This window comes from Pinus tabuliformis, chromosome X, assembly GCF_031772625.1.
Source record: "Pinus tabuliformis cultivar Carrire ecotype Pingquan chromosome X, CPIR1, whole genome shotgun sequence".
In the NCBI taxonomy this organism is placed as follows: domain Eukaryota; kingdom Viridiplantae; phylum Streptophyta; class Pinopsida; order Pinales; family Pinaceae; genus Pinus; species Pinus tabuliformis.
This window is the reverse complement of record NC_142308.1, coordinates 1,143,220,174-1,143,292,262: the sequence shown is the minus strand read 5'-3', so window position 1 is coordinate 1,143,292,262 and position 72,089 is coordinate 1,143,220,174. Positions and strand designations below refer to the sequence as shown.

The window sequence follows — 72,089 nt, the reverse complement described above, 5'->3', positions numbered from 1 at the left end:
CCTCAGCCCCTAGTGAGGGCTGTGCGAAGGCGGTTATAAGAGATCACAAAGGTATCGCAGGTCAGGATAGTGTGCAAAGTGACCTACACAAAGGTATTCATAGTTGGACTAAATCGACCGCTCAGACGTCTCTAGGGTGCGAAAACTTGGTTCTAGCATCCCCCCATACTGCTTTGGGTGAGACCTCAGTCTGCACACTGCAGGATATTGTTGAAAGGGCCAGTAGTGTAGGGATTTGTTTGGCTAATTAACTCCAAACCTGGGTCAGGCCCCCCTCAAGCCAACAAATGGTTTCGTTCCTGGGACCGAAATCTGCATAGAGATGTCCGATGTCATATCATTGGAATCCAACTAAGAAGGAAATCGAAGGTTGATTGGACAGGAGGATTCACGAGTTCGCGGCGCAAGAGAACAAGAATCCACGACTGACAAAAAAAGAGTGGTTAGACTGCTACTTGTGCACAGAAATCCACGAGATCTTTTTCACATCTTTCCCTACTGAGCTGTACGAGTGGATCGCAAAGCTAGCAGATAGCTAAGGAAGGTGGAAGCTCGACGGTCCTATTGTGTGGAACCAAGAGTTGGTGCACAGATTGGAAGCATCGGAGGATTAGATCTCGCGTGCTATTGATCACTAGCTCGATCAGATTATAGGAGGATTCATTACTAAGTTCATGATAGACACTTTAGTTAGCTACAATGAGGCAGATTGACACTTTCTCAAAGGATCGCAAGGTAAGTATGTAAAGTCTCTGAATACTTGGATTAAAATGCTATTATGTGAAAAGAGGGTTATGCAATTACCTTGATGTTCGAAGCTACGTGAAGCGAAAAACCTACAGAAACGAAGGAAGTAAGAGACCAAAGAATAGCCCTTTGATTTCACCTCTGCGAGGGGACGAGGAAGAGCTCACAAAGGTCTCACCTCGAAGTGTGATCCATTTGATAAGACAGAGGATTCCACGCATACCACCCCCATCCACACCACCACTAGCTTCACCACCATCACCTCCATCTTCACGCATACCACCTCCACCACCACCGCGAGTCAATATGGCAAGCACAATAAAGTTTCTTGTGTTCAAGGGATTGGGAAATGAGGATCCAGACCAATTTTGGTTCATGGTAAGAGCCGTATGGGAAGCGCAGGGAGTTACAGATGACAATATAAAGAAAGAGACACTAGTTAGCACCCTGCAGGACCGCACGCTGACCTGGTATATTAAGCACTCCAATGATAATCCAAATGCAGGAATCACAGATATCCAAGCAGCGCTAAATAGAGAATTTAGTAGGCTGAAGTTTGAAGCACAATTGATCATTGGGTTCAATGAAATCATGATGCTACCAGGTGAAACTCCTTGGAAGTTGGATCAGAGGTTGAAGTGTACGATTTGCGAAGCTAATATGAATTTGATGGATGGACAACATCGCTAATGGTTTGTAGCGTCACTAACACCACATTTAAGGAGTGCGTTATCATAGCAGAAGTTAACGACTTAGGAAGAGGCCTTAGAGATCGCGATGAGGCTGCATGAGACCCCGATGCAGGATCCTAACTTGGGAGTTTAGTAGATCCACACACAGTTGAAAAACTTATGCCTTGAGATGCAGAGTCTAAAACAGGACAAGACAGCTTGCTCAGAAGTGTGCGAAGAGGTGTGGTGCATAAAATGCAAGGGTCAGGGTCATGATAAGGACCACTGCCCGGTGTTCACAAATTACCTCACGGGAGGAGGACCGATGCTGTTAAGACCGAAAGCACAAGCAGGACCTAGCGCGATGCCTGCTTTGTGGTGCACGATTTGTCAAATAGGAGGGAAACACACTACGGACAACTTCCATTTGTTACAGAAGTATACAAAAAATTCACAACAATTGTTCTGTAACTTTTGTAGATCAGTGGGACACGATGAGTGCACTTGTAGAAGCTATGAGTTAATTATGGATAGAACTCCCACCTACAGAGTTCAGGCCAAAACACAACCCCTACACTAGAACACAGGAGTGGCGCGAATAAGATTTCAGGGACGTGGACAAGGCTAAGGTGGAGGAGGACCTGAAAGAGGTCATGGACCACTGATATGCTACAATTGCAGAGGGCCAAGACATTATGCCCACGATTGTACGAACCCAACACATTCATTGTGTCTATACTGTACCTTGTTTGGTCATGAGATGGAATATTATTCTACGCTGATAGCTAGGATACACGACAAAGGACCGCTGCTGCCTCCCCTGACTCAGAACTTGTAGATGATGAGGTCTGAGCTGTGCGTGGAATATCCAAATGTGAACAAGATAGTACTTGGGTTCGCAAAGCTCTAGTGAAAGAAGAAGAGTTTGATTTGGAGCACGCTAAGGAAACCTTCATGGAAGCTAAGAAGAGCTTCGCTGATGCCTCCACTTGAGGAAGCAAAGCTAGACTGGAGCCAGAAATGGACCCATCTATGCTTACAACGTTATTGAAAACATGCATGAAGTTACTGCGCAATAGTAAGCTGTAAAGGGATTACAGGAACTCATTAACATATGCACTAGGACCGCGCCAGGAGAACTGTGCGTAGTTCGGAAGATTGGAAAGCATAAGACAAAGACGGGAAGAGAGATGAGGTTAACTGTGCAAATCGGATAATATGAGATGGACCAAGTAATTCTGGATTTAGGATCAGACGCGAATGTTCTGCCGAAGCAGACATGGGAGCAAATGGGAAAACCTACGCTACAATGGTCTCCTATTCAGCTGCAAATGGAGAACCAACAGAAGATAGTACCCATGAGGCGATTGCAGGAAATCACTATGGATATTGAGGGATCGAGTGCACTAGCAGAGTTTGAAATGATAGAGATTGTTGATGACAACAATCCCTACCCTGCACTCTTAGGAAATGATTGGGCCACTGACATGAACAGGGTGATTAATCTGAAGAAGCACAAGATGATTTTTGAAAAGAAGTCACTACACGTAGTTATACCTCTGGATCCTGTTGAAGGATCGCGCTATATAGAGCCGGTGCATGAATATGAAAGTGATGATGATTTGGACTGCATTTATAAGATAACAGCATGACACCAGGACTGGGTGAATCCCACTGCGACTGCACAGAAGATTCTCTGCGCAGGGTTGTGGTGGCCGACCCTTCACTAGGACTCAAAAGCACATTACAAGGCCTTTGATGTGTGTCAAAGAATAAGTAAACCATCGCGGAGGGACGAGATGCCTTTGAATCCGCAAATGACGCTACAGCCCTTTGAAAAGTGGGTGTTCGCTTCGTAGGACCTATCAAACCTCAAGGAAAAACGAGCGCGAGATATATTATCACTGTGACAGAGTACCTGAATCGTTGGGAAAAAGTGCAGCCGGTAAAAGATTGCATGGTTGCGATGGCCGCAAAGTTTCTGTTTGAACACGTATTGACATGATTTGGATGTCCGAAGATCTTGATGAGTGACCGCGGTACACATTTCTTGAACGAGATGATCAACATGCTAACAAAAGAGTTTCAAGTGTATCATCAGAAAAGCACACCGTATCACCCACAAGCTAACGAGACAATAGAAGCGTTTAACAAAGTACTGGATACTACGCTGACCAAGGTATGCAATGCGCAGCAAACTGATCGGGACCTGCGTGTACTTGCAATATTATGGGCTTATAGGACGACATGCAAGAAACTGACGGGACAGACACCTTTTCGGCTGGTCTGTTGAGTGGAAGCTGTAATTTTGATGGAATACATCATGCCTAGTCTATGCATAACAACGCTTACAGGTATGATGGACCGTGGAGCCCTGGAGGAGAGGCTCGCATAGTTGGAGGAACTCGAGGAGGAACGATTTTTGGCTGGCTTTCACCAACAGGTGCAAAAGAAGTGTGAAAAGGCTTGGGACGATCGACATATTAAGTTGTGCACCTTCAAGGTGAAAGATTTGGTGTTACTGTAAGATAGTAAGTTTGATAAATTCCCGGGAAAATTCAGAATGCATTGGGTGGGACTGTATGTTATTAAGGAGGTCACAGACGGAGGCGTGGTGTAGTTGGTAAAGTTAAATGGAGAACCTTTTGTAGGAAAAGTGAATGGCAGTCGATTGAAGCCATACACAGTTGGCCCAACCATCTGACTAGCCAACAAAAGAACAGTCTTAGCGCTCCAAGCAGCTGAAAGGAGGTGCGGGACTATAAACAGGCGCAGGGAAATAGTTCAGCTAGAGCAGTCTCTGAACAACACGTCCAAGAGGTATAGAAGGCAACTGCTCAATGTGTTGCCGATCTTGCAACAGTCTAGGCAAAGTTGGGTGGCCTCCACGCGAAGATCTCTGCATCAACAGAGTGACTCGAGGGCAAGTCACGATGTTTGTGTTGGGGGCCTGTTGGGCACGGGATCCCCTAAGGGAGTTTTGGGGCTAAAAGCCTAGATTTTGGTCAAAAGATGTAAATCTGATGTAAAGACTCTGCATTTTGTGGGCACGGAGCGCAAATTTTGTACATGAGTCATAGGGTTGTACGCCCTTTCTTTTGTAATGTAATGTTCGCTTTAGAGATCTACCCATGCTCCGCGGACCATGGGATTGTATAAATAGAGCAAGGCTCTAAGTTGTAATTAAGTAAGTAATAGAAGAAGAATGAATGATGGAATAGAAGGATAGCGGAAGATCTAAGTGTAGAGTTGATTCTTTGGGTCATAGAGTAGGAGAAGGCTCTGCAACTGAGTGTGTAAAGGCCTAGTAGTCCGTATATGAGTGTGCAGACCCCTGCAGCTAAGTGTGGAGGGTGAATCAAGTCTGTAACCATTGAAGCATTAATAAAGAGAATTTTTGCATCAATTCTGTGTATCTATTTCCTACTTTTATGCTTTGAGTATATTGGGTATAAATTTCATTTTCACTGTTTATATGGTGCACGAACTTATATGATTGTGTGGATTAAGTAAATGTGAGACGAAGTATCTGTTTATGTGAAGTTAACTAACATTTGTAAGAGGATAAGTAAGATACGTTGTGTAACTTGGGGAAATATCTTAGATTTCTATCATAATTAGTGCGAAGCACCTCAGCCCCTAGTGAGGGCTATGTGAAGGCAGTTACAACAGATCGCAAAGGTATCGCAAGTCAGGATAGTGCGCGAAGTGACATGCACAAAGGTATTCACAGTTGGACTAGATCGACCCCTCAAACATCTCCAGGGTGCGGAAACTTGGTTCCAGCATCCCCCCATACTACTTCACGTGAGACCTCAGTCTGCGAACCATAGGCTGTTGCCGAAAGGGCCAGTAGTGTAGGGATTTGTTTGGCTAATTAACTTCGAACCTGGGTCAGGTCCCCTCAACCCAACAATTTGCATACAAATCAGGCTTGTGTGCATGCAACAACGTCCTATCCTATGAGTTTGCATCCACTCCACTTTGTAAACAACCCAACCAATCAAATCAAATGTCAAACATTTCAAATCTCAATATGAAATGACAAACTTCATGTCTATAATCTCAGTCAATACTTCGATCACAAACAACTTAGAAGATATTTGAAAACTTAAAAATATTTCTATCACAGAGAAAATTTCATAGAAATATTATTTATGGTTTAATACACATAATGAGAGATCATCAAGCACTTGATATGAAACATGCCTTAATTAAGGTTGCAACAATCTCAACAAATCCTAGACAACATGCATGAACCAATGCATGCACAAAGGCTCCTGGCCTGATCATTTCAGAGTTGATTAGTAACTCGACAACTTTAGTCCAACCATAGAGGCATGCTTCCAACAGAGCATCCTCACAAGCCAGCTGAGATGCCCTGACCTTCAGAATAATACCTAATACTTCATGATGACCTTCTTGAGTGGTTGTTGTAGTTGCATAACCTCTAAATAGCTTCTGGTTGACATCCGCACCAGCTGACTGAAAAATAAAAGGACAAAATATCAGTTATTTTTCACTGTCATATTTTACAAGGATATGCTCGCTTTCTATAGAATAATGGTACATGAATAGCTCCTCGGATACCCCAGGTGTCTGGTACATCTGTAATATACCATCTTTCACAATGTTAATTCTTTCAAATAGAGTTGAGTTACAATAACAATACTTGTGGGTGGCCTCATGTGAAATTAGATGCAAACTTACATTCGGTCCAACCTAGCTGATTTGATAAACGAGCATTGCCAATGTAAACTTTGTGGTTGTCCACCACTCCGCAGATGCCTTCTCCTTCTAGCATGTCAAAATCCTTCACCTTCGTTGATGGCTCTAGGCCTTTCTATTGACATTACACTACAATTTCAACAGACATGGGATGACTTGATCTACTTTTAAGGTTTGCTATCCTGCAACATTCATTCAATACTTTAAAGCTGATTAAGGTTTCTAGTGGAAAAATTTATTACAAAAACAATTGCAGAGAAAGAATATTCCATGGTTAGTTTTCTTAATCAGATTCCCCTGAAATAATGACTTACTAAGATATCCATTTATTCTCATCAATGGTTTCAGACTCAACAAAATTTACATCTACCACCTTCAATATTCCTTCTGTGAGTGTTCCAATTTTATCAAACGCCGTCACCTTAAGCTTCTCCAATGCTTCCAGATACCTCCGAGCTTTGATGAGGAGGCCTGTTTAGGTAGCATGGACTAATCCATAAGTTGTGGCTACTGGAGTTGAGATAACCAGTGCACATGGGCAAGAAGTCCCCAGAACAACTAAGGCTTTGTAAACCCATTTGAAAAATCCAAATGAGTGGTCAATGTCATCGCTATAACTTCCACATGATATAAAATGGAATCAAATGTTTTCTAACTCCATGTAGATTGATGAAAGGAATTTCAAAAACGTTACTGCATACAAACCTGGAGTGTAAAGTTTTGCAATTTTTGAAAGAAATCTTCGATGGAGGAGCGTTGACCCTATGCTTCCTCCACAAGCTTTGCCATCATTGCCATTGTATATTCTTCATCTAGAGCCATAGTCTTGATGCTTAAATAACCTACAATTTTCAACCTTTCTGAAGGTGCACCAAGTGAACTATAGTTTGAGGGATTAGAAATCAAATTGATACCACTAAAATTGCCTCTTCCATGACCAATGCTAAACCCTGGGTTCACCCCATCACCTCGCCCCTTACCCAGGCTAAATCTTGGAGCCGGTGGGATCTATGGACAAACAACATCCACATACGAGGATTGGTTTAATGCCAATGATGTAGATAGAGGACAATTGGGATCAATCCATTTGTCACCGACTAGATGACTGATTGATCGACCCTCCAGATTTGAAAGGGAGAATAGGCTTAGAAAGAAAATTAATCGAAGAGATCCCTTTTCAACTACAACAGGGTGGAATTGAGATAGATACAAGCAAGAAGGTCATCTTGCGTCGGGATATGGATCCATATGGACCAGGGAAAGTGAAACCCCCTAAAAGGGATAATCCCCCATAAGCCCTCCTTCCTCTAAAATAGACGTTTTAACTGCTTCTTCATATGTAAAACAAGAGGTAGGAAAATTATTGTTACCTAGGACCAGAGGTCGAGACCATTGAACATAATACTTACTTTTGGCCTGTATTTTAAGAGCGCCTACATAGTTGCCTTGATCAGCGTCTCCATGGATGGAAACCTAACCTATTGCATGTTCCCCATGCATTTGACTGTACATGCATTCTAATACAGCGAAGCTCCATTCCCTGCTTCTAGTAAGGCGCCAAAAAATGAAATGGCTAGAGTCGTAGAAACTAGATGCAGTAAGAAAGTTATGGGTTCCTAACATAAAATGAAAGTAGGTGGTGTTTCTCAGGAAAGGTGGTGTTGTTGGAGCTATAACAGAAGTGCATAAGTGCATCTTGTTTGGAAATCAATGGAATGGAGCTCTGGACACAATCAACTAGTGAGCATGGAAGCTTTTGCGCATATCTGTGGAAAAACAAGAAAATTGTTAGGGTTTAATCTTTCCTGCCAACGAACTTTGTCTTGATGATAGAACAATTGGACTTCCTCCAATCATCTAACATATGATCCAATGATCCAGAGTAATTACAAGTGGGTGGGAGGGAAGTTCTTCCCAAAGGGAAACACCTTACGGTGTAAAAATATTAAAAATCAACATTAAATCTTTTTTATTTAAATTTACTTTCCTTAAAAACAAAGTTCACACAACTATTGATTTATAAATAGAAAAGGAAGATATATATATATATATATATATATATATATATATATATATATACATATATATATATATATATATATACATATATATATATATATATATATACATATATATATATATATATATATATATACATATATATATATATATATATATATATATACATATATATATATATATATATATATATATATATATATATATATATATTTGAAATTATGAAATGAAATGTGATAATCAAATTTACTTTGATGGAAAAATATTGCATTAAAATATAATATAAAGTTAACAATAACAATGAATATAACTCACTAATAAAAATGATTAAAAATATAAACAAATACAATATAAACAAATACTTCTTGACACTAATATTTAGAGATAAAAAGAAAGAATATTATATATTTAAAGGTTTATATAATTCATTAAAACATAATGTAAAATTATTAAGATATAGGGAAATCCTTTTAATATTTAGATTTATCTAAACAAATATTATAAATTTTACTTATAAAACTTTATATCCATAAGTACACATCAATCACTAACATATATATTAATGATTAACCACATACCAATATACAACAATGATTCAACGCATATAGTGGTGTTATCTAATGAAAGATGGAAATCCCATGTGATTTCCAATGTAGGGAATCGATACAATCCATAAAAGGGTTTTGGTTTACTTGCAGCCACCACGTAATTCTGTCCTGTAAGACGAACAAACTGGAAACCAAATCAAATGTATATTAATTGATCTCTAACAATGTTGTACATATTAATACATACAAGAAACAATTGAATTAGTTTATGGGTGTTCTTGGACTCCAATAACTACCCAAACTGACCTAAGCTTTATCTCGAGGATTAGCTGTCTAACATTCCCCCCTTAATCCGAATGGATGTACTAAATTCCAAGAATGAGAGCTCAAAATGTGATTTTTTTTTTTTTTCAATTCTTCAAGCTAGAGTCCCAGTTTCAGTGAGATGAACTACATGAATGAAAAAAGAAGAATTCTGAATCTGTTCTTGTTAAGAACAACAGTTTGTTTGAGCTTGATCATCAGCAGAGAATGATCAGAGAAATAAAGTGATTTCAGGAGAAAATTTGAATGTGGTTAGAAGTTCTAATGTGGAACCTGTTATAAGACCATGGGAAGTGATTACACACAATAAACATAGAACTGGTTTAGGTTACAACAAGGATATTCTGGATGTATCTTTTCACATTCCATATTTTTCTAAAACTATACAATTATGAAGTGTTAGATTTATGGATGGTGTTGTTCGAGAACAAGTTGATAGGTGCCAGCAGTGTAACATATTTGGACATGTGAAATATTAGTGTTTCAATCTTCACTCGTGTGAACATTGTGGAAAATGAAATCACCATACAAATAGATGTTCCAAAAATAAGACTAATGCAAGAGAGCAGCTAAATTTCGAATGAATTGCTTATTGGGATTGGATAAAAACAACCAAGAATATTTATAGGTCATATCGAAGAATATGTTCGAGAGTGATGACCAGCCTTGCAGTGATGAAGAATACTTGTCACCTTATATCAGAGCCTCGATTAAGTTGTTTATGAACTCCATGCTTACTGAGTTTGTTTTTAAGGAGGCGTTGATTTGAAGTTTGTGGAGAGAAGATTGTAATGCATTTTGAGGAGAGAATTGCTTGCAAATACATGAGATAAAGATTGTTGGAGTGCTAGAAACCAAGTTAAAAGCAATGAAGGTAAAAGTTATTACCCAACAAAAACTCTTATTGTTGGCACAATCGACAGTGAATAAATAACATTGAATATTAGGGATGTTTTGAAGCATTTTGTTTGGAAGTGAATTATTATTTATTTTTAGTAGAATATTTTTTTTCCATATTTGGGGTTGTAATTTAATCCACATATTACTAGAAAGTAGGGAATGCTTCAAGGTTCACGAAAGTAAAAGTAAAAAATTATATACAGAATTTTTTGATAAGGATTTGTTAAAAAAAAATGAATATGGAGAAATTTTCTGAACTATGAGACGACAAATAAGGTGAACACATTTTCTATATATTTTATATTACTTCTAGAAACAACATTTTTGTGTGGAAGTAGGCAGAGCCAGAAAGGTGAAAGTGAGCAAAGAAAAAGGCAGAACCAAAAAGGTGAAATTGAACATAGAAAGAGGCAAAGCCAGAAAGGTGAAAGTGAGCAGAAAAAGAAGCAGAGCCATAGGGGTGAAAGTGAACAAAGAAAGAATTAGAGAAACATGAAAGCTAATAGGGGAAAAAGTTGGTGAGTATCAAGTGAATGGAAACTATATCAAATTGTGATTAAAGAAAATATTTTTCATTTCTTTTATCAATTATATTTAAGAGAAAGAAAAGGGTTAAAGAAAGGTGAAATGAGAACGTAAAAGTAAAAGCGACTAATTCTAAAATTAACTTGGAGTTAAAAGTGGTGAAAAAGAAAAAGGGAAATAGTGAGATTTGAACTTAGTTCTCTACTGAAATATTTTTGGAGCCCACCATCAAATCACTAAGCCAATTTTTATTTAAAACAAAAGGAGAAAGGGATTTATATTTTATGTTAGACAGCTAATCCTCGGGATTAAGCTTGGGCTAGTTTGGGTAGTTATTAGAGTCAAAGAAGACCCATGAACTAATTCAATTGTTTCCTGTATGTATTAATATGTACACATTGTACATCATTGATTGAGATCGATTAATATACATTTGATTTGGTTTCTAGTTTGTGTGTTTTATAGTGGTATCAGAGCGGGTTGTTCGCCCGCTTGTTGATTGAATTGAGGCACTAGTTCCATGGCCTCCTTCTGAGCTCCTCTTTGTCATATTTTTTGTCTTGAAATCTTGACCTGTTGAAGGAAGAATTTAAGCATTTGGCATGTCATTGAAACTGAACTAGAAGGTTGAATTGTGATAAGTTGCAGTAGGCTCGTCATGTTACATATTTTGAAAGCATTGTGATAAACGAGGAGATTTTTGATGCCACAAGAATTCTGAACACCAGTTCTGAATTGCCAATATTCTTCTACGCGATTGCCTGCACTAAATCCTTGAAGATGGTGAGTGAACTAAGGACTGTATTGACCATGTTAGTGCGATTTGGAGATTAATTATACAAGTGAATTTGCAGCTTGGCATATTAAACAAAGGTATGGGGGCATGACTGTTTTATTTTTATTTAATCATGTAGACTATGTTATGTTTGATATTGATCTAGTGGACATAAATCCCAAAGATCCGAATAGTAGAACTTTGGGCCTTGACCAAGTACCGTAGGTTGCTTATTTTTTGGGCATTTCTTTCACCCTCGGGGCATTTGTTGACCTGGATTATGCACTGTTAAGAGTAGTTTATGTGGATGATTGGATACTGCATATAATGTTTGTTAATAAAACATTGAAGTGCTATTTCCTGATTTATGGTCTTGATCCCTGCTTATCTGAGCATGGAAACAAATATTAAGAAGCCGAGACTAGAGTCACAAGTTTAGTTAGTCTCATTCTCAATGATTTTTCTGTAAATCGCCAATGTTGCTTAGATTGTTTCATTGAAACCCGAAACCAAAGGATCTCAATTATGCCGCAAACTGTGTTGGTGGCTTTAAAGTTATCATACTTTGAGATCAACACATTGTTGTTTGTATCCTTGAATACACCTCCGATAATTTTAGCCACCACCGTATTTTGACCTTTGACGCAATCATCATCCCAAAAATTTCTTGGTTGAGCAAACCATCACTCAAGGATTGTGCACAAACTACTCCATAAATTCCATAAATTCCATAAAATTGATTTTTTCTTTTAGTGTTTGAAACTGTGTTATGTTCTTTGTGGCAAGGCATAATGGAAATGGGCATCAAATCTTGTAATGTGAGTCCCATTTAGAATAACGATGGTGGCAGAAAGGTATTTTTTGACAAGGTAAGTAAATTATTGAGACTTGCAGATGTGGAGGCACTTACCTTGTACATTTTCTGAAGACAAAGAAGTTTGTTATTCAGTGAAGTTCAACAACCACTATTTGGAGCAGTGCACATTTCGGTAGATCGAGCTCATGATTGTTTTTGCTGCCTGTCTAAAATAAATCGAAGTGTCGTAATTGGTCGAAATATTTTTTAAGATTTGTATCCCTTACATACAACTATTCTGGATGCTGAGTTTTTAGCAACTTTTTAGTTGTGTTTTTCAGAGCTGTTGGAAGAAAATAATCCATAGTATTGTAGGGCCTCGACATATGGAGATGGTGCAAAGTTTATGCCACCGTGCAATGAGTATTAGTCCAATTCATTGTTGACCGGGGAGAGGTATTGTTTAAGGAAAAAATAAGTCTTATTTCTAGTGATCGATGTGTTGTCTATCGTAAAAAGAGATTGATTAATTCTTATTTTCATTAAATGAAGTAATTTTGATTCCTGGCAAGTAAAAAAAGGAGCTTCTTCTATTTTTCTTGTGCTACAGAGCAAGTTAACATCACATTTTTATTTTTGTTGAACATTGATTTTAATTGGGTTAAATTGAATAAAATATGAGTGTAAAATCAAGAAAGGTAAGGGGCATAGCTCATTAAAGATTATTAGGTCACAAGTTCAAATATGTGTGCTTGATAATCTTTATAAAACAAAAAAGGGAAGTTAATTTTGGAGGTTGTGATACTCACTACAGTGGTTGGGAAGCAAGAAGACGACATTTTGTTTACAACAATTTGATAATTTTTTTGTTGAAATTATGTTGTAAATGGGTGCATTTTGGTTGAACCCGACACCCGGTTAATTCATCATACATTTATTTGTATTGGGTGCATTTTTGGTGGTAGCTGACACCCAATTTTTTCAAAGTTGATTGCTAGAGAAAATGACGAGAGTTAGTGAATTGTTAGAGTTGTTAAACACTCTAATGTTGTATACTGTCCATAACAATGTCCAAATCAGTAACGACATGCTCTTTGACATCCAATCATGTTTGCAAAATGCGAAAAACAAAATTGAATTCTTGGAGCTAGAGTCCCAGTTTTAGTGAGATGAACTACATGAATTACAAAAGAAGAATTTTGAACCTGTTCTTGTTCAGAACAACAATTTTTTTGAGCTTGATCATTAGTCAGAAAATGATCAAATAAATGAAGTGATTTGAGGAGAAAATTCGGATATGGTTAGAAGTTCTGATGTGAAACGTATTATAAGATCATGGGAAGATATTATACACAATAAACACAGAATTGGTTTGGGCTACAACAACGATATTCTCAATGTATCTTTTGACATTCAAGGTTTTGCTAAACCTATACAATTCCAAAGTGCTAGATTTCTAGATGGTGTTGTTCCAAAACAAGTCGATAGATGCCAAGAGTGTAAGAAAGTTGGACATGTGAAATATTAGAGTTTCAATCTTCACCCATGTGAGCATTGTGAAAAACGAAATCACCATACAAATAGATGTTCCAGAAAGAATACTATTGCAAGAGATTAACTAAATTTCGGATTGCTCGAAACCAAGTTAAAACCAATGAAGGTAAAAATGATTACCCACAAGTAACTCTTATTGTTGGCACAATCGATAGAGAATAAATAACATTGAATATTAGGGAAGATTTGAAGCATTTTTTTTGGAAGTGAATTATTAATTTTTTTTAGTGGAATAAAATTTTTCCATATTTGGGGTTTGAATTTAATCCACATATTACTGGAAAGTAGAGAATGCTTCAAGGTTCATGAAAGTGAAAGTAAAAAAATATTTACAAATGTTTTTGACAAGGATTTGTTAAGAAAATAAATGAATATGGAGACATTTTAGAAACTATGAGACGACAAATAAGGTGAATACATTTTCTATATATTTTATATTACTTCCAGAAACAACATTTTTGTGTGGAAGTAGGCAGAGCCAGAAAGGTCAAAGTGAACAGAGAAAGAGGTAGAGCCAGAAAGGTGAAAGTGAATAGAGAAAGAGGCAAAGCTAAAAAGGTGAAAGTGAGTAGAGAAAGAAGTAGATCCAGATAGGTGAAAGTGAATAGAGAAAGAATCAGAGAAACGTGAAAGCTAATAGGAGAAAAAGTTGGTGAGTATCAAGTGAATGGAAACTATATAAAATTTTGATTAAAGAAAATATTTTTCATTTCTTTTATCAATTATATTTAAGAGAAATAAAATGGTTAAAGAAAGGTGAAATGAGAAAGTAAAAGTAAAAGTGGTTAATTTTGAAATTAACTTGGAGTTAAAAGTGGTGAAAAAGAAAAAGGGAAATAGTGAGATTTGAACTTAGTTCTCTGTTGAAATATTTTTTGAGGCCACCATCAAATCACTAAGCCAATTTTTACTTAAAACAAAAGGTGAAAGGGATTTATATTTTATGTTTGACAACTAATCGTCAGGATTAAGCTTGGGTTAGTTTCGGTAGTTATTGGATTCCAAGAAGACCCGAGAACTAATTCCATTGTTTCCTGTATGTATTAATATGTACACATTGTACATGATTGGTTGAGATCGATTAATATACATTTGGTTTGGTTTCCAGTTTGTGTGTTTTACAGTGGTATCAAAGTGGGTTGTTCATCTACTCTGTTGATTGAATTGAGGCACTAGTTATGTGGCCTCCTTCTGAGCTCTTCTTTGTCAGATTTTTGGTCTTGAAATCTTGACCTGTTGAAGTAATAAATTTAAGCATTAGACATGTTATTGGAAATCTAACCAGAAGGTCGAATTGTGATAAGTTGCAATAGACTTGTCGTGTTAAATTTTTTGAAAGCATCATGATAAATGAAGAGATTGTCGATGTTACAAGAATTATGAGCACCAGTTCTGAATGGCCAATATTCTTCTACGTGATTTCCTGAACCAAATCCTTGAAGATGGTGAGTGAACTAAGGACTATATTGATCGTGGTAATGTGTTTTGGAGATTAATTGTACAAGTGAATTTGCAACATGGCATATGAAACAAAGGTATGGGGGTGGGACTATTTTGTTTTTATTTAATTATGTAGACTGTGTTATGTTTGATATTGATCTAGTGGTTGCAAATCCCAAATATACAAATAGTAAAACTTTGGGCCTTGACCAACTGGCACAGGTTGTGTATTTTTTGGGCATTTCTTTCACTGTAAGGGCATTTGTTGAACCGGATTATGCACTGTTAAGAGTAGTTTGTGTGGGTGATTGGATACTACGTATAATGTTTGGTGATAAAAAATAGAAGTGTTATTTTCCAATTTATGGTCTTAATCCCTGCTTATCTGAGCATGGAATTATCTGAGCATGAAAGCAAATATTAAGAATCTGAGACTAGAGTCACGGTTTTAGTTAGTCTCATTCTCAGTGATTTTTTCTATAAACTACCAATGTTGCTTCCATCATTTCATTGAAACCCGAAATCAGAGGATCTCAATTATGCCACTGACTTTCTTGGTGGCTTTAAAGTTCTCATACTTTGAGATCAATGCATTGTTGTTTGTATCCTTGAATACACCTCCAATAATTTTAGTCATTGTCGTCTTTTGACCTTTGACGTAATCATCATCCCAGGAATTTCTTGGTTGAGAAAACCATCACTCAAGGTTCTGTATGAACTAATCCATGAAGGCCATTAAATTGATTTTTTTTTTAGTGTTTGATAATGTATTATGTTCTTAGTGGCAAGGAATAATGGAAATGGGCATCAAATCTGTAATGTGAGTCCCATTTAGAATAACGATAGTGACAGAAAGGTAGTTGTTGACAAGGCAAGTAAATTATTGAGACTTGTAGATGTGGAGGCACTTAGCTTTTACATTTTTTGAAGATAGAGAAGTTTTCTATTCAGTGAAGTTCAACAACCACTATTTGGAGCATTTCACATTTCGGCAAATCAAGCTCATCACTGTTTTTGCGGCCTGTCTAAACTAAATTGAAGCATTCCAATCGGTTGAAATATTTTTTAAGATGTGTATCCCTTACGTACAACTATTTTGGATCCTAATTTTTTAACAACTCTGAGTTGTGTTTCAGAGCTCCTAGAAGAAAATAATCCATAGTATTGCAGAGCCTTAAAAAATGGTGATGGTGCAAAGTTTATGTAGAAAATCTGATGTAGGTTAACCCGATAATGCAATATAAATCAAAGTAGAATACTATAACATACTTCTACTATCAATTTGCGGAAGCTTAAAGATAGATCTGAACAATATAACCAGAAGAAGAAGAATCAATGGCACAATACACATGAAAATACTTTGGTGAAAGCCTCAGCTAAAAACCCCACTATCTGTATTATCATACTAGGTGGAAATACATAGGAATTATACAAAGCCTTAGATCTCAAAACTAGCCAGCTCTCAGTACAATCCTCACAGATGCTCATAGGCAATCTTGGCTTCTCTCCAGCCTTCCTATCTGCTCTCCAAGCTCCTATTTCCTTGCTCTGTTCCTCTGGGATGATTCTCTTGTTACCAAGTGTAACACTCTCTCACACACTGTTAGAACTACACAATCCTCAAGGAATGATTCCTTGACTGCATGCATGAGTTTTCTTTATAAGAAAAAACATGCAACTGATAGTACACTATCCTTGACTTTAATCTCAACTAGGTCTTTCTCAGAATAGACATGCATGAGTTTCTGATGAGGGAATCTTCAGTTAACTGGAGTAGCACTAGTTGAGTGCATGCATGCATCAACTAACTGTTAACTCTCTATTAGTTCCTCAAACAATTTGGAACTAATTTAACTAGACTTAACTCAGTAAACTGAGTTAACTAATTACAACTCAAATATAACTCAATCTTATCTCCTTAATTTAAGGGATAACTATTGCATGACTTTAGAAAGACTTCTAACTTGAATTTCTCCAACTAATTAATTCAAAATGAATTAATTAATTATTTCCAAGTAGCTGCTAAGACTAAATTCGATTTTAATTCACAATTTAATTCAAGGACAAATTAAATTGGAATATTCTTGTTGCCATATTTCAACACTCCCTCTCAACAAGAAAGGGATTATCTGCCACCCAGATCTTGTCTCTATGGAACTCAAATTTACACTTTAACAATGCCTTTTTCAAAATGTCAGCATCTTGCTCCTCTGTCGAAATATATTGCAACAACATGATCCTCTCGACCTGTGAAAATCCATGGGAAGCAAATATTGCCTTATGTTTCTCCACACTACCATCAACATCTTGCTTTACCTTGTAAATCCAATGGGAACTCACAACTGACTTGTTCTCCAGTCTCGAAACCAAGTCGCAAACACTGTTACGAACTATCGAGTCATACTCCTCCACCATAGCATCAACCCAAATCGACTGCTGCACTACTTCCTTAAAGGAAGATGGCTCAGTCTCAACACATTCCCCAGCAAGGGCCATGTATCCAGTGTACCTCTCAGGTGACCTCCTTAGTCTACGCTAAGAAGATGGTGCTCCCACATTCTCTCTCGCATCCTCCAACAATGTGTCAGCTTCTCTTGTGCGCTTCCTTCCATCTCTGGAAGACTCTTCTTGATTGAATGTCTCCACTCCTAGAACCTCTGCATGCGGCTGCTCCCCATCAGTCTGAGGCTCCTCCTCCTTAGGACCCAACGATTCCTCCGCAACCTGTAGTTGGAGCTCCCTCTCAAGGGAAACTTGCATGGCCTTATACTCATAAAACTTGAGATCTCTGCAAACCACTTTCCTCCGACTAGTAGGCAAGTACACCCCATAGTTGTGAGGTGTATCAGTGTACCCCACAAATATCCCCAACTCTCTTGTCAGCTCAAGCTTCTTTTGTGCATCCTTTGTCACATGGAAATATACCGATGAGCCAAATATCCTGAAGTGACCCACATCTGGACTCTTACCAGAGAAAGCTTCCTCTGGTGTCTTCATCTCAAGTATGCGATGCGAGCTTCTATTATGCAAATAGACTATTGTGTTGCATGCCTCAGCCCACAAGTGAAGTGGTAGGCCTTGTTCATGCAACATTGCTCGTGCTGCCCCTACAATAGTTATGTTCTTCCTCTTGGCCACCCCATTCTATTGTGGGTTATGAGGTGTCGTCAACTCTCGTTTAATTCCTTCCACTACATAGAAGTCCTTAAAATCTTGAGAAACATATTCTCCACCATTTTCGCTTCTCAAGGCCTTGATCTTCTTCCCTGACTCTTTCTCGACCAAAGTTTTGAACTCTCAAAACTTTGTGAAGGTTTGGTCCTCCTTCTGCATGAAATAAATCCCAAATTTACGAGAATAGTCATCAATGAAAATCACATAATACCTTTGCTTCGCTATGGATGTCGTCGTCACCCATCTCTATGCTCATCTTGAGGTCTTTCTCCTCCAAGGCACTAAATAAATTTTTATCACTGGCCATGTGGAATGAGGCTCCACTATCAAGATACCAGACACAACCCATCATCGATGACACCATGCATGCGATGAGGGTAAAGTCCATTTCGAATTGATAGGCTAATGCCTCACCTTCCGATCCTTCCGAGGATACCTTCTTGGACTTCTTCGATGGGCATTTAGTTGCATAATGTCCCATATCGTGACAATTAAAGCATCTTACTTTAGACATGTCACCCTTCTTCCCTCCATGAGAAGAATTCGATTTGGAATGGGAAGCCTTCCCCTTCCCTTTCCTTGCCTTACTTGCTAAGGCCAGATTTTCTTCATCATCATCCTTGGATGAAGAACCATCTCATGTGCTCGTCCTGCATAAGATCCAACCACAGTCATTCCCAATTTGACAGTTTCTCCCTTCCATTCACAGAGTCCTCGTAGTTATTCCAACTCTTTGGAAGGCCAAGGAGAGCGAGGCTCACCATATCATCATCGGCAGTAGTTATTCCCACACTTCCAAGCTCATCTCTGCAGGTGGTGAGCTTGTTCAGATATATGGAAATAGTATCGCCCTTCTCCATCTTGATTCTTTGAAGCTTATCCTTAAGCACCAATTTCCTCTTGTCGCTACTATTTTGGTAGAGGTCCTTCAATGTATTCCACACTGAAAATGGAGTATCCTTCCCATGGAGACTCGAGACAATATGGTCTCTAACTCCCTCAAGGATGATTCGTCTCACCTTCGCCACACACTTCTTCCACTTAGCCAACTCTTGTGTATTAGTTGAAGTTGGCTTTGGGATTTCTTGATCAATGAATTCCTTCAAGCCATTGTCTTCTAATACAGCCTCCATTCTATCTTTCCATGCTATGTAATTCAAGCTACCTTCCAAGGCATACTCGAGTCTCAAGCCATAGAACACCATTGGCCAACCTTGAAGTATGATATGAATTTGATTTGCACCTACAACCTTGAAATTCAAACTTCAAATTCTCTTCTTAGTATATTGTTCACAGCTCCGATACCATGTAGAAAAATTCTACAATTCCAGCTCTAATACCATGTAGAAAATTTCTACAAATCCAGATTTGATACCATGTAGAAAATTTCTACAAATCCAACTCTGATACCATGTAGAAAATCTGATGTAGGTTAACCCAATAATGCAATATAAATCAAAGAAGAATACTATAACCTACTTCTACTATCAATTTGCAGAAGCTTAAAGATCGAGCTGAACAATATAACCAGAAGAAGAAGAATCAATGGAACAATACACATGAAAATACTTTGGGGAAAGCCTCAGCTAAAAACCCCACTATCTATATTATCATACAAGGTGGAAATACATAGGAATTATACAAAACCTTAGCTCTCACAACTAGCCAACTCTCAGTACAATCCTCATAGATGCTCACAAGAAATCTTGGCTTCTCTCCAGCCTTCCTCTATGCCCTCCAAGCTCCTATTTCCTTGCGCTATTCCTCTGGGATGATTCTCTTGTTACCAAGTGTAACACTCTCTCACACACTGTCAGAACTGTGCAATCCTCAAGGAATGATTCCTTGACTGCATGCATGAGTTTTCTTTATAAGAAAACACATGCAACTGATAGTACAATATCCTTGACTTTAATCTCAATTGGGTCTTTCTCAAAATAGACATGCATGATTTTATGATGAGGGAATCTTCAGTTAATTGGAGTAGCATTAGTTGAGTGCATGCATGCATCAACTGACTGTTAACTCTCTACTAGTTCCTCAAACAATTTGGAACTAATTTAACTGGACTTAACTCAAACTGAGTTAACTAATTACAACTCAAATATAACTCAATCTTATCTCCTTAATTTAAGGGATAACTCTTGCATGACTTCAGAAAGACTTCTAACTTGAATTTCTCCAACTAATTAATTCAAAATGAATTAATTAATTATTTCCAAGTAGCTATTAAGACTAAATTCTATTTTAATTCACAAATTAATTCAAGGACAAATTAAATTGGAATATTCTTGTTGCCATATTTCAACAGTTTATGCCACAATGCAATGTGTATTAGTCCAATTCATTGTTTACCAAGGAGAGGTACTGTTTAAGGAAAAAAAAAAGTCTGATTTGCAGCGATCGATGTGTTGACGATGTGTTGTCTACCATAAAAAGAGTTTGATTGATTCTTAACTTAATTAAATGAAGTAATTTCGATTCATGACAAGTAAGAAAAAAGAGCTTCTGTTGTTTTGTTTGCGCTGCACAACAAGTAAACATCGCATTTTGATTTTTGTTGAACATTGATTTTGATTGGGTTAAATTGAATAAAATATGAGTGTAAAATCAATAAAGATAAGGGGAAGAACTCATTTAAGATTATGAGGTCACAAGTGTGAATCTTTGTGCTTGATAATTTTTATAAACCAAAAAAGGGAAGTTAATTTTGGAGGTTGTGATACTCACTACAATGGTTGGTCAGCAAGAAGATGACATTTTGTTTGCAGCAATTTGATAAAAAAAAATTGAAATTATGTTATAAACAAGTGCATTTTCAGTTGAACCCGACACCTGGTTAAGTCATATAAATTTTTTGTATTGGTTTCATTTTTGATGGTAGTCGACACCCATTTTTTTTCAAAGTTGATTTTTGGATAAAGCGACAAGAGCCAGTGAATTGTTAGAGTCGTTAAACACTCTAATGATGTCTACTATCCATAAAAATGCACAAATTAGTAATGACATGCTCTTTGACATCTAGTCATGTTTGCAAAATGCGAAAAACAGAATTGAATTATTAGAGCTAAAGTCCCAGTTTCAACAAGATGAACTACATGAATTACAAAAAAAGAATTATGAACCTATTCTTGTTTAGAACAACAGTTTGTTTGAGCCTGCTCATCAGTTAGATAACGATGAGTGAAATGAAGTGATTTTAGGAGAAAATTTGGATGTGTTTAGAAGTTCTGATGTGAAACCTATTATAAGGCCATGAGAAGATGTTACACACAATAAACATAGAACTAGTTTGGGTTACAACAAGGAAATTCTGGATGTATCTTTTCACATTCCAGATTTTGCTACATCTATACAATTCCAAACTGCTAGATTTCTAAATGGTGTTGTTCGAGAACAAATTGATAGATGCCAACAGTGTAACATAGTTGGACATGTGAAAGATTAGTGTTTCTATCTTCACCCGTGTGAGCATTGTGGAAAACACAATCACCATACAAATAGATGATGCAAAAAGAAGATTATTGCAAGAGAGCAACTAAATTTCAGATGGATTGCTTCTTGGGATTGGACGAAAACAACCAAGAAGATTTACAGGTCATACCGAAGAATATGTTCGAGAGTGATGACCAACCTTGCAGTGATGAAGAATACTTCTCACCCTGTATCTGACAAGGGGGGAATTATTGATGGTTTGCTACAGGTTTGAGTTCGAGATGTCAAGCAAGCCTAAGTCAGAGTTGAGTTGATTGAGTTGATTGAGCACTTCCATATTTGGAATTGTTCAAGGAACTGTTGTGATAGTTCCAAAGTTTGTGGTCACCTTAAAACCACATTTTTTGTTGTTCTAAGAATTGCTATGAAGGTTCCAGAGTTGGTGTTGGTTGAGACCTTGAGTTCTCCCATATTGGTTTATGGTCATCCTTAAAAACCATTTCTTGAGAGACATTCAACTCTTGGTTGAGATGTATTTTTTCATTTTGAGCTCTCATTCTTGGACTTTGGTACATCCCTTCGGATTAAGGGGGGAATGTTAAACAATTAATCCTTGGGATTAAGCTTGGGTTAGTTTGGGTAGTTATTGGAGTCCAAGAAGACCTGGGAACTAATTCAACTACTTCCTGTAAGTATTCATATGTACACATTGTACAATATACATTTGATTTGGTTTCCAGTTTGTGTGTCTTACACATCCTCTCTTACAAGTTATTAAAACAATAACCATTCCCCTAATTCCAATTACCACTGCTATCCTCAATGCTAACATAGACATATTTTCTTCCACAATATGTAACCATCCAACTTTAACATTGCTTTTTGCACCAACACTTCCCATTGATCTTGGTTTAAGAATTTTGCGTGTTGTTAAAGGATACCCACACAAGCACTTATTCCTTTGAAATGAAGCTGTACAAAAAGTAGAGAATTGGGTTCCTCTTGGGATTAAAACACATAGCTTATTAGATGGAAGATGGAAAATTCACAACCCCTAACATTGATAATTTGGAGAGCTCTTGAGGAATCCCTCCAATTAAATTATTGTTGGCCAAGTTTGATTGCTCCAAATTAGATATATTTCCAAGAGAAGCAGGAATTTTCCCTTGCAATTGGTTCGAAGATAAATTCAACAATCTCAAGGCACTCAAACTGAATTATTAGAATGGCCAGAGAAATATAACAATGAAACTGAAAGCCCCATGTCCAGATCTTCGTTAAACATGTTGTTCGACACATCAAGTTCAGCTAATGAACCACAGTCATGTAAGGTTGGCAATGTTTCATGCTGAAACCACCAAATGTAAACATGTAAGACTATTAAAGATACGATGGATTTTTCTTGACAATTGATTATCATCCAAATATAGAACCTCTAGCTTAGTGCAATTGCCTAAAGTTAGAGGAATCTGACCACTTAGTGAGTTTTGTGCCAAATGTAGGTATTCCAACTCTATTAGATGACCAAACTCTATTGGTATGGTACCTGTGAAGCTGTTACAATCAAGGGAGATGGTCCTTAGCTTAGTACAATTGCCTAGAGTTGGAGGGATCTGACCACTTAATGCGCTGCCACTGAAGTCGATATATGAGCTTCCACTGAGGTCCAGATGTTCCAGCTCAGCTAGATGGCCAAACTCTGTGGGCGTGCTCCCCGTGAAGTTGTTAGAACCGAGTGAGAGATATGATAGCGTAGTACAATTGCTGAGAGATAAAGTGTATCGAGGATGAGTATGGGAATCAGAATAAGTGAGAAAACAAAGAAGCATGATGATCAGAAGATCGACCTTGTGACTAATGAAACTTTTTCCATAACTTTTCCCAAGATGTCTTTGTCATTTTAATGTGAAAGGAGAAAATGAGTGAAAATAAAAATTGAAAGTACAGAGATAATTTTGTGATATCGATTAAAATGAGGAAATTTTTAATTTGTTGACTTCAAATCAATTTACACGTGCCAGCTAGTTAAACAATATTATATGTGAATTAGAAATAGTTAAAAAATACAAAATATTATTTATATAAACTATAAAACAAAAACAAAATGTCGGCATGTAATTTTATAGGAAGTTGTCTTTAGTGCGAGTTTTTGGAAGCTTTTCCGGTGGATTTTTCTAGCCTAATTTCTCTAAAATCCTGTGGGACTTCATTGAAATCACAAGCTTGGTGGGTAACCCTGTACAATAGAAGTGCCCTAGGAGTTTTTCAGGGTGCTGAATCCATATATAAAGTCAAAAAACTAGTTTAAATAGCAAAATTCAAGATTTCACCTCAAATTTTTCCACTAGATTTTGGCACCGGAAACTTCAAAAAATCGCACAAAAAAAAACTCCATTTTATAAAACATTTTATTGTTAAAATTATAGAATACTATATATTATCATATTTAGAGATCTTGAATATTTTAATTTTATAAATTAAAAATTAAAAATATATAAAATTATAGATTAAATAATTAATTAATATATATTTAAGAATGATAAAAAAATAGTTTAGTGAATTGTGATAGTTATGTTATTTAAAGAATTAATTAAGGTATAGTTTTTGAAAACTAGTGAAGAGTTCGAAAAAAATGAGTGCAATACGTTGTGTGTTCTTTATTTATTTATATATTGAGAATAATTACTTATCTAGTAAACTCTCAGTAAAGAATTTGGAGAAGGAGTTTTTTTTTTTTAAAAGTAACATAATAGTATAGTTTTTATTAAATTATAATTAAAAAAATTAAAATATTTATAGCTTTGAGTATCGTTCAAATGGTGATAAAAGTAATGTGAAATATGTGAAACTTAGAAATCCTAAGACACACGTTGTAGATCCTCAAAAGTTTACTAGTAGTTACTACTCGTTCATCCAGAATGACAAAAAAAAATATTAAAATATTTATAAAAACAATAAAAAAATAATATTTATAAAAACATAATATTTAATTTTACCATTACTGATTTATATATATATATATATATATATATATATATATATATATATATATATATATATATATATATATATATCACTTATTTAAATAATTTAAATAAAATTATTTAAATTATGAAGTAAAATATATTAATTGTTAATGGTTGAACTTTCTAGTAAAATGAGCCTCTTTTTTAAGAGCTTACACAACAATTTTATACTATAAATGAATATACATATAGTGTGTATCTACATAATGTAATTTTCAATCATTTCACAACGAATAGAACTACCAAATTTTATTCCTTTCAAAAAAATTAATAACCAAATTTACTTTGATTAATATAAAATTAATATAAATGCAAAAGGAATTTTCTAAACATATTACATTTGGAGTTTTTGGAAAAATTCAAGTTTTTTTGTTTTTTGTTTTGTTTTGTTTTTTTGTTTTGTTTTGTTTTTTTGTTTTTTGTTTTGTTTTGTTTTTTTGTTTTGTTTTGTGTTTTTTTTTTTTGTTTTTGTTTTTTTGTTTTTGTTTTTGTTTTTTTGTTTTTTTGTTTTTGTTTTTGTTTTTGTTTTTATTTTTTGTTTTTTTGTTTTTTTTTTTGTGTTTTGTGTTTTGTTTTGTTTTTTTTGTTTTTGTTTTTGTTTTTTTGTTTGTTTTTTTTTTCCCACACATCTTAGATTCAAACACCATGAAACCCTCTAAAACGTAGCATAAATAAATTATGACAACATTTTTTATTTATCATTAACTAAAAATAATAATGCAAAAAAAAATTAAAAAAATGCATTAAAATATTAAATAAGTTTAACAATGAAATTTTTTTTATTTTTTATTTTTTTATTTTTTTTTCCGACAAATCTTAGATTTAACACCATGAAACCCTCTAAAACGTAGTGCAAAAAAAAATGCATTAAAATATTAAATAAGTTTAACCATGAAAATAAAAATAACTTACTAATAAAATGATTAAAAATATAAATAAGCCCTCCTTGAAATTAATACTTAGACATAAAAAGAAAGAATGTATATATTTAAAGACTTAACTAAAATAAAGCATACATGTATATATTTAAAGACTTAACTAAAATAAAGCATAAAATAAAAGTGATTAAAGATAAAACCAAATCCTTTTAATATTTAGATTTATAAAAAAATATTATACATTTTATATTTAAAGCTTTATATGCATAATTAAACATTATTAAGTAACATCAATGATTCACCACATATAAATTCCTTGTGATCTCTTATGTAGGGAATCTATACACTCCATAAAAGGTTTTAGGTGTATCTGGAGTTACCAACCAATTCCATGCTCTCTTCCAAGTTATTAAAACAATAACAAGTACCCTAATTCCAATTACCACTCCTCTCACCACAACTATAATCGACATCTTTTCTTATGCAATATCTAACCATCCTGCTTTAACATTTGTTTTTTCACCAACACTTCCCATTGATCCTATTTTAATATTTTTGCATGTTGTCAAAGGATATCCACACAAGCAATTATTCCTTTGAAATGAAGCTACAGAGAAAGTGGAAAATTGTGTTCTTGGTCAGATTGAGCCACACAAGTTATTAGATGAAAATTTGACAACCCCCAACATTGATAGTTTGGAGAGCTCTTGAGGAATCACTCTTGTGAAATTATTGTTGGCCAAGTCTAATTGCTCCAAAATAGATATATTACTAAGAGAAGAAGCAATTTTCCCTTGCAATCAGTTCCAAGATAAATTCAACAATCTCAAGCTGGTCAAATTTCCTAACTAGTAGGAATTTCACCTGTGAAATTATTGTTGGAAAAATCAAATATTGTGTTGGTAGAAAATTCAGATGATAAATCATAATATCTTCCTTTGATGTCAATCTCCATTTAACAATAGGATGTGTTGTTTGTGTACTCGTCCATGAAAGTCTTATTGTGCCAAGATGCATTTATTACAAATCCTTGAAGTTTTTCAAGATCAAATGGTATCCCTCCACTGAATTTGTTATAAGATAAATATAAAATATATAGCTGAGTGAGATTTATGATCCAATGGAAATACCACCTGAGACCTCATTTTAACTGAGACCTAAAACTTGTAACTTGTGAAAAGATGCGAAGTACCCTGGTATCTCACCCATTAATCTGTTATTCCATAAATCCAGAAATATAATTCTATTAGAGTTGACAAAAGATGAAATCAAAGACCCTGAAAATGATTGGAATAAGCAGAGAAATATAATAGTGAAACTGAAAATCCTATGTGTAGATCTCCATTAAACATGTTCTTTGACACATCAAATGCAACTAATGAACCACATTTATGTAAGTTTGGCATTGGTCCTAACTTGTTTTGAGATAAATCCACCAAAATTAAACATGTAAGATTATTAAAGATACTTCAAAGGATTTTTCCTGACAATTTATTATCATGCAAATAGAGATATTGTAGCTTAGTACAATTGCCTAGAGTTGGTGGAATATAACCACTTAGTGAGTTATGTGGCAAAGCTAGGTACCAATTTGATTAGACGACCAAACTCTATTGCTATGGTACTTGTGAAGCCATTATTATGAAGGTAGATGGCTGATAGCTTGGTACAATTACCGAGAGTCAGAGATATCTGACCACTTAATGAACTGCTTTTGAAGTCTAGATATTCCAACTCAATTAGACTACCAAAGTATGTGGGTATATATGCTCCCCATGAACTTGTTAAAATGGAGCTTGAGAGATGATAACTTAGTGCAATTTCCAAGAGTCAGAGGGATGTGGCCACTTATAGAGTTGCCTGTGAAATCAAGAAGTTCCAACTTTAATAGGTGACCAACTTCTATTGGTATGGAACCCGTGAACTTGTCCCATGTAAGGGAGAGGATCACTAGCTTAGTACAATTGGTGAGAATTGGAAGAATGCAGCCAATCAAAGAGTTACCTGACAAGTCAGGGAGTTCCAACTTTACTAGAAGACCAAAATCTGTTGGTATTGTACCTGTGAAGTTTTTGTAGGCAAGGGCGATCCATCGTAGGCTTGTGAAATTAGACAGTGAAGTTGGAATAGATCTCATAAGCATATAATCAATGTTGAGTGATTTTGGAATAGGTGAAAACATATAATTAAAGCTCAAGTCAAGCGCTCGTAGTGCTTTAAGCTTCCAAAATTCACGTGGAATTTCTCCTATCAAAATATGGTGAGAAAGATTCAAAGTATCTAGCAAGGAGAGGTTACCAGTAAACTGTGAAAGAGTACTTGTGAGATTTAATCCAGGAAGGATTATGGCAACTACTCTTGGATTTTGATGTCTACAAGTAATACCATACCAGGATCATGCTTCCTCCCATGTCTCAGTTTTCCAATTGGAAATCCTTCCAGAGGGATCATTGATATGCTTCTTAAAATACAAAAGGGCTTGTACGTCCATCTAGAGTGGAATTAGATGACCTTCCTCTAGCATTTGATGTCCATTGGAACCTTAGTAGAGAATTTGTTAATTGTAGTTGAAAGGGTTGTAGTAAAATTGTGGTAAATGATATCAATGTTATCGTTATATGTTAAGAAACCTAGATCCCTCTTCAAATCTTATGAGAAGAGATCCATTTTTACTTTTGTCAAAATTCTTGTGCCTTTGACTTTCACCATTCTTTTGCATGTGGTTGGTGTGAATCTTAAGATTTAGGGTTAGGGATAAGGATCTATGGTCATAATCGAGCTCTTGTTCATTTGGGATGTCAAACTTTACCATAAACTTGAGAACATGGGTGTCCAATATTGCATAATCCACAATACTCAATTCATGAAAGCAATTCATATAGCTAGAGGTATGCCACTTATTAATTCCATTACAAATAATTAGGTATTGGTAACTACAAAGCTTGACAAGCTCGGTACCAAATAGATTATTGGTTGTCTCTTTAGAATTTATTTTCAATCTATTAGCTAAGTCACATTCCTCATCTAGCCATAGGGGGTTAGGATTAGAGTTATTGCTTAGGAGAGTAGCTTGGTTAGTAACAGTTCTAGCATTCAAGTCCTAAAGAAAAAGGATATCACCTTCACTCCTTAGATTGTGGATATCTAGTTATAAGGTGTTGAAGGGGAAATTCTTATCTAGGTTTTTTTCTTATAGGATTTAGAGTTAATAGGAGTGAAATAACAAATCAAAATATTCAATCTACATGTACTGCTTTAGGGGGTCTATCTTATGAAGTTGAATGCTAGAAGAAATATTATCCTTTTTATAACAAGTTATACCACCAAAACCTCTACTAGAGGATTTCCTATTCCAAGTTGACCAAAAAATGAATCCATCCATGTGGGGCACCCTAGGTTCATCAAGTTCCCAAGTTTCAACTATGACAAATAGATCAATATCACTGACTATCCAACTTAATATAGGTCCTTTATGTTATGGAAAACCATGACAGTTTCAAAATATAGAGATTTTATAAGATCAAATTTAAAGGGTAGAGTATATATAGATTTATAAATTTTAATAATCAAATTATTAAACAGAAAAGCATTTTTCATATCATAAAAAATAGATCTTATATATCAATTGGTTCCTAGCTTGAAGGTAACATTAAAATAGATGTCAATAGGGTGTTGGATAGATGTTGATCAAGTGTGCTCTTAAGGCACTCTTAGATGTTAAGTCACTAGTTCAATTCCTCATGTTATTGAAGTGTTATTTTCCCTGATGGGGGAGATCAAATTGGGAAGCACGTCATATTGGGATAGTACAAGACCTCCCACGTGGTAGTAATGAAGGATCATAGTGGAGAGTATGGAAGGTTGGGCAGACTGTGGGTGAAGGTTCTTGAGTTTGTATCATTTTTTAACCCCTTGGAAATGGTTGCAGTAAGCAAAAGCATCATTTGGGAGATGAAAAGGTGGAGGATGGAAGCAACCAAGTTGGGGTATTGAAGTCGCCACAAACTGGCATGTCGAAGAATTTTTACAAGTGAAAGCGAAGAAAATAGTTATCTAAGACCCTGGTTCAGTGAATGAGTAGGGGGTGGCTTCATCTGGTACTCAATTGGTGAAGGAGGCAGCACCATCTTTCAGGTAATTCAGTCATTTTTGCCTACTTTTGTGTTTCTAGTGAATGATTTACTTGTGTGGAGTCAATGTAAGCAGTTGGTTTTGACCCTTTGGTCACCTGGTGGTTGGATTGGGCACGAGGGTATCCTCTGGATTTCGGTGGACAATTGTAGCCGGGAGGTCATTTTCTTTTGACTAAGCATGGTCGAAAGTTTGATGGTTGTTGGGTAACCAGAGTTTCAATGTAACAGTCTGTGTATAAGGTAGGGTTGGGCGGAAATGAAGCAAGCTGCTATAGGTCTTTCATTCAGAGAGAAAAATACATTTTGTTTCAATTTTATTTTATGCTGTGAATTCTGCCATTTTCAGGGTTTTTGGGCTAGTCCCTTCTCTTGGGGAGAGCCTGTCGTTGTTCCAGGGTTAGAGTCTAAACAAGATAGTGATATGTTGAGTAGGGTGGTCAATTGGTGGTGTAAACTCATTATTTTGAAGCCTTGGTGTGGGGTATTTCTACTGCTAATGGAAGATGTGATGCACCAATGTGGGTGTGCCCGAACAGGTGGTGGCCTCCGTGGCTAGCATGGTCATTGAGCTAACTAGGAAATAGACTAGAATGCAGATGAGATGAGAGGCGCAGATGTGGAAGGTGAAGTGGCTGATGTCTAGGCTCAATCTCGAGGCAGAGTAAAGAAGCCTCCCTCGCTCGAAATGATAGATGACCAACTATGGGATATTCAGGCCAGTGTGGGCATCATCTGCCAACAGAGGTATGATGACCAGAATGAAATCATAGCCTATATTAATGATGTTACTACAATTAGGGAGAAGTTCAAGAACTGTTGGCCTCTATGAGACGTATCCAGTGACACAACAATGACCGAATGGATAATACTGAGGCATATTTGGTGCATATAAATTATCATGTTCATGAAGGGCATGGCCCTCAGTGGCCCAGGGTGGTCAAGCTATGAATCCTCCTCCGTGATATGAAACTTGTTGGATGTTTTCTAGTTGTTTCTATATTTTGGTTAATTTAGCCATTTTGTTCTTGGAATAGATGTAAGAAATGGACTCATTATTTATTTTTTTGCACTGTTCTCCTAGCTAACAAATCCAGTTGGAGTGAAATGGGAAGAACGTAAGGCCTCTACAGTATATGTTGTTTCTCTTTGATAATATAATGAAATCTTTTTGATCGACAAAAAAAAACATTAAAAATAGATTATTGTCTATTGGAGGTAGAATAGATGGTAACATGGTGTTTTGTTAAGGCACTTTGTGCTACAAAGGTCACTGATTCGAAATTCTGTGTGAAAAAATATAGCATCCTAACGGTTGGTGTGGCCCAAACTGAATTATTGTGATGGCTTAGATGCCCTTATATTGTTGCTACCCAAGCCATAAGTTAGTCATCCTATCTCAAAACTCACATAAACTAGAGAACAAGACAAATATTGAAATAAAATAGATTATTATTTGATTTTATTTATAATAAAATTTTATAATTTTATAGAAAAACAAAATTTATATTAATTTACCAATATATTATTATGTGTAATCATTGTGTCATTTTGTATTTATTATTTTAAAAATAATAATATGTAATGTTTTTCAATAATTAAAAAAATCATTTTTTAGTTATTATTTTAAAATAATAATATGTAATATTTTTCAATAATTAAAAAAAAACAAAATATTATAAAAGTTAAAATAAGTTTCTTTTATTAAATATTATAAAAGTTAAAATAAGTTTCTTTTATTAAATATTATTATAAATAAGAATTTAATGAAATTCCATTTTTATTAAAATTTAATTGTATGATAAAATTTAAATCTATTGATTAGGTATTTTTTATTTATACATAAAAATTATTATAATTTTTTTAAATACAAAATATTATAATTTTTTTAATTATAAAATATTTTGTTATATAATTATTTGAAAAAAAAATTAATATGTAAAATATTTTATAAAAAATTATATAATTTTTTTTTTAAATGCTTAAAAATAATGAAAATCATAAAATATATATAAATAAATAAAATAATATATAAATAAATAAAATAAAATAAAGAGAATTAAATATATGAATTAATATAAATAAAAGTTTACATAATATTTTTAGAGACTTACTTTATATTAATTTAAATTTATTACTTGTTTTATATAGCTTCTATTATGCACTATAAAAAATCAGTTTACATTTGCTATTTGTTTTTACACGGTCTTTGTTATCTAATATAAAAAAATGACAATTTACATTTATTACTTATTTCTACATGGTCTCTTTATGTAATAGAAAAGAAATAACAATATAACATGGTATCTGTTATGTATTATAAAAGAAATTTACAACATTAAAAAGGATAGGATAAAGGTTAATGATAGAGATAAGGATGCCCTTATTAGTCCTTGCGTATGGTAGTGCAAGGATTATAGCATCTGAGCATTGATGAATTATTAATTCATCTGTTGATTGTAAATTTTCACTCTTTAATCAAAGATTATTGCTGGAAATTTTGTTGCGTGAAATTTTAAACCAAACTTTTGAATTTCCCCTTTTATTGTAGGCTTCACGTGGCCAGATGTTGTTTTAGCAAGGGAAAGCTATTTTATCCTAAGTTTTTCAACTGAAGGTTGGGGAAAGTTATTTTATGCAAAACTAGAGGTTGGCACAAGTTATTTTATGCAAATTCTTGAAACGAAGGTTGAAGCAAAGTTTCCAAAGTTGTTGACGCAACATCGCATAAACCTATCGAACTTACACTTGTCACTGTTGGATGCCACGATTGTTTACAACTTCCACCTTCATTCCTGTGCCTTCTCCCCCTATTCATTGCATTGCAAACATGTTCTTACGCTCTTCATTTTAGTGCATGTTAGATTCCGCTTGGGTGAGGAACTTACCATCTGCTCGGGTTCATTCATGCTATCAGTATGAGCATTCACTGGAATGATCTCTATTCCAAGATGCCAACACATTCATTGAAATGATATTTGTTCCAAGACACGACCACATTCATTGGAATTATCTCTATTCCAAGATGCTTGCATAATAATAAGGGTGTGCCTCACCTCATTCCACTGGAAATGGTGCAGAACCTATCGTAAATCTCCTCATTTCATCTCTAGCTCCCATCATCCTTCTTGAACACCAAGCATTTGTAAAATTGTAAATTATTTGGATCTTCATACCTCATACTTCTATCTCACGTCTGTGTTAAATGACTAATCAATGTAAAATTTCATTGGGCAAGTCTTCAACCAGAAGGAGTTGCAGATTACTCTCTTGCATTGCACCTTACAATCTTCTAGAGCAGTTCAAACCCCAAAGTTGTCTTATATTTAACAAATTTCATATCATTAGGAATTGCATCTATGGTTTTTATTTGTCAAAACATTTAGATTGTAGAACCTCTGATAAAAGAGTGTTAAGAATCTTTTCCTTTATTTTCCTTTATTAGGCGATGTAGTATTTTGCTTTGATTGTGATATTTGAGATATATTTATGTCTTGTTCAGTTAATACAAAATGAATTGGTCATACATTTTGTGGTCTATGATGATGTACTAATCCAAGTTGTTGTTCGACATATACTTTCAAATGGATTGAAAAACTATTTCTCTTACTGAATGCTCAAATTTGAAAAACTATTTCTCTTACTGAATGTTTTGAGCAGTAATTTTGTTATTAAACGCTAGGTTTGGTATATTTGATTGAGGAGTGGTTTTTTAATTAAATGCTAGGTTTTGATATTTTTGATTTGAAATCATGTTTCGAGATGAAGTTCACTACAAATGATACTATTATTAATTGATGGTGCTTATTGTGGTGAAACTCATAGGTGTGAGGATGGGACACTAAGCTTCAAAGTAAGTCGTCATGGTGCTGGTTATTTTATTGGCTATGATAAATATCCCAAATGCTAGTAAGTATAAAATTTCTATCATTTCTCAGGGCATCACAGTGATAAACAATGTAAACTTTGAAACAAGAACTGATACGATTACCCGTTTCGTTGAGGTGGCAAAAAATTCAATCAATTTTGAAAAGTGGTGACGTAGAATACACATATTTTTTTAGCATATTTTTTTAAACTTTAATTTTTTTTATGTACATTAATTTTTAGAATGTTAGTGATTTACATGCTGATTTTAAAAAGTGTTGACTCTACGTCAGGCCCTTTTTTAAAAGACCTATTTTTTGACTTTAAATTTTGTGATGTATTAAATGTGAATAATTATTTTCTAAATTTAACAATTTTTGAAGTGGTCTTCTTTTTCATATTTTCTTGTTTTTCTTTTATTTTTTTTTATTTTTTTTTTTTTAGTGTGGTTTTTATTTTTTTTGCCTAGTTAAAGAAGAAGGTCGATATTTTAAAGTTTCGATATTCTACATATTTATATATCATTAATTAATTTTTCAGTGCACATCAAATAATTGTCTCTTAAAAACACTAATTTCTAACAATTGACATAAAAATAACCATTTTGAACATAAATATAACTAAAAAAATTTACACATTTTGATCATTTTTTGCTACAAATGAGATGTCAAAATCACAATTTTAATAGGAAAAATTTAACAAAAAAAGGTTAAATAATAGTTTTTTTTTATGAATTTCATGTCAAAAAATAATAATAATCACTGTTTTTTCAAAACAAAATGATTCACATAAAAATTAAAGCGGAAATCAGATAATACAAATACTGAACACATAACAACATTAATTGAATGCTCATTCTTCTCATAAAATATCAAAGTCAAAACATTACAAGTATAACAAATTAATAGTTACAAAAAATGAGCTTGATTTCCAAGCATAACTTAAATTTAATCAACAATATCACGTAATCCAAACTCTTCATCCATTCAAGTTTCATCATTGTCTTCTTCCACAATATTTTCTGCTTCATTTTGCTCATTTTCCTCTTCTAATGGATCTTTGATGTTTGCAAATCTCCCATTGTATGCCTTTCCAATCATTCCATGTAATGGTGGTTGAGGTTCTTTTTTAACACGCAATTCACTAAAAACCTATTTCTTCAACCCAATTTCTTGCATTGCATCTGGAAGAAATTGAAGAGCAATAATTCTTTGCTGAATAAATTTGCATTGTACTAGATCTTTTTCAATGACAATGCAATTTCTTCCTTTTTGTAGGCAACATGCTAGTGTTGTACCTAATTATCAAGCACAAAATACATAATGACGTAAACTAGTATAATGACATATAAATTAAGAAAGAAGATATTGAAATTCAATTATATATAATAAAACTTACCTGAGCAAAAAAATAAATCCAGAACCCAATCTCCTTCATTTGAACATAAATCTATAAAATAGTTAATCAATGACTGTGGTTTTTGATAAATGTTAACTATCTCTCCTTTTGCCTCTTTATCTTCATATGTTAATTTTTTCACAAAAACACCATAAACCAGTACTTGGCTATGTCTCTTTCTATCTACCCGATTAAAAAGCATAGACATATATCTATCACTTTTTGTCCAACTCTCAATATGGATGAACTCACAATCATTTATAATTGGTTGATCTTCATGGTTAAGAAGATTTGACTTTTTCTTGTAACATGAAATAGTAAAAGTTCAATTAACTTGTACATAAATGAATTTTTTAACATTAATCAAACATACATTTTCAACATCTTACCATGTAAGCTGCATCCTTGAGTTTGTTTTTCCCTTGAAGCTTGACAATAACATTGCCAATTGTGTGTCTGAATGAAATGTCACAAATCTCCATAATGGTGATGATGTGACTTATTTAAATCCCGCAACCACTTTACTAAGATCTTGATAAGTATAAGGGTCACTATCATAGTCAATGTTTGGGATATTGAAACCAGGGGGAATATCTGCAATAACTAGGGAATAATCCTTTTTAGATATGTGTTTAGCAATGTCTTCACAATCACCTTGTATTACTTGATATTGAATAATTTCAATCTCATCCAAATGAAATGAGTAAGAGTTGGATCAAGTTCAACATTCCTAAGACGTTTCTTTCTCAGTCTTTCAGTCTTAATTTTTTCAATAAAGGTTCTAAAACTATCTCGTATTCCATTTGCATCCTTACTGATCTTTAATAAAATAAACAAATATATGCATAAGCTATAAAATAAAAATAGTATACAGATGAATAAAAATGAATGTATAAATCAACATACCTTTTTAAATGTAAGATAAAAATCTTTTAGTGTTGATGTAGAACTTGAATTTGGATAGCTGCGTACAACATCATCCCAACTATCTTCAATCAACAATTTAACCATTTGTTCTTGTATTTTCATGTAAACTTTGTGACCGAATAGATAAAGTAAAAAAAGTTAATATAATAATATGTATAACAAATACTACCAAAAACAATATGTTATATTTAAAAGAAAATTATAATCTAGAAATAAGTAAAAATAATTCAACAAACTTACTTTTGAAATTCCTCAGACATTTCCTCCAATGATAATTCCCCTCACTTCACACAAGATAATATTGCTTTGACAAGTTTTTCATCCTTCACTCCTTGCAATTCTCTCCAAGGTGTGATAGTCATATCTTTTGGAAGTTGCTTCATGTCAAGACATGATTTACTGTTGCTACATGTCAATGGTTTAGACCTTTTGACCTTCTAGTTTTTAATGTCAATGTTCTCCGACATGCTAAAAATCTCATTAATCAATTCCCATATCTCTCCAGTTCTAAATTCAAATTGGAAAATGTTATCAATAATTCTGAATATATCAGTATTTACTCTACCGCCTTTTGAACTAATTTTCCCCTCAATTTGATAGCCTATTTCCATACAAAATTCCTGTCGAAATTCTATAGTAACATTTATCTTATCCCCACCACATTTTTCTTCAAATTCATTATGACTAAATCTAACCCTTTGGATGAAAGTCATAAACATCCTCTATTCATTATCTAAATTATGATCCCATGCCAATAACGTTTCTTCTGTATTTGATAAACCAACATAAATGATACATTTCATTGTTTCAAAACGTGGGTTATTGGGATATTCCTCCATCAATTGCCTTTGAGCTTCTACAGAATGGTTCCCCCCAAGCACATAATAATTTTATTCAAAACATTTTGACTTATCAAATGCTTCTTTGTTGGGAACTTGAACTGGATCAACAAGAATCACATAATTAACCACATGAGCATATGGATTATACCTCATCAATCTCTTCAAGTTTTGAACAAGCATGTGGTGTGGCTTTTTGATTTGATATTTAAATTGTCCTTCACCTGGTTTATAGATTTGTCTCACATTAAGATGAAATGTACGACCACCCTCATTTAAGTTTGTCTTTGTCAAGTTATGTCGAATGGCATTTTGTTTTGTTTTAATAATGTCATCCTCTAAATTAGCTCTTGGTGTAATGATTTCCTTACTTTCTTTTGAATTTTAACTAGGAACTTCACTATCAGCAATGACTACGCGAGAATTTTCAACTTTCCTTTTCTTCCCCCTAACATTCTCATCATTAACTAGAGCAGAGACATTTCTGAGCATTGTTACTTTTGGCCTTTTATGTCTCTTCTCCTTTATAACATCAATTCTAATGTCATCCTATGTAATGTCAACATATTCTTCAGCGTCAGTTTCAACTTCCTCATCTTCAAAAGTAACCTATATACCTTTGCTAGATTTATCCACTAAAGACATTTTTTTTTTGATCCCTTGGATGTAGTTTTGTTGCATCATGAATTACTACTTTTTTCTTGTTTGCCATATCTTCTTCTAACCTTGAGTAGAAACTTCTGAGAACATTCATAATATATTGCTCTATGAAATGAATGCCTCCCAACATAATTGAAAGATTTTCAATAAAATTCTGTCGAACAAAATATCATATGTCAATAAAAACTAAGTTATAAAAATATAATGAGATAGTTACAATAACGCAAAACACAAATATAAATAACAATACTTACCATATCTTGTGCAATGCCCTTTATAATTTGTTTACACAACTTTGTAGATTCCTCTGTCCTGTCATACAATGACAATGATAACCGATATGTAATCTTGTCATGTGACTTGGTTTGTTTGTAAGTACATAAACAACTTCAGTGTCCAGTATCAAACAAATGTCTATGAATTTTCCCATTACCTCATAAATTCCACTATCGTTAGGGATATCAACATATAGATATATATGCACCAATTCGCCTTCTCTATCTTTCACATACCATACATTTTCTGTAAGCTTCAAATTTTTTTATTTCTTCCAGTATGAAATCGTCTTCTTATCATTTGAGACACTTGATAGATTTGTAGTTATTAGCTTAGGTTTGGTTCATTCAACAGTGCTAAGTTTTGAGGATCCACCTATAATTTTAGTAATTTTTGGTCCAGAAAGATTCACGTAAATCTTCTTTGATTCCATTTTCCTACAAAAAAATACACATATATAAATCAATAAATTAAAAAAAAAACAATAGCTTAAATAAACAAACAAAACGATAAACGATAAATAATTTTGTAAAACATAACCTTTAAAAAAATAAAAAAAAATACAGCCCCCTTCAGTGCTTCCCCATGGCCTAATAAGCCCATGGGGTGGAGGCCTGATTCTCAGAATCGTGCCTCCGCCCCCACGGGTCTTCAACAGGTCTCTAGACCCATGGGCCCATTGTGCCGCAGGAGTGGGGTGGGAGGGGGCTGCATACAACCCCTTCTCGCCCTACCCTCTTTGCTCCACTGAGAATCAAGCCTCCACCCCCACGGCCTAATGGGCCCGTTGGGCCGCCATGCGGCCATGGGGGTGGGGCAGGAGGGGCTACGTGCAGCCCCCTCTCACCCCTCCCCCATGGCCCAACGGGCCCGTGGGGATGGAGGGTCGATTCTCAAAATCGGCCTTCACCCTTGGTGGGTTGGGCCATGGGGGTGGGTGCCACCGGTGAGCACGATCAGGCCCACCACGCCCACTACAGATGTAATGGACTTATGACTACCATGAGGCTGTCGGGTAAACCTGACTCATCTAAATTTTTAATTTCTAAGAAAAATCTAAATTTCATTAAACCTATTGAATTTTAAAAATTGCACACAGCAAAAGGGAAACTAACCTTTCAAATGCGATAATCTTCCATTCAATATCTTGTCGATAACAATGTAGCTGCTCCACAAATTTGCTCCAAGTCTTTTAACGAACCTCAAAAAGCCTTGATGTGATGTGAGGAATAGTGATAATAAAATTTATGATATAATGGAAATTACGGAATTGTTTTTACCACACGGTTAATGTGGGATTTATTTGTTTTAATAAAAGCTTTAACATATAAATCTTGTTATGGCAATATAGTAAATTTTGATATAGCGAACATTATGGAATTGTTTTACCGCACAGTGAATGTGGTATTAATTTATTTTTATAAATATTTTAACATATAAATTTTGTTATGGCGATATAGTAAATTATGATAAAGAGAACATTACGAAATTGTCTTACCACATGGTGAATGTGGTATTCTTTTTTTTATTATAAAAACTTAACATATAAATCGTGTTATGGCGATATAGCTATTTTTATTTTTTTTGTAATGCTTAGCAGGACCATCTATTTTCTATTATATATATAAGGTAAATTTACACCACACAGTTTTATCCGGTGACCTCAACTCACCCTGAGGGGAAACTGAGTCTATTGGCCATCGATCAGCATTATACGCCATCCAAAAACATAACTTCTTCAGTCTTTCTGTCAAGGCTAGGTAAGTTTCAGCCTTATGACCACAAACTGTATAACTATGACAAATGACATAAACAACTAGAAATTTAAATGCTATCCGCATAAACAAAAACTATGTATAGGAAGACTAATCTTTCTTGACATTCTGCTCCTCAGAGACTAAGGCTACTGGGGCAGGATCATCAGCAATTCCTTCTGGCATTCCAAAGAGCTCCACAATGCAAGGGATGTGATGGTCAATCCGGTCCATCCTAATGTCCTGTTTGTGCCACTGGAACATGATCTTCTCCATGTCTCTTTTGTAATTGGGAAGGCCTTGCATTGTAACTGCCATCCCCACAGAAATTTTCTCCAGTGCGTTTCCTAGCAGACTTTTCATCAGGAAATACAGGTATAGGGTGTGCTTGAATTATGTAATTCGGCCTCTTGTGGTCCCTGGGTTAGGCACCATTTTTCTCAAGACTTCCGTTTCATCATTCAGTTCCATTTCATTCTTTACCTGGTCTTCCCAATCATCTATTTGCTTTTGGATGCCCTCATTTATTTCCTCCTTGTATGTCACGGCTGCCTCAGCCATGAAGTACTCGGCGGGCTTACGACCCCTGCGGCCTTCTGCCCTGCTTGGTCTCTTAGTTGCCCAGGGTTCTGGGCCCTTGCTTTCACAGCCTCGACCATGTCTTTCTGGAGCCATACCCTATCGAATTGTAACATGTATACATTCCAACATTCTTAGTTGCACTAAATAATTCATCTCAACAAAGCACAACTGCAATAACCATACTTCACTACCATTCTTGGCCTGTGACAGGAAAAGGTATCCCTGTGCCCACAGGTGTCTAGTGGAAGTGGAATGGGAGCAGGATTCCCCTGGTTTATTTCCATGCCTCTCACCCTTGCCAATGTTTAGAGATTGGTCACCCCCATGCAGCCATAACCTGGCTCTCAGACCCATCTAGAGCCAGGTATTTCTAGTGTTATCATACCCACAAACCCTTGCCTCTGTCGGTGATGTCCTGTCCACTTTATGCTTGCCTCTCTACCTCTCAGGCCACCTAGGGTCCCTGACTACTCTCTTATGGTTCTGCATTGCCATTTTCTCAGGTTCTCTCAGCCCATTTCCCACCCTGCTTACGTCCCAACCCCCTGCTTGCGACTCTCCCTTGCCATGCTCAGCTATACACAGTCACCCAAGTGAGGCTTGCCCATTAATCCCTATGCCCTCGGGCTGGTCGTTCGGGTCAGGTTGGGTTCTCAAGCTTCACTCGGTATCTGTCATGCCATAACCCCAGCTTTTGCTTGAAAGAAAAATTAAAATAGCACAGAGTCGAGCCATAGCTCCCCCTTGGCTTCCCTGGTTCCTCCCTGGCTGGATTAAGCCTTGTTGGGGTGCCCTCGCACCACTCACTCCTCCTCAGCAGCTCTCTCACCACCTCATGGAATTTCCCCCAAAACCTGACTAGAAATTATGAATTGAACGAGGCCAGGACTAGTCTACATACCCGAGAGTCGATGCTTGCCCGCAGTCTTGTTTGCTTCGCGTCCCTTCCGCTCTGTAGTTCCTGCCTTCACTGCTATACCATTCACCTCCACTGCATGTTGAATAACTCTTCCAACCCACCACCTTCCCTTAAGTCCCCCTCTTCCACCTTGCCAGCCCACCTCCCATGCATTTAAGGCAGAGGACACTGCACTCCCTGCCTTGAGCATGTGAGGCATGGCTTCAATGAATTTTATTGTACTAACCATGTCAACTCAAGCCTGGCGCCTCTGACACCACCCTCATCCTGATCGGGAGGATATAGCTATTTATTTTTAATGTGTGATAAAAGATATAATAAAAATTAAAAGAAACATTCAATTTTCTAGTAAATGTTATATAGTTTAAGTAAAAAAATAATTTAGGTAAAAGATTCAGTTCACAATTTTAATTTAAAGATTTAGTTTAAAATTTTAATTTCATAAGAAAATTTTAGTTAAAATTTTCAATAAATTGTAGAATAAAATTATGGAGGAAAATAAATGAAATGAAATCTTTGGAGGGAAAAATTTCGGCGAAAATTTTTAGAGGGAAACTTTGGAGGGAAATTTTCATTCTTTAAGCTATATAATATCATGAGGAGAGAGTGAATTTGTATCATTCAACCTCTTCTGTTTGAAAGGCATGGATTCTTCTGATAGTGAAGTTTCACTTTGTGAAGCATCAACATCTTCATCGTGTAACAACTCTATTCATATTGATGAATATAACAAAAATTCTTCCACTATGAATAGAGAGTTAAATCTTCCACTTAGTACCAATCCTAAGGATTATGAGAGTAGAACTGATTAAAGACAGGATGAAGAATTTCAAATAAATAAAGATTCATTATTTCCACTTAGTCCTAATCCTATGAACTATGAGAGCAACAATGATGAAGAGAATGATGAAGATTTTCAAATAAATAAAGAGTTGTGGTTTCCACTTAGTCCTAATCCTATGGACTATGAGAGCAACAATGATGAAGAGCATGATGAAGAATTTAAAATGAATAGAGTGTCACGGTTTCCACTTAGTCCTAATCCTATGGACTATGAGAGCAGCGGTGATGAAGAGCATGATGAAGAATTTCAAATGAATAGAGTGTCACGGTGTCCACTTTGTCATAATACTATGGACTATGAGAGCATCAGTGATGAATATAATGATGAAGAATTTCAAATGAATAGAGCCTCAAGGTGTCCACTTAGTCCTAATCCTATGGACTATGAGAGCAACAATGATGAAGAGCATGATGAATAATTTCAAATGAATAGAGTGTCATGGTGTCCACTTACTCCTAATCCTATGGACTATGAAAGTAGCAGTGATGAAGAGCATGATGAAGAATTTCAAATGAATAGAGAGTCACGATTTCCACTTAGTCCTAATCCCATGGACTATGAAAGCAGCAGTGACGAAGGACAGGATGAAGAATTTCCAATAAATTGAGAGTCACATTTTCCACCTAGTCATAATCCTGAGGACTATGAGAGTAGCAGTGATGAAGGGAAGGATGAAGCATTTTCAGTAAGCAAAGAGTCACATTTTCGATGTAGTCCTAATCCTATGGACTATAAGAGTAGCATTGACAATGCACATGATGAAGAATATCCAATAAACATCAAGTTGAATTTTCCATTTAGTCCTAATTCTAACACTAGTACAAAATGGCTAATTACTTGCTAAAAAAACGACTAAAAATTGCATATAAACGACCATTTTTCAATCAGTGACCAATAGTAGCTAATTTGTAGTATCTTATAACGCGACCAACTTTAAGTCGTTTTTAGCTTAGTTATTAATTGGTTGTCTCAATTTTATCATCTAGTAGTATATTTAGTCATTAATTTGGTCATTAATTTAGTCATTGATTTTGTCATTGATCGCCACAATTAGTGACCAAATATACAAAAAAAATATATTACTATATGATCACCCTAGAAAACCAATTAATAACCAAATAAATATGACCCAAATGTTGGTCGTGTTATAAGATATTGTAAATGAGCTACTAATAGTCACACATATGCAAAATTTAGTTATCACTTGAAACCAATTAATAACCAAAGAAATATGACTAAATTTTAGTGGTGTTATAAGATACTGTAAATTAGCTACTAATAGTCATATATATGAAAAATTTAGTCATCACTTGAAACCAATTAATGAACAAAGAAATATGACTAGATTTCAGTTGTGTCATAAGATACTGTAAATTAGCTACTAATAGTCGTATATATGCAAAATTCAATGGTTATTTGTAATCACAAATTTATCATTGGTAGTAGTCATTTATCTTTTCTTCGTAGTTTCATATTCATTATATAAACAACTAATTTAGTAGTTTATATTCATTTCATTTACTTTTATTAATAATCATTATAAATGACTAATTTAGTCGTATATTCATTTTACTTGTGTTTATCATTAATCAATATAAACTACTAATTTAGTAGTTTTAGATTGATTTTATGTGTTCATTATTAATCAACATAAATTAATTAATATGATTTTGCGACTAAATTAAAAAAAAAATGTCATACAATGTCATACAAAGTTACATATGTTAATTACAATACTAAACAATATCAAGTGCAACTATAAATAATTTCAACCACAAAAATTATATTATATGAAATGTTAAGTATTACAATATGAGTTTCCAACTTAATATTGGTTGGACTACAATTTACACATGAAATGTTGTTTCATCACTTCAAAACATTATCATTGTGTTGCCAAGGCATTGCAGGTGAATTCACCAACTAAATACTTGACCATCAATCTCCATGTGTGTGTCTTATGTGGGATATTGGCTCTAAGGATATCACTAGATTGATTCTCTTCTCTCTCTCTTTTTGCATTTGTCACTCCAGTGTTATTGTTCTCCTCTTTCTTCAATTCCTGCTTCTTACCATCAATACTGAGTTCCTTTTCTAAAAGAAAAAAAGATACAATGTAGAGTATAAGACATGAAAGACGATGAACACTAGAATATAAACTAAAGTAGACTATAAAGGATTTATACGACATATACCTCAACATCAGCAATGTCAAAGCCATTTTCCCCCATAAAAGCAAGAAACCTGAACAAGTTTTCTTTAGTTGGGTGATAATGGCCACTATGTGGCCAGATGACCTATATAAACATAACAAATAAAACATCATCCTAGAAAATAACACCTTAGTAACTTAGTATTCAACCTTAAGGGAAATCTTAGGCACAATCATGTCAACTAAGTTACATGCTAAAAAGCTTAGGCTGTAGATAATTTGTGAAAACAAATAATATGAGGTGTGATGTCTAATCCTTGTCATTTTATTCGCAACAACATTTCATTATCTAACGCATGAACTTGGTCAAGTATATAAACAACTTGTGCTCAAATAACAACATGAAATTAAACTTTTCTAATAGTCATGAAAATATTTTAACACAAAACAACTAAAAGGATTTCAATCAATTAAGTGTAATACTAATTTCATCTTCAAGATTTGGTTGTTGTTTAAATAGACATGATACCAAGTATTTTCAATTTCATAGTTAAAAGACAAAACAAAATCAAAAGAAACATTCAAAATACAATCAAACAATAAAGAGAGGATATCATGGAATGGACATTGCAATTATAAAAGAATTGTTTACTTGTCCACCGGTGTCTTGTATAGCATTCCTAAAACATTTTCTTGCCCAAAATAACCATGAGGTGAAATAATCACAACATTAAAAACCATAGGAATCCCTACTAGAAACTCGAACAAGTTTTCTTTAGTTGGGAAATAGTGGCCACCATGTGGCTAGATGACCTGTATAAAGAAAGAAAATAAAACATCACCATAGAAAAGAACACCTTAGGAACTTAGTACTCAACCTTCAAGAAAAATCTTAGGCATAATCATGCAAACTAAGTTACACATTTTAAGGGCCAAGTGGTGAATTAACATACCAGATTTCCAGCTCTCCATTTTTTATTGCACCAAACCAACTAACATCTAATCCAAAAAGCCAATAATTTTCATTATAGTGGATCAATAAATTTTCTACAAGAAACTTCTTAAGAAGCACCTTCTCCATTCTCCACTCAAGAGGAAAATTCAATGCCTAGTAAAGATGAAGATCCCCTTTCTGGCTACTCTCAAGAATCATGTATATCTGCATATACAAAACAACAGTGTAAGAGGAAAGTGTGCAGAAAAAATATCTATAAAATTGAAATAGATGACAACGATGACATAATGAGAAAAAGGAATGAAAATTAAGAAACCTGATTTATTTGCATAAGGAAAAAGTCAGGCAGAAATAAAAAACAAATCTCAATATTTACACAAGAAAAATGCCACCCTTATTACCATTTTGTTCATACCAGTGCTCCTAAACATCATCAAGTTGTTGTTACTAAAAAGTGTTGTTATTTTAAAGTGTACCTTGAAGAGGATGATAAAGGGAGAAATGCACATGATTTCAAACTAACAAATTTAAAACAAGAAAAAAAATAATGTTGATCTTTCTAGGTTCCAGAAACATTATTTCAATATTAACAACCTTCTTTACAAAGCAAAGATGCATTAACCAAAATCCCAAGGAATGCATTTGTTCTTTCACCACATCACAATTTTCTGCTATAAAAGTTTACCAATTAATCGTAATGTCGCTCAAAATTTTCACAAAACCATTTACTAAACAAATTGTCTCATTTATATTTGACAAGATGAAGTTTGAAAAGTGCAAATTGATTTTGATTTGGAGTTCGTGAGACTCAATGCTTGAACATAATTATGTGTTTATTACACACCCATGTTCTCATCATGGCTTATGAGGTTCACACCAACCACTTTGAGAACTCTATATTGGAATCACCATGACCTGGGAATTTTCCATGATCACAATGGGGAGGGTGAATGGTAAAACCCCATTAGCTGACCTATACATACCCTAAGGAGAGTACAAGTCCCACCCATTTAGGTATTGGCTCATTGAGCATGTAAATATCAATATCATAGAAGAGAAAATGCGGACAAAGGTTGTAAGAAATTCATGTATTAATAAGAATCTTATACTTAAAGTGAGATCATAATTGTATAGAAGTTACCTAGATTTGAAGAAGTCAACTTTTAGTTCTAATTAAACAAGAACCCCAATGAAACATCCTTCACTTCCAAACATATGTTTACGAAATCACATTAATAAGAGATATATTTCCTCACCTACCTATCATAGTGAATAACACAAGGATAAGAAAGATGAAACTCTTCATCTAAAGTAATGCCTAAATGTTGCCAAGTGGCTCTTGATTAATGTTTTTTTCCACACCAATGTATCTTGACATTGTGATAGCATTCTTTGTCTCAAGGAATAGGTACAGAACATCTCCCTATACATCAACACCATATGAATCAGTTTTATGTTGAACAAGATAACTACCATCTTAAGTAATTTGATTAAAAAAATTCAATCCTAAGCTAACTATCTAGAAACCATATAACAACTTGTAGTTTCAGTATTCTACCACAGTTGGTCAAAGAGACAAATAGAAAAGCATCGAAACATGGTCCACCATTATGACCCAATCCATTAAACTTCAAGAAATATAAAGAATAAATAATTGGAACATTTTCACAAAGCATCAAAGTTTGATCCTACATATTGTATTGAGATGTGCTTCAATTTATTGAAGGTCTTATGTGAAAATGGAAAACTCAGAAAATAAGATGGAAGTTATAATAGCACCCAAGATACAATTTTCATATCCTTTATAACTTTGGAAAAATGAATGCATGGGAACAACGGGACAAACAAACAACTTAAATGGCAAAGCATAGAAACATGGTCCACCACTATCCCAATCCATCAAACTCCAAGAAATATAAAGAATAAATAATTGGTTCATTTTCACAAAGCCTCAAAGTTTGATCCTACATATTGTATTGAGGTGTGCTTCCATTTATTGAAGGTCTTAAGTGAAAATGGAAAACTCAGAAAATAAGATGGCAGTTTTAATAGAACCCGAGATACAATTCCATATCCCTTTTATTATACTTTATAACTTTGAAAAAATGAATGAATGGAAAATAAAGGGGTAAGGAAGATGCGAGGTAAATTAGTAACTAAAGAAATTTTGCATGGTGAAACCAAGGAGAAAATCAAGGGAGGAAAGTAAAATGATGTCAACTTTCAATTGATAAGCTGGAAAAGGGGCAAATCTCTAATTTTTGAGGAATCTAATACATTTCATACAAAATCCTACAACTTGTGGACAACTTGGTCTATTTTGCATTGGTGTTTCAGGGATAGGGATGAGGGGAAGGGTTTCAAGGATGGATAAAAGTTAACCCAAAATTTCAATGGGACAACCAAAAATATTTTTATAAAATAAAATTTTAAAGAAATATAAAATTTAAAAACAAAGATTCTAGAACACAATTGTATAATATAAGCCAATAAAAGTAATTGCCATAGATAATAGATCTAATGTAACTCAATAAAGTAACAAGCCTTAGATAGTATATCTTAAATATCTTGTCTACATAGATATTATAACCCTCCCAAAAGAAAGAGTTAATATAGGATACACAAACCTACCAAACGTGGGAGTCAAAACTGTGAAGGAAATTAGCCCTCATTACAAAACTATACTAATAGTATTCAGACATGCAATATAAGCCAATAAAAGTAACTGCCATAGATAATAGATCTAATGTAACTCAATAAAGTAACAAGCCTTAGATAGTAAATCTTAAATATCTTGTCTACATAGATATTATAACCCTCCCAAAAGAAAGAGTTAATATAGGATACACAAACCTACCAAATGTGGGAGTCAAAATTGTGAAGGAAATTAGCCCTCATTACAAAAACATACTACATAGTATTCAGGCATGCAATGCATAGATAACCTTTGTCCAAGTTTGAATGTAGAACAACTTGGTGAATATTTTTATTTGAAAATTGGAACCAAATGTCCTCAAAACCATCCCAATAGATCTCCCAAAACTCCCTGTTTTTGGAAAGAACCATCTAGAGGATCTAGGATAAGTCCCCAAAACCATCATAAGATGTCTCCCAAACATCCCATTTTCTGGCAAGAAACATTTAGACAAAGTGGGAGAGGATCACACATCCTCATAGATGTCTCATTCAAAATAGGGACTTTCCCCTTGCAATCCCCAAGGAGGGGAAAATCTAGAGGATGCATCCCAGAAGTAGGGACAAGTCCCCCTATGCAACATCGTCCTCAATGCATAATCCACATGATACACTATAAAGTGATCTAAGAGAGTGACACACTAACATATGAACTCATGACCAAGTGTAGAAATTGACCTATATATCCACAAGTAGAATGTATGTAAGGAAATTATGAAATCATTCCACACATGCATGGAAGATGATGTCTATCATATCTAATTAAATTTTAATACTAGCATTCCTACAATTGGAGGGCCTAAATTAAGGAAACAGTGGATTTTTTTTTTATAAATGGATATATTTATCGTACTTCCTACAAAATGAAAGCAGAATGTGGATTAGAAATTTACAACCATGATTACATAAGAACTACTTACAGGTTTTAGGGGACCCATACTTGTGGGCTTTGGAGCGGTAATGAAATGTTTTGAAATTCCCACTAATGGTTTTGAGCATGGAAAATTTTAGGGGCTAATGTTCGCCCAGTGGGCTAATTTTCCATGATTTTTCCATAAAAAAGATTTGCCAATTTCCAATTTTTATAAAAGATAATTCGCCCAAAGTTTAGAATATAAAATTATTTTACCTTAAAAATCGCCAACATTATATAGAGACTATATATAAAATCATTATAAAATTGAATAATTTTACAAATATATCAATAAACATTTTATAGTTTTCATATTAGGGATTAGTGAGATTCGCCAATGCTTTTAAACTTCAAGAAAATTTTCCATCCTTAAAATTTTCCTTGGTTTTGAGAGCATCCAAAACATTCCAGCTACTCCATTCTCATATTCACACCACTATTTTGGGTGCTTCTTGCACACTACCAACCTTAGGGATAGTTTGGACACTGCTTACTTGCATATCCCTACATGTGACACCACTGTTGGGAATTTAAATGCTACCTACAATTGTTGTCACTAAACCCTGTAAGTAAATTTATTAATTTCCTACTGATAATCACAAAATTAGGTCAATGGAACTGAAGAAGAGTGTAGTCAATATGACTACAATGTAGGAGTGCAAGTGCATATCCTAGAAAAAATTATAGAGATAAAGAAATTATTGGTAATGTTGTTGCAACACGTATATAAGAGACCATGGTATAATACAAAATACTCAATGGCCTGCTAAAAAGGAATGAGTGAGTGAGATGGTAAGGTCTTGCAATGGAGCTAGATATGTCAGGGGCTCCTGAGTCTAATGATTGATGGCAAGGAAGGTGAACTGGGTACAGGTGCACTGTCAAAGTCCCCTGGGGCCAATAGTGGATCCAATCGTATGATCCTGGGGGGGATGTATGAGCAAGGGATACTCCTAGCATCTATGGTCAAAAGGAAGAAACTATGAATAGGTATCTGGCCACTCCTATGGGATTGGGATGTAGCCAAACATGTTAGGAGCACCTTGCTGTGGAACTGTATGGAGTTTATCCCTCTGGTGCTCTAAGAACCTACGAAACTGATGTATGATTCAACATCATTAAACTAGTCTCAATGGTATTTGTCGATCTCCCCAACGGGAAGGATGAGAAGAGACCCAAGATCTCACCCTTTTAATGTCTAGAGAATTTTGAACCTCTACTTGTTCTATGTACCTCAAACATTAGAATATTTCTTCACATCACACCTCCACCTCTGCTACCCAAAGAGGTGCCTTCTGATGCCACAAATGTGCATTGTTTTTTAACATTTTTGGACGTCTCAAATCACTTTTTTTTAAAATTATTCCTTTTAATTTTAGTTTTATTTTTAGCATGGTACCTCGTATTACTATGCCTTTTTCTGAATGTTTCAGGTCTAGGCAACGTTCTACTATATGTTTTCCCATTTCCTAGTCTGATTTCATAAATATTTTGCTTGTTGTTGACACTGATGTCTGCGTGGAAAAAATACTTTCCGCTGAATAAGTAATCCAGTGCGTGGTTCATGGAATATTGTGTTAGGAATATTTCTCACTAAAAAATCATATTGATTATTTTCATACTCATTTGCAAGGTGTTGCAGAGATTTTGCTTATGAATGGAATTAGGTCTTCCCTGCTACATTAGACATGTTCACCGCTTAGAAGTATTATGGATTCATGAAGTCATATAGTATCACCTGATGCCATCATATAAATGAGTGAAATCATTGTTGAGGTAATCATGCCACTCTTCTTTATGGAATACCAATAATCTAATGGTATTGCTATCTACATTTTGTATTGCTTGATACCACCTGTGGTCTTCCTTTGTTGCTGACAAATTTAGCCACCAAATATTCTATTGTTGTTGGAACAACTGTTGTTGGATATGCCATATGAAGGATAAGGTTTTTCCCTTCTTAAAACTAGTGAAATCTAACTCCAGTTTCAATCTTAGAAACCTTTACAATTTACCTTCATTTTTCTTCAACTTCTATTGTTAACATCAAATAACTTGTAACTGCCACTTGCCTTGGACTTCTCTTTACTTGGTTCTTCTAACCCTTCATCATTACTAACTTGTCCACAACTATTAATACTCTAATACTTTGTGTAATCATGAATTTTATTAATATGTAATAAGTTGATATGTATTTATCTATGGACATTTTATGTGATGGGACATGATATGGGCATTAAATCCCAATTTAGATTTTTTGATGACTGACTATTTTCTCACAAAACAAAATTTTGGCATGCACAATGTGCATATGTAAAAATGTAATTTTCACTACACTTAATGGAAATTACGATTTTCCTTCAGGAAAAAAAAATGTAATAAGGTACATACATGGGAAAGATATGTTCCTATGTATTTTTGAATTTCATATATATATATATATATCTATATATATATATATATATATATATATATATATATATATATATATATATATATATATATATAGATAGATAGATATATATATATTGCCACTTCCAACCTTCCATTCCCTTGAAATTTAGGCAAAGCCTCTAAATATTCCATACACTCATACCCATGTCGTTGACATTCCCTCATTCCAGAAACTTGTACAACTTAGATTATGGCCCATTTCCATATTGTAAATACAACCACCCAGAAAACTAGAATGAGCTCACAAACAAATCTAGAATGGCTAGGAGGAAGAGGTGTTTTTCATTTTTTTGGGGGATGGGATAGGGTGGTCCCCACAAAATGAACTACCATATACCCCGTTATATATATATATTCTACATATTATCATAGAACCAATCTCAACCTCTACATAGTTCTTCAATATGTGTTGACAACATAACAAGGGAAAACCACTGAGTGATTCACCCCAATACTAGGCTACTTTCATATGAGAAGGATGTGGATTTAAAATTAGACATTCCATCATAAAGAACATTGTGCCATGGTATATAATACTATCTCATCTTAAAAAAAATGATTGAAGAATATATGAAGTTACTTTTTGTTCCAAATAAACACTTTATACGCTTCCTATGCCCTCTTATATACTACTTCTACATCTTGCCATAGAAACAAAGTCTACCTCTACATACTTGAATATATATATAGGAAACATAACAAGGGATAAGATTCAATGAATACTATGCTAGCTTCATATGAAAAATAAGGGTATGAGGTTGCAGTTGAAAGTTTCCATGATAAAGAAGTTTTTGCAATAGCATATAGTATTATATCATTTGACAACAAATGATTGTTTGGAACATATGAAGCTGCTATCTATCCTAAATAAACATCTTGTATGCTACCTTTAACTTTCTACTGGATAACCACAATGCATGAAGGCATTTTGATGAGAAACTTATACAATCTCTTAGTTTCATAAGCTAATGACCTATTAATGTAAAAATCATTAAAAATCGTCCCATTAAAGGAGAAAAAAGAAAGGATACTCCAAATCCTCAAGTGACTCAGATCCCTCCTAAGGATGAGATGATTAAACTTCACTTTAACGTAGCAATGAGATGTAACCTTGGGTTGGCAAGGGTTGGTGGAGTCCCTAAAGATAAAGAGGGAAGAATCTTGATATCCATTAAAAACTCATTTTCTATCTACACTACCTCCCACACCTCTTCTTCTAGTAAATTCAAGTTGAAACAACTGTCTACATGTTTCCTTGCTACCACAGTTGCACAAGAATTGATCTTGTGGAAACCAACTTTAAAGAGAGAATTAGTTCTAATAATTTTGAACCAGAGTTAAACCTTTCTCTAATACCACTTGATGCATGATATGGTTCTATAATTCCCTAATACAACGATAGAACTAGATTGGCACTCACAGAGTGAAACAACCACAAAAGTAGTGTACTTAAGCAGTCACAATATATAGATGCTACAAAACTAAATATGATATAATTAATAATGGAAATAACATAAAACAAAAGGACAACCTAACCCCTTATTGAATAATATGTCGATTTGGGCTTGTGAAATGAAATCTGGAGGTTGTAGTCTCTCCACAATTCATATTGTTTGAGACTAGCATGATCAAACTGCCAATCAATCTTAGAATTCCCTAAACATGAGCTAGTATTCATTCTCTTCTTCTTATTTTAGTTCATTGGAGCTGAACACCTTCTTCTATTGTAGAGCTAGAGCTGAACCTTCTCTTCTCCCATTGCAAATTATTGGAACTAAGCTCTCTTCAGTTAATTCACTAGATTTATAACTGACCCTCAAACTGTTAATTTCACGTGGTATTCCAACAATCTTAGTGTGAAAATTCCTACACTCAAAGGAACCCCTACTGCAACAAATCTGAATCTACTTCACCTACTTGATTTTAATATACATTATCAAGTTATTCTTTGAATACTGAAGCAAATTACTTCTGCAACCTACACTTCTTTAATATTTGAATACATGAAATAGAAAATTGAGCGAAGAACAAGATACATAAAACACACTTATTTTTGGACACAATAGTCCCTGGAAAAACCCAATGTGGGAAAATCGGTGTAGTAGTTATGAGGGTTTATTATTATGCAGGAGAAATATCTGAATACAAATCTAGGATGCTCATCTAGCAATCCTTTACATAGAAAAATACTAGCAGAAAATCTTAGTGAGTTTTACCTCACTTCACCCGACAGAATTCTGGCTAATCTAGAACAAGACTGGCTAACCCCGACTATTTCTGCGTTGGCTTCGCATAGCCCTGCGTCACCTTCTCTACCCTCTACATCAGCTCTCATGGATGTTAGGGCAGTTTTCGATAGTTTCAGAAGTTCCTGACAGTTCTGGATTCTGTGTGACATGCATCTTTTCTGCATCATCTCTCCCAGCTATTGCAATGCCTCTGTGTTAGCTCTCCTGGTTGTTCTGGTAGTTCCCGGAAGTTCCAGTAGTTTCCAGCAGTTTCAGTTATTGCGGCAATTCTGGATTCTGCATCAACCCTACGTCAGCTTCTCTGCCCTCTGTGTTAGCTAACCTGGTTGTTTTGGTAGTTCCGGCTTCTACGCTGCCTCTCTATCAGTATTCTATAGAAATTCCTTCTCCCAGATTCTCATTTCCCCTTAGCTACAAGATCTCCCCAATCAATTTCCCTCCTGAGAACTTCTCATCTCAGAAAATTGATTTCCTCAATCTCTCTATGTGTGTTTCCAAATGAACCCCAAGCCTCCATTTTATACTTTTCCTGTTGAGTCTTCAACGACTGAGATTAAGTCTCTAATCAATGGATAAGATTAAAACATGACTTGATCCGCCTTCTAGGTCATTCTCACCCATATTTTGATTAACACCCATTAATATTTTAATTTTCCTAAGTTTAGACTTAGGGACCCCATTAAAAATATTAATTATTTTAATAAAATACAATCTGGGTGGAATTTTACCAAATGGTTTTTGGGTTCTTTAAAAGTCATGTGCCTTAGCCTCTTCACCAATTTTCAAGGCTAGAGAACTTCCGATTCTACCAAAAAATAACACTTAGTGGCACTTCACCTCCTCCTGAGTTGTCCCAATGAATTGCAAGGGGTAGTGCATTGTGAATCTCCCTTTGACTGTCCCAATTAATTCCCATGCATTTGTCTTTAGCAATTCCATAGTAGTGCGTCAATTCTATAACAACGTGTGAATTCTGTGGCAATGCATGGATCCACATAAGTTTTGTAGCAGTGGCAACTTCTTTATTACTCCTACTAAGAAAATTAACTAAACAACAAAAAATGCAGATCGGAAGATAATATTTTGATACTAATTACATGAGCCCAAGGATGCTAACTTTATGTGGGATCAACACCTCCAACAAGGATTCTCACATTCTCTTGTTCATCTTTTGACTCATCTTGCTGGAATTAGGCTTCAATTCCATTCATGTTCACAATGATTCATCCACATCATTATAAGTCCAACATTCCTCATGATTCTCCTTTCCCAGTTCAAATGGGTTCTCCTCTGGGATGTTTTTGGGGTTTCTCTAATATCAAAATTGATGCATTTTTTTTAACTGTACACTACACAAAACTGGAACTGACTCCAAATGGGTGTGGATCCTCTGACTGCTACAGGCACAAATCTACAAATGTGTAGATTTACACACCTTGTTCTAGCCCACGAGTAAGTCCAATAATACTCTTAAGATCTCAAAAAGTGTTATTAGCAACTAAGAAATACATTTTGCCATATAGCATTATAATTGGAGCAATTAAGAGATATTTAACACCTAATTATAGCAAATCATAAATGAACATGAATACACAACTTGTGGCATCATAAACACAATCTCTTTATTTATTAGCTCCTCCTCTAATCTTTAATGCAACACACAGGTCAAAACCATGGTTTCCAGCCAATGATTAATGCCACAAGCATACTAAGGCTCCTCTGAGCACATTATCTCTCTGTCTTTGTTACATAGAGGTAGGCTTGTCCCCTTATACATAGACTACAATCATTATATCCTAAATTTCTTGAAAGAAATACATCTAAACCCCCAAACACCAACGCTGTCACATTTTTTGGGTGTTAGAGACCCACTACATAGCGCATACTAAGAAATGAAAATAAAATTTTACTCTTTTAGGCCATTTCCATGTGTAACACATCACATATAAAACCATCAAAAAGATGATAGAAACAAGGTTGAATCCAATCCTAAGAAGTTTGATATTGGAGTATCAGGGAGGTTTTGTTGCAGGGAGACAATCGCGGATAGTCTGTTTCTGGTACAAGAATCCAGCCATTCTATCAAGATCAAGAAAGAAAGTGACATGTTATTGAAAATGGACTTGGTCAAGGCATCTGACATAGAAGTGGGATTTTCTAAGGGAAAATTTGCTAAAATTTGATTTCTGTTCAAAGTGGGTGAACTGGGTGCTTGAGTACTTATCAACTGGATCTTTTAATGTTCTCGTAAATGGAGGCCCTTCCAAATATTTGAAACAATCAAGAAGTCTAAACCATGATTTTCCATTATCCTTCTTTGTTTATAATCTTGATAGAAGCCCTGGGAAAGGCCTTATCACAAAAGCAAGAGAACCAGGGAGAGCTAAGTCTTTAAGGTTTCCTCCAAAATAAAGCCCATGACTCATGCTTAATTCATGGATATACCCTACTACCAAGAGAAGATAATTTTTTGGGAGGCAAGAAACATACTAAGAATCTTATAGAATTTCAAAGATACATCTAGTCAAAAGATAAAGTATTAGAAAATAAAAGGTTTTTAAGATCATATCTAACCAAATAATTTGGATAAAGATTGACGAAATTATGGGTTTTTGAAAAAAATGATTTACCAACAATGTATCTTAGTTTTCCAATCTTTAACAAATTGTAGAACATGGGAGTGGGCAAAAATCATTGATAAGATTAGACTCATGTTGGATCCATAGATAAAAAAAAGTCTATGTATGACAAAGATATTGATTCTTATCCAATCAATATTTCCAATGATTCTATTGTTTCAAAGATCAGTTTTAAATTAACACTTCCAAACTCTAAGGGAGGTCCCAAAGTTTCCTGCAAAAATTCAACATGTTTTCTAACTCCTGTTAAAAATATTTATTTGGTGGCCTTGATGTTAAGATTCTGACTTGGAATATCTATCACATATGCACTGAATTGAAAATAAGCCATAGGGGAAAGGTTCATTTAGAAAATCCCGATATTGTAGTTATTCATGAAACAAAACTACTAGAACTTAGAATGGATATTGTGAAAAGTTATGTGTGCAGATAGGCAACATGAATATACAAAAATTGGCTAGGAAATCGAGAGGAATATCAATATGGATGAGTCCTAGGTGTAACATAGAGGTTCTTTCCAAGAAAGTTTTTGGATCACACCACCTTATCTTTCTCTAGAGTGTGGGATCTTAGTTTCTATGTGACAAATGTGTATGGACCTAATTTGGTGCTTCTAGGAGCTAAGTGATAGCATCTTCTTGCAATGGAAAGCGAAAATCTCCCAAACCTACCATGGACCTTGGCATGAAATTTATTAGGGATGCTCATAAAAAAAGGAGGGTTGAAAAGCAAATAACTCATTATTAGCACATTCCATTAAATACGAATTCCTTGGTAGATGTGGAACCAAAGAATGCTAATTATACCGGGAATAACATAAGAAAAGGGTAAGGTTTTGTGTTGGAAATATTGAATAGATTACAGATAAGTGAAGATTGGCATGATTAGGGATTTGAAGTTGAATATTTTAATCTAAAGGAAGCATTATCATCTTAGGGAAAACCAAAAAATATCCCTTTCAAGTTTGTGAATATGTAGTTCACCCAACCTAATTTGGAAAATAAAAATGTGGGAATGGTGGGATGAGGAAATAATAATATTGTTCATGGGATAAAAAATGATTTTCTGCATAAAATCCATCAGAATGTTAAAAGAAGGGAATAAGAAGACTTTCAGAAAGATCTACAACAAAAAATCAGAACCCGAGGTTGAGATGAATAAACTCCATGATGAAATAGAAGAAAATGAGGTTTGCTAGATTAAAAAAATGTTCTAAAGTAAAATTAGACAATATATATCAAAGGGAGGAAGATTTCTGGAGGCAGAAATCAAGAATTCTGTGTCTCAAGGAAGGGGAGAGAAACACAAAGTTCTTCACAAAGCCACCCAAAGCAGAAGAACCCATAATAGAATCTCCCAAATTATCAAGGAAAATAACAGTGTGATTAAAGGACAAATATGTAAGGACATAGGTTTTTTAAGAATTTGTTAATGGAACCTAGTGACATAGCCCCCGAAATAAATGAGATATGTGAAAACATATCCCAAATATTATAAGCATCGAGGTCAACAAAAATCTTAGGGCACTCATCACTGAAGAAGACTATAAGAAGTGATGTTTTCATTACAAAAGAATAAGGGAGCAAGCCTTAATGGATTTTGAGCTAACTTTTATCAAAACATTGGCACATTATAAAATCAAACTTCTTCAGGTGCACTGGAAGAATTAACAAAATTTGGGTGACTTATCAAAGCTTTAAGCTCTACTTTTGTTACACTTATCCGTGGCAAAGAGTTCATAGGAATCTTGGTTCATGGTCTTGCTGTAATTTCTCTTCTTTCCATTTGGTTCCAAAATCCATTCCTAGCTCCTCATGATGTATGTCATGCTCAACGGTTCATATGATGAGATTCCATCTTGCTACATTCCCATAAAATATTTATTTTTGTTTTTTCTAATTGATATTGACAAACAGTCTTAAGAAAGTAATTCATATACCATAAAAGATTTATAGAGACGATTGAACTAGGTTGCAAGAAGTCATAGTTCATTCCATTGATCAAAAGAACAAATTCTTAAGGAGGCATGGAAAACTTTCATGCTTAGTTTTGGTGTATGGGACCATCTAAGTAGCAGAGGTGCTTACATTCAATTTCTGATATTGGAAAGTTTAGCCAAACTAGATTCTAAACTAAAATCAAATAATTATCACCATTCTGTTGCTATCATTTTCTATTGTCATTTCTCATGACTGAATTATATTTCCACATTCAAAACAATATGTTCTTTTGATTATAATTCTCTGTGCTTCAAAATTTTTGCAAAGAAATATGCATTGATCTAATGACATGCAAACTTTGCCTAAAAATTAACTTAAAATCCCTTAACAGTAGAGAATTAGCATCATTCATTGAAAAATAACTTGATTTGTTGATCATCATTGCAACCTATTCACTATAGTAGTAGTATTCCACAATAATGAAAACTAAGGTGATGAATAAAATTGCCTAAGTTGTAAATAACTTTTCAGTGTGGGAATAGGAAAATATCTGAACTAGTCCTTATTTCACGTTTTACATGGAATTGTTGAATGTCCTGAAAATCATACCTTTCAAAAAAATGAACTCTATCTAGTCACAATTGCGTGATATAAGTTACAAACCATTAGTCCAAGTCCCCCTCTCTTGCTTCAGACGTAAGAGTATCACCATCATCCTCTTCCATCGTAGTAGCTAAGTTTTTCCCCTGAACATCATTTCCCTCGTCTGGTTTGCTAGAAATAGTCTCTCCACTCTTTGCACGACCGAAGCTTGTTTCAGCTTGAGCTTGCTGAGTTATTGAAAAGGAATCCCTCAATGGCCCCGCAAGAGAGACCTCGAAGTTCCTGCTTGTCACTCTACCACTACCATTGATATCCATCTATTCTCATCAACAGTCATTTTGACAATCCATTGGGTTCTCCAGGAGCTGGTGATTGTGGCTCATCTGTAGCATCCATGTTGGGAGTGTTATGTCTCATTATTGATTCTGGTCAGGTGCCACCTCATCCAATTATTTTCCTTTTTAATGGTGCAGAAGAGCTTTTCTGTTGGCATCTCATGGATTTATGAAGACACATAAATGGAAGGAAACAATCAGAGCATTTATAAATGTGGAAGCATTTGGCACATGAGTACTTGATTTAGTTTGTCAATCTGGTCTTGGATCATGGCCTTCTTTGGTCTACACCAAGTCAGCAGTTTATGACGCACAGTGCAACACAAGATATTTTTCCTCTAATTACTAGAGATACATATTATCAAATATTTGTTGAGGACTATGGGGATATCCCGAGATTAGATATTATATTCATCATTAGAGGCTATTTCTATCACACTAGATATGACAAGCCGAATAAATTTTTTCCTAGAAGCATACAGGTTTGAGGGGAGAACTTAATCAACTTATTGAAAGCACTTTCAAGTTCCTTCTAGTTAAGAAATGCTTAGGAAATAGTTGATCTCATGGTTGCAGAAAATAGAACCCAAGAGGATCAGTTAGTTTTCTTCAACTATCTTTCATGGTTTATATTTATTTATTCAAAGAAAATAGTCAGGATATTACATGTTTTTCCTATGATCTTTATTCTTCTTGCTCTTGTGTCTTCCAATTTCATGTGTCTCTCCTAGCTCACAGGTCTTTGGTGTATCTTTAAAGTTATGGTGTTGCATGTAGTGGGGTGAATTTTAGCAGTAATTGTACTTGCGGTGTTTGCTTTCTTGAGATTGCTAGTGTCAAATTTACCTATGAACTGGTATGCACATTCTTTCCAAACAATGCTTATGTTTGTTCCAAGTGCTCTTGTTGGCTTATTATTGCCAAAGGAAATTTGGAAAGACTCATTAGCTAATAATATGCCTAACATTGATAGGCTTATAAAGAGGAATGGGTGAGCCATTGGGGACCAACCTTTTATGCTACAATTACTTGTCTACTTGTATACTGGACTTGGTGGAAGCATTTTGACATTTGGTGGGAAGTAATTTTTGTTTTAACATGGCCAGTTTTCACTATCTCTGACAAATTCTTTGGTCAAAATTTGCTTAGGTCACTCATGGATTACATTATTTCACTATTTTTCCTATTGAATTTTCTCTCTACTTTGGTGGAGTTCGTTTCCAATTTCTGATTGAAAATATGGGAATGTTTGGTCTATCCCAAAACCCTATGGATATCTTGTTTTAGCTATTATTGTTGGCTCTGTGACTAGAATTATTGTTGGGTGGTGTGTTGGTCTATTGATCCCCATTGTGGGGAGTTGGTTATCAAATCTTGTACCACTATTGTTGCTTGTACACTCAGTTGATCCCTACTGTGGGGAGTTGGTTAAAAATATTGTACCACTACAGTTTCTTGTACACTTAGTTGATCCCTACTGTGGGGAGTTGGTTAAAAATCCTGTACCACTATAGTTTCTTGTACAACTGAGTGTTGTTGTAATGCCATTATCTTCTCAAATTTTCCCATATAGTGTTGTTGGTCCAAAGAGGCTTGTTTTTCAACACATGTTCCAAACTATAGGGAACAACTTCTTACATTCTTTGTATGATTTGGGAATTATAGATGCTAATACATTGCTTTTTGTATTGAAAAATGCACCTATGCTATCTGATTTTGAGGAGAATAAACTTGGTGGAACTACAAAAACATTAGCCTTTGCTAATTTCAGTGAGGAACTTGTGGTTATAACTGGTGGCCCCATTGATGGTAAAGTTATAGGGTTGACAATGGATCCAATCTATCGATAACAACTAGGGCAATGGCTAGCTACAATAGGATTCTTTCTAGAACAGAAGTTTGGTTGCCCTTAGGATGGGAAGGATGTTTGGCATAAGGGATTTTATACATCACCTTAGGAGGGGATGCTTTCTCCTTTGAAATTTGAATTCATAACTTGCAGGATTTATAATTTACTTCTGCAAGGTGGGTACAATATTAGGTTGCAGAGAAATGAAACAAATATTGGGCTGAAGTTTAGGTAATAGAAATGTCAGTATCCCAATGTGGTCTTGGGATCCATGGATTTTTATGAGGGATGGTTTCAATCATAGTGGATTGCTTTGCAGTATGGCAGAGTGTGACAATGATGCTAGGTTCAATTGTGTTGGAGCATTCTACAGGCATATTTGAGATTTTGGTATTGATATGCAAGTTCTAGATTGCTTGAGTGAAAACAATCTTGAGAAGGAAGGACTGTAATGTCCCTTTCCAAATGATTACTTATGGTTGAATGACCTGAAAATCATACCTTTAAAAAATTTGAACTCTAGCTAGCCACAATTGCATGATATAAGTTACAAACCATCATTCCAAGTCTCCCTCTCTTGCTTTAGACATAAGAGTATCACCATCATCCTCTGCCCTCACAGTAGCTAAGTTGTTCTCCTAAAAATCATTTCCCTCGTCTGGTCTGCTAGAAACAATCTCTCCACTGTTTGCAGGATCAGAGCTTGTTTTAGCTTGAGCTTGTTGAGTTGTTGAAAAGGAAGCCTTGAATGGCCCTACAAGAGAGACCTCGAAGTTCCTTCTTATCCCTCTACCACTACCATTGACATTAGCTGCTTCGTGGGCAGGAAATAGAACAACACCACCACCACCAGAAGCTTCTCATTGATTTGGGGCAATACTACTAGTACTGACCATGGTATTTCTAGAGCTCATTTCAGGCCCAAAAGATTCATTATTATTGTTATTTGATGTTCCCATAATACCCCATGAAGAAAACCCATCAAGATTTCCACCTTGCCCATCTGATGTGCTGCCAAAATTCTGAACCCAAGGAGAGCTTTTCCCACGGGAGCGAGCCTGCTCATACTCCACGTCATTTGTGGGCATCTCATATCGACAAACTAGACAAGAATTATGTTGTTCAAGCCACGGAAGAATGCAAACATAATGGTACATGTGTTTACAGGGAATCTATCTTACTTTGGTGCCCACTTCAAATTCATCAGTGTATATTGCACATTGTGTAGAATTGGTAACAAGAATGCCTTGGGTAATTTTAATGGTGGGCATTATTCCTATGGAATATTTGGAGGTGGGAGGTGTATCATACCTGTTGTGGTCATTTTCTACCAGTTGTTGTATAAGTTGATCCAAACACCATCCAAGGAAATAATCCCCAAATTTACCAGGTAATTTGGTGGGTTGCACCCCTGTGGTGTCATCAACAAAGCATTCCATAGTCCCCCCACCTAGACCCATCCAATTCTACATCATTTGACAATGAGTAAACATCAAAGGATTGAACCCACCAAGATCGATCCAACTTTGTACCCTTCCTCCTCTCCCTCTCTGCTCCTCATCTTTGGTATTATTATTGTTGTTATTGTCATCATCGTTCCCATGTTGGAAGAAAACAACAAGGGGAACATCATTTGGGTTATGCAATGATTAGTTGTAAGAGTTGTAGAATGACCTGTGGTAGGACCTGGTCCAGCTTACCATGGCTGGAATCGCAATCCCCCTTGCTCCTACCCCTACCCTCCCTTAGGTGTATATGGGTGGTACCCAACATTTAGTGTTGGTCTATTCGTTTCCTCGACAAATCCTCCATTGCAATGGGGGAAAATGAGGCCCTCCTCTCACGCATCAATTCTAATACTCCTTTGGCACCAATGACACCAGTAACTCTACCCTTCTCTTTTGGATGACATCCTTATCTGTTAGAATTGGAAACTAGGACCAAACTCCACATGGGTAATCTTATTTATGATCGCTGATATTTTTCTTAGATTCCTCTCTTCGAGAGGTGTAGGATTGATCTAAATATCATCTAATTCTAACATGTACAAATGAATTTATGAATTTATTTTGATTATGGTCAAATTTTCAAGGTCGGCCAACAAACTTATGTAGGTTCAGAAGCCCAAAAATGACATATATTCATCCTCATTTTTGCATATAAATAGAAGGTGACTTAGCCTCATTTGGGCACACTCATCTTCACACTTCTCTCTCTCTCTCTCCTCATTGATTGGGTATTGATTTCTAGGCCTCTCTCTCTCCACATGTTTGAAATTTCAGGAGAGCGAAATTTCAGGAGACTGAAATTTCAGGAGGCTGAAATTTCAGGAGACCAAATTACTAGATAGTTTGACCAAGTGTTGACTAGCATGTGTTGACCTCCTTTGACTGCATTTTTGTGAGGGCTATATCTGTTTGGGCAGGCCGCATTTCTGGGCACAAAAATCAACGCTAAACATTGACTATTGACCAGCGTTGATTGCAGCTAGGGCTGACCACAAGTGGGTTGTTTGACCAGACTTTGACTGGGCTGAATTTGACTATTTTGAAGGTTGTTTTACCTCACTGTTTGGACGTTGAAGTTGACTAAAGTTGACCGATTTGCTGAAGGTCAAATTTTCCCTCTTGACCAGCGTTGAATTTTTTGGTTAGCGCTCTTTTGATGCTGTTATAAATTATCAGATTTGTAAATTGTATTATCTCTCTCTATTGAACTATTGAAGACTAAAAGAATATTTGATCAAGGGTCTCCCCACTTTGGGGTTTGTCCCTAGCTGGTGCCACATCTTGTGTCCTCTTGTATTGGCTTGTCTTCTACTATTTATGTTTATGTTCTATCTGCATTTTACTATCATGTTGATGTGATTACTAATCTGAATATTGATATTGGGCTAATAAAGAAATTGAAGTAAAATTGCTATAAAGTATAGAACATACCATTGTTGCCTAAAATTAACATGGTATCAGAGCTAAGGTGAAGACAAATCCCAAGCAAGAGTGGAATAGAAATCACCAAAGATAGTTGAACAAGGACAAAAGGTTCAATGGGTCCCTCATCCTACTTCCCGACTGAAGTCAAGCTCCATGATAAATCTGACTATCATGGATGGAAGATGTCTCTTGATTTGACCTTGGAAGAAAAAGAAGTGATGAACTATGTTCAGGGTAAAATCCCTGAACCTCCTTCAAATGCACCGGTTGCTGCGAAGACCAAGTACAATATGGCTGAAGTCAAAGCAAAGAATATTATCAGGGATTCCATTGACAAGCATCTGGTGGCCTACATCTTCGAATTGAAGACCTCCAAGGAGATCTATGATAGGTTGGTTGGCATGTTCAAGGTTAGTAATGCTAATCAAATTCTATTTCTTAAGAATAAGTTGAAGGATATTAAGAAGGGAAAGGACGAGGATATTAAATCCTATTTCTTGAGGATTATTGAGATCAAGAATGATCTACTCTTAATTGGAGAAGTCATTCCTAATGGGGAATTTACTCTCACCACCCTTGGAGGACTCCCACCTGAGTGGTATGTATTTAGAACCACTATACTCAACAATGATCGAATTTCGGGGTTTGAAGAATTTATGTCGAGATGCATTCAAGAAGAAACAAGGATGGTGGAGTAAGAAATTCCTTCTAATAGAAGCAACCCCACATCATTCTTTGCTCATGCCAAAAAGGAGAAATAATGCAGGGTCTAAAGGGAATTTCCATGGAAAGCCTAGATCTAAGGGAGGAAGGAAGGGAAGGTTCTTTGTTTGCAATAAGTTTGGCCACTATGCAAGGGAGTGTCCAAATATAAGGGGCACATCACATGATGATGATCATAATCATTCTAGGGGAAACATCAACAATAACGATCAAAGGAATGGTAGGTCTAATGGAAAAGGAAAAAGGAATGTGGGACATCAAGGAAATGGTCGACCCTCTAATAAATCAAGGAACTCTAGGTATGAAGAATCAAATGTTGTTAACAATAATAAAAAAGAGTACTATCTTATATCGTCCCTCTCCATTGCCTCTCCTCCGGGCACTTTGGAAATTGGCTTATTGACAGTGGTGCCTCAAGGAACTTCACCAAATATAAGGAATCCCTCTCTAATCTGATAGAAAATGAGACAAACTTGGAGAGCATCCTTGGAGATGATGCCACCTATCCCGTGAAGGGAGTAGGGAATGTTACCCTTCAATTGAATCAAGGTAACACTATTCATTTGCAAGAAGTACTATATGTACTTGATCTCAAGAAGAATGTGGTGTCCATTTCAACCATGGAGGACAAAGGATTCAAGGTGGCATTCATCGATGGAAAGGTACGTGTTTGGAAAAGAAATTTTAAAGATTCTCTTACTCTTAGTTTCAGGGTTGACACTTCGTATCAAGTTGGGGGAAGTCCATTGGGAGCCATGTCTTGTGACACATCTCTGCAATTTGAACTATGGCACCAGAGGTTTTCCCATGTTCATTATAAGGCCCTACCCGATGTGAGACAGATGATGACAAGTATGCCTGAGTTCAAAGTAGAGCATGAAGGTGTATGCCCCGGATGTGCTGAAAGAAAAATTACAAGGGGATCATTCCCCTCAAGTAATAGCAAGACCACAGATATATTGCAATTGATCCACTCCAACATATCTGGTATGATGACCATAAACTATTTGGGAGGATACTTATATTATCTCACCTTTACGGATGATTATTCTTGCAAGACTTGGATCTACTTATTGAAGAAAAAGGATGAAGTGTTCACCGAGTTCCAACACTTAAAAGCCTTGATCGAAAACCAATCTAAGAAGAAAATCAAGATATTGAGGACTGATAATGGAAATGAGTACGAATCCAATGAATTCCAAGATTATTGCAGAGAAGTTTGCATTAAGAGGGAGATTACAACACCATACACTCCCGAGCATAATGGTGTGACTGAAAGGAAGAATCACTCTATTGTAGAAGCAGACTGTGCCATGCTTCATGCTCAAGGCCTTCCGAAGATCCTATGTGCTGAAGCTGGAAATAATGTCGTGTATGTTCAAAATTGATGCCCTCATCAAGAATTAGACTCCAAGACTCCTGAATAAATTTTCATTGGTAAGAAACCCAATGTCTCTCATTTTAGAATTTTTGGAAGTCTTGTATATTTTCATGTGCCGAAAGAGAAAAGAAGCAAATTGGGTGCATCTGGGATCCGATTATCATAGAATCCCATGTTTCATAATCACTCCAAGCATATAGATATCAGGTACCACTTTATCCGGGATATGGTACAACGAGGAGCAATAAGGCTCCATCACATTGGGACTGATGAGCAGATCACTGATATTCTGACAAAGCCCCTGGGGAAGGTCAAATTATTGGCCTTCTAAGGACGACTTAGAGTTGTGGAGAGACCTCTTATGAGGGTCTTGTATGAGATGGACATTGAGCTCTGGGAGCTCCGGGGGGCTTGGGGTACTTCTTGGAGCAATAAGAAACCATAAGTTGAGTGGTTCAACCTTCACCTAGTGGTTTGTTGTGTACAGGGATAGTGGTTCAGCCTTCCCCTGCGATACCCCTTGGTGACATGTAGGCAGGATGAGTGGTTCATCCTTCTCCTGCTAAGACATCCTACCCATGCAATCTGGGAGTCATGGGAAGTACCTCTCATTTTACCAATAAGTAGGGAAAGGAGAATAGGGACCATAGAACTACCGATATACGCATTGTGTACTATTGTACTCCCTATGATAGGATGACTGATATTGATTTGGGATCCAATGATTTTGGGTCAGTAAAAGTGGTATGAGACACTCTCTTTTGATTGGAACTGACTTTGAGTTAGTAATAGTGGTATGACACACTCTCCTTTGATTGAGACTGACTTTGGGTTAGTAGAGAATGATATGATACATTCTCGATCAATTATTCTTTTTCATAGTTGAGTAGAGCAGAGCAGTGCAATGATGGCAGAGATAGTACAGATTGGTAGATGGATTAGCAAATGGATTTCTCCTTAGTTGAGAGGGAATGTTAAAATTGACAATTAGGGCCAAACTCCACATGGGTCATCTTATTTATGATAGCTGGTATTTTTCTTGGATTTCTCTCTCCGAGAGGTGTAGGATTGATCTAAAGATCATCCGATTCTAACATGTACAAATGAAGTTATGAATTTATTTTGATTACGGTCAAATTGTCAAGGTTGGCGAGCAAACTTATGTAGGCTCAGAAGCCCAACAATCACGTCTATTCATCCTCAACATTGCATATAAATAGAAGGTGACTTAGCCTCATTTGGACACACTCATCGTCACACTTCTCTCTCTCTCTCTCTCTCCTCATTAATTGGGTACGGATTTCTGGGCTTCTCTTTCTCCACACGTTTGAAATTTCAGGAGGTCGAAATTTTAGGAGAGCGAAATTTCAGGAGGTCGAAATTTCAGGAGAGTGAAATTTCAGGAGGTCAAAATTTCAGGAGAGCGAAATTTCAGGAAAGCGAAAATTCAAGAGGCTGAAATTTCAAGAGACTGAATTTCTGGACAACTCGACCAAGCGTTGACCTCCTTTGACTGTGTTTTTGTGAGGGCTATCTCTGATTGGGCAGGCCGCATTTCTAGGCACAGAAATCAAGGATAAACGTTAATTGTTGACCAACGTTGATTGCAACGAGGGCTGACTGCAGTGGTTTGTTTGACTATTTTGAAGGTTTTTTTATCTTACTGTATGGAGGCTGAAGTTGACTTAATTTGACTGATTTGTTGAGGGTCAAATCTACCCTGTTGACTAGCATTGACTTTTCTGGTTAGGGCCCTTTTACTGCTATTATAACTTATTAGATTTGTAAATTGTACTATCTCTCTCTGATGAATTATTGAAGACTAAAAGAAGATTTGATCAAGGGTTTCCCCACTTTGGGGTTTGTCCCTGGCTGGTGCCCCATCTTGTGTCCTCTTTTCTTGGCTTGTCTTCTACTATTTATGTTTATGTTCTATCTGCATTTTACTATCATGTTGATGTGATTACTAATCTAAATATTGATACTGGGATAATAAATAAATTAAATTAAAATTACTCTAAAGCATAGAACATACCATTGTTGCCCAAAAATAACATTATTTGTATCCCACCCGATTCCTCCCCTCCTCCTCCCCCTGTTGCTGCTCAGAGCATGAAATCCAATAGCATCTGTCTATTGGTGACAAACATCATCGTGACTCTAGAAAAATGATATGCATCAAAATTCTTTATTTAGTCCAATGCAAATGGACCCAATGCACATTGATACCTCGAATATCAAGTCTGATTGTATATGTTCCCATGTGATTTGCTTCTTGAGAAGCACAACCATTGCTTGGCTTTCCACCTGAACACATGATTGCTCAGTTTTGATAAGTCACAATAATAATAATAATAATAATAACTATTTTCTATGTTCCTTTTAAAAGTACATTACATGATGACTTAAATACATTAAATGAAGAGTAAACCTAGTTACATTTTCCAACATCATGGTGTCTACTAACATACTGTAGTTTTCTGCACCTGAAATTTTTTCTTTCAAAACATTTGACACACCATGGATAAGGGATGATGCCATTTGCACACAGATTCATAATTTCAATCTTGTAAGTTGAACTCAACACCAATTTAACTCTACTTTGTTACCAAAGGTTAGTTTTATACATAGACATAACTGAAAAAAGCATAGCAAAATATAATAAAAATAAATCAATCAAAATAATACATAACACACTAATGTTGGGTATTTTATACCCTACAATCACTTTGCTTAACTTAACTTGGATTCTATTGATAAAAACTATTTCCTGAGCATGCCCAACTTTCTCGATCTCATCCTTAGCTCTCTGACATAGATCTTCTTTGGTCTCCAATCTGACAGATTCCAAATATCTTATCTCTCTAATGCAATTTTGGGAAATTAAGGTAGCAGATCAAAAAACAGTTTGATGCTTGATTGTGCAAAAATAACCTATAAAGGAACTAGAATAAGAAAGACGAGTGGAAAATCATGTTAGTTCTTTGTGTCAGGTGATTCTTTATTGATCAATTTTCTCAACAAATGAAAAATTTAGAAACAAAATCTCATATTTCAATAAGAACCATTGTTTCTAGATAAAAAAAGATCTTTGAATGAGATTTGGCATTTTGGTCGTTAGGTGTAACTCGCTAGGGGAGACTCCAATTACAACCCTCTAGAGGAGACTCAGATAACTTTACATCTTTTCTCTAATTTATAGAACTTAAGATTTTCCTCACTTTCGAGATCAAGTATATCTCTCATCAACTCTTTGTTGATGGCACAATTCTCCTTGGAGAAAATATGCAAACAAAGGCTAAACATTGTCCTTATAAAAGAAGGATGGAGTTTACTGATAAAAAGTGCCATTATCTATGCCTGAAATCATCTCCATTGTTAGGAGAGAACCTTGCAAATCTAGGAGATCCATTTAAATAAGGCTCCAGGAGCTTTCAAATCTCTAGGAATGCCTATCCGAAACAAAGTAAAAATAATTAGGAAGCGATAGCAGAGAAAAAAATAGTCAAGGACTCAACCATTAAAAAAGAGATGGCTATACCTGGGAAGGATGCTCCATCTCTTGAATGCATCTTTCAATGCATGCCTTATATTCGGTTGGATAATCCTTGTACCTCTAAAAATGTTCTTCAAGATATAAGAAAGGTTATCAGAGAAGATGCCCCTTTTAAACTGGTGTAGAATTTCACAGGAGTAAATAGTAATCCATCATGTAACAACAACTAAGAATGTTTGGGAGTATAATGGACCACTTAGTATCTAATTTTACATGAGGGTAAAGGCTTGTGCTCTATTGGAGTTGAGGTTAGTAAGAAGGTAAATGAAAGTCTGACTTCCCAAAACACCACAAGTTGTGTTGAAGTATAGTTCCATATAATATCTTTCATACACACATTATAATTATAAGTGAGTCCTTGGAAACTAAATTTTGTAGAAGAATGCTTACTTGAACATATATTTATGTTAAAGGCTTGGAGTTCAACTGTTCATATGATGAGATTCCATCTTGCTACATTCCCATAAAATATTTATTTTTGTTTTTTCTAATTGATATTGATAGACATTCTTAAGAAAGTAATTCATATTCCATAAAAGAATTATAGAGATGATTGAACCAGGTTGTTCATTCCATTGATCAAAAGAACAACTTCTTAAGGAGACATGGAAAACTTTCATGCTTAGAATTGGTGCATGGGATCATCTAAGTAGCAGAGGTGCTTACATTCAATTTCTAATATTGGAAATTTTAACCAAACTAGATTCTGAACTAAAATAAAAGAATTATCACCATTCTATTGCTATCATTTGCTATTGTCATTTCTCATGACTAAATTATATTGCCACATTCAGAACAATATGTTGTTTTGATTGTAATTCTTTGTGCTTCAAAATTTTTTCAAAGAAATATGCATTGATCTAATGACATGTAAAATTTTCCTAAAAATTAACTTAAAATCCCTTAACAGTAGAGAATTAGCATCATTCATTGGAAAATAACTTGATCTGTTGATCATCATTGCAACCTATTCATTGTAGTAGTGGTATTCCAAAATAATGAAAAATAAGGTGATGAATAAAATTGCCCAAGCTGTAAATAAATTTTCAATGTGGGAACAGGAAAATATCTGAACTAGTCCTTATTTCATGCTTTACATGGAATTGTTGAATGACTTGAAAATCATACCTTTAAAAAATCTGAACTCTAGCTAGCTGCAGTTGTGTGATATAAGTTACAAACCATTAGTCCAAGTCTCCCTCTCTTGCTTCAGACATAAGAGTATCACCATCATCCTCTTCCCTCGCAGTAGCTAAGTTGTTCCCTTGAACATCATTTCCCTCGTCTGGTCTGCTAGAAACAGTCTCTCCACTATTTGCAGGACCGAAGCTTGTTTCAACTTGAGCTTGTTGAGTTGTTGAAAAGGAATCCCTGAATGGCCCCACAAGAGAGACCTCGAAGTTCCTGCTTGTCCCTCTACCACTACCATTGACATTAGCTGCTTCGTGGATAGGAAATATAACAATAGCACCACCACCAAAAGATTCTCATTAATTTGGGGCAATACTACTAGTACCGACCATGATATTGTCACAGCTCATTTCATGCCCGAAATATTCATTATTACTATTATTATTTGATGTTCCAAAAATACCCCGTGAAGAAAACCCATCAAGATTTCCACCTTGCCCATCTGATGTGCCGCTAGAATTCTGAACCCAAAGAGATCTTTGCCCACGGGAGCGAGCCTGCTCATACTCCACGTCATCTGTAGGCATCTCATATCGACAAACTGGACAATGGTTATGTTGTTCAAGCCACAAAAGAATGAAAATAGAATGATACATGCGTTTACAACTTTACAAGGCATCTGCCTTACTTCAGTGCCCACTTCAAATTCATCCTTCCATACTGCACACTGTGTAGAATCTGTAAAAAGACTTCGGTGCCCACTTCAAATTCATCCTTCCATATTAGACACTGTGTAGAATCTATAAAAAGAAGGTCTTGGGTAATTTTAATGGTGGGAATAGGACCTATGGAAGCTTTGGAGGAAGGAGGGCATATAATATAATTATAAGTTTTTAAGAATTTAAAAAATATTTAACTTTTAATATATTATGTTATAGCCGAGAGGGCATATAATATAATTATAAGTTTTTGAGAATTTAAAAAATATTTAACTTTTAATATATTATGTTATGATAATATATTTTAAATGAGATTGGATATGATAATATATTATAGATGAAATTGGATTAGAGTTATTGTATTTTTGTAGAAATAAATATTGTAAAATATGTATAAATTTTACTTTTAAATATTAATGGTGTTTTTTTAAACTAGGTAATCCAATAGGTGATTTAGAGATTCAAGTATTTAAAAGAAATGCATATTTTTAAAATAAATTGTGTAAAATCTTTTAACATAAAGAATTATTTTTTAATAATAAAAAATTATGATATTTTTTTTATTATATTTATTTTTGATATTTTCAAGTTTGTTAGAAATTTTTTAAAGAGTTGTATAATGTTTGTGGATGATTGTTGTTTTTCATAGTTTTACATAATTTTTTTCTCTTATTCCATTATTCTTACTGTGCTAAATCCATAATTTGTTGGAGTAATAATTTGGACCGTGGTCAAACTAGCAACTACTACTATAACAACAAGAGTATATCCAACAACCAATAAACTAGATATACCAAGAATTTGTCTGACAGGCATGAGCAAGTCTCCCAACAGTCCTCAACAACAGAATTCAGTTGATAACAATGGAAATCGTGAGAATCAGACAGATGTCATGTGTACATCAGGACAAATGTCAAATGGAGATGAAAAGGGTATTAGACAATGCTTAGCCTAACCAATTTAAAAAAGGGACACCTTTGGTGTAATTAAGATTTTTCATATACAATGGATTAAATTAGGGAGGGGAGATTATGGTATTGAACCAATTATTTTTAATTAAAATTTATAAGTCATGTAAATAGAAGTAAATTATCTAAAATAATTAGTGGTAATTTATGTCCATGGGG

General features: G+C 35.1%; 2 pseudogenes; one reads left to right on the top strand and one right to left on the bottom strand.

Moving 5' to 3' along the window:
- The first annotated feature begins 58,654 nt into the window (after positions 1–58,654).
- Positions 58,655–60,520, top strand: LOC149143904 (uncharacterized; annotated as a pseudogene).
- A 556-nt stretch (positions 60,521–61,076) lies between these two features.
- On the bottom strand, positions 61,077–62,431 carry LOC149143903 (E3 ubiquitin-protein ligase RING1-like; annotated as a pseudogene).
- Positions 62,432–72,089: the final 9,658 nt, after the last annotated feature.